Genomic DNA, 68,043 nt, shown 5'->3' with positions numbered 1-68,043 from the left:
TTGCACACGTAGGGATACAGCGAACACACTCCAAGTATTTGATTTCTTCTCCTTTCTCTTCGTCGGCTTGGTACAGCAAACAGGTGGCATTGGTCCTTCCTCCGTACAAACTATCCCTCGGGTTCAACGGGTCCATGAACTGGTAACTTTCCACGAGGCGTTTAAACTCGGGATCGGTTTTCATTCGGTGATCGTACTCGTGTTCCCACATTTCCACCACTTGGTATCCTTGCTGTTCTAACTTTAGGCGCCGCTGACAAGTGTCCTGGTACAAGTCTTCCATGGTTCGTTGTAAAAACTGATTTTTAGTGCTACGATCAGGGTAACAGACGGGACATCCGTGAAATAAGCAACCGTTAAACTCGTACACGATCTTGGGGTTTTCTAAGTCCCAGCCATCGACCGAATACGTTCCGATGGTCTTTTCGCCTCCTCCGTTGCGGGCATGCTGAATCCACTTGTCTTCCTTGTCGCACAAGTAATGTAACCAACGTAGGGCTTTGACCGAGTATTGACGTTTGACATAGTGGGTCGTTTGAGGACTGATGACAGCCACGGTGTTTTCAGGCATGAATCGTTGGCGGTACACTAAGGAACACGCTTTGGCAATGGTGCAAGCTTCTTTCAAAGGATCGACCCCTCCGTGTTCCATGAACAGTTCTCGAAATTTTCCACAGCAACGCCGTAAAATGTCCACGTCGGAACGACAATACTTTAGCATTTCTTCCTGAAAGTCGAAAGGGTCGGAGGCGTGAGTCTGGTACCAAGCGTAGAAAGCTTCTCGTTGTTCAGTACGCATGTTGTCGGGGTCGTAATCTTTAGCCTCAGGCAAATGGGGTAGAACGGCGTGTTGATTGGCTTCCGTATTGAAAAAGTGTGGAAAATACCCTTTAGCCATTTCTGTCATTCCAAACGTTTTGGGCATTCGACTCAAAGGCATGGCCAAGTAACTCATGGAATCTTTAAACTGTACTTGTCCCACTTGCATGGAAATGATTTTGGCTCCGTTCAAAGTCACTTTAGGACGCTCGGTGCCTTGTTCCGTATAGTATCTGAGAAGAAACTGTCCATCGTATCCGGAGAAATTGTGAGCCATCACCGTGGCATGACGATGACAATCTCCGTAACGTTCGATGTCCTCTTGGCTCCACGTCTTGTCGATGGGGTCTAAGACCCATCGAGCGAAATCGGCTAACGTGTTCGGTCCCCGAAAGATTTTTTCACGCCCTCCAGGAATCTTGCTGCAGTGAGGGCAATGACTGAAGATAGGTTCTTGAATGCACTTCTCGCACGCTGGATGAGCCACGCAGAAATTAGGAATGTGAATGCCGGTCTCTTGCATGCATTCGAAATCGAAAAAGATGAAATTGCCTTTTTTCTTGCGACCGTCCTCTTTCTCTGGTGGGGGTTGGTATTTTTGCACGTAGCATTGGTGTTCCAAGTCCACGATGTGGTGACAAATGTGACATTTTTTCATTCCTCGACATACGTGTGCCTTCGGATTATTGGTAAGTATGCCTTGTCCACAGGTAGGGCACAATCTCAGCAGTTGACAAGGACATTTCTGCTGTGAATCTTGCGTCTTCAAATGTTGTTGGTAACAGGTAGGGCTGACAAACGTGCGCAGACAAGTTGAACAAGGCACTGGTTCTTCGCTCAAACAGGGTGGAGAGGCCAAACATCCTGGACATTTCATTCCACAATACTTGTGTTGCTCTCGATTGTTATAACCATAATCACATTTCTCACAATAATAACCGTATCCCAGGAATGCAGTGATACTGGTAATGGTATCGAAATGGTCATCGTGATGATAAAGGTGAATGTATTTTCCGTCCTTAAAATCTTGGCCTCGAAACAACAGAGGCCCGCGCATTTCTTGAGGGTGCACTTTCAAGGTGTAGCGTGGAGCTAGGACATCTTGCAATTTTTGCATCTCAGGAATGACACAGGGTGTGTCTTTGGACAGGCCAGCTTGTTGCAACAAGAGTTCTGCTTCGTTTCGTTGTTTGGCTCGATAGGAACGTTGAATAGTGTTCCAGGTTCTTTTCCATTCTACCGTGTCGTTCTTGTTGGCATAGGTTCGTCCCACCACGATGGCACAGGGTAAACACATCTGGTCATGAGGATTGTGAATTTGGACAAGGCTACGCTTAATGCTGCGAAGCTCGTTCACCAATATCATCTTTTTGCGTCCGGTCCCTTGAGGAGGAGAGACGTGGGTCATGTCCAATGTGGCTTTTCCATCGGTGATGTCAAACTGGTCATTAGATTGTTGCACGTGTTGAATCTTGTCCATGACTTTGGAAACGGTCAATTCTGCAGGGGTGCTAAACTCGATCCAAACAGGGGATTTCAAACCGTCGTGTTGTATGGAAAGTCTCAAGCGATCGTCTTCTTTGGGTTGACATTGTCGCTTGAGTGCAGTGAGCAGAGAATCCCACACCCCAGTGATAAACAATTCTGCTTTCTCTAACGGCACTTCAGCCTTGAAATCTTTAAACTTCACCGTGTATTTGTAAGCCGTGGTTCTAAATTTTCTAGAGGAGCGCTTTTCCGTCTCTCGAATGGAATAGTATTTTTCAGGGTTGACTAAGGGTGGCGAACTTGGTTTAGAGGTTTCAAATTCTGGTTCACTCATGTCCTCTTCAAAATCACTGGCATGAATTTGTGCCAAGATTTCAGCCCTGGTACGAGGCGATAGATCACGTTTCTGCCTTTTACTTTCTTCTTCTTTCTTCTCGAATGAATAGGATCGTTTCATCTTGAGTGCAAAACGTCAAAATGACTCAAGTTTAAACACCATAGACTAATTTATAGTCATGGCAGACCAGTGTATATAAAAGGGTGTGTGTCTTGTCCTTTCACTATTCATTTCACTCTCAAGCCGAGCACAACGATGGAAGAGACTAACCAAATCGAACGTTTCGTCAGAGCTTTGCGAGGGGTCATTAGAAACTTCTCTTCAGACCAGCCGACGGACTACTCTCCTTCCTTTCGAGATAAAAGTCAAGATACTTGCTATATCTGTCAGAAGAAAGGGCATTGGTCTTCAGAGTGTCCAGACCGTCAAAAAAGAAAAAAAAACAGGGGCTAAAAAAGAAAAAAGAAAAGATACCTGTTATTATTGTAAAGAAAAAGGACATTGGTCTCCAGATTGCCCAAAAAAGAAACAAGAGGAATCAGAAGAAAAGAGGAATTCTTCAGAAGAAGAGAGAGATTCTTCAGAGGAAGAGAGGGATTCTTCTGAGGAAGAAAGAAGACAGGTGAAGAAAAAGAAACAGGAGAAGAAAAGAAGAAGGGAAGAAAGCGAGGAGGAAGAAGAAGAAGAAGAGGAAAAGAGTGCGATGGTGAAAAAATTCAAAAAACAGAGAGACTAAACAAGGAGACAGAAGAAGTCAATGAACTTTTAATTAAAGTGTTCTGTTGTGAATTGTGAATTGGATTGTAAAAAAATGGAGAAAAGAATAAATTAATGATACAAGGTAAGTGTCTTTGAGTTATGATTTTAAAATAAGAAGCTACACTCACGCACTCATACACAGACACGTACTATAAGGGTAAAATGGGTGGGTTATTTTTTTTTTTTTGAGTTATTGGCAAAATTGAAGGGTTATCTTTTTTCGAGAAATGTGGGCGGCCCTGAAAAGGGCCTTTTTATTTTGGTGCAGGGGTGAGTTTAAGCAATCAACTTTAACTGCCTTAAGCCTTTGCCACGGCCAAGGCCTACTTCTGGACTGCGTAATGTTGCTGCTGATGATGATTGGGTTGAAATCACTAAGGGTGGTACGGTAGGCTTAGTCACAGGGTTAACGTGTTTAGCTCGGGAAGGTCGTATTCTCTTCGGTCGTAATAAAGAAGTCTGATACATTTGTTTCAGACTTCTTAACTCCGCTAAAATGTCCAACAGTACCGTGACCGTTTGATTTTCACCCTCTTGTTTCTTTGCTGCTACTTCTTCTTGCTGTTGTTTTTTTCTTACCTCTTCTTCTTGCTGTTGCTGTAGGAGAAAAGCTTGTTCCGCTTCCTTTTGTCGTTGCATAAATTTCTCCAATTCCTCTTTCTGTCTCTGTCTAAAATTCTCCACTTGCGGTAATGAAGAAGGTAACGAAGGTTCCGGAACAAATTCTTGCGAGGAGAGAAAATCCACAAAATCCCAATTCACCTCTTCTGAAAGTAAGTCCGGGTTCCCTTGGACAGTCTCCCCTGTTGGTGCACCCCAATGGATCGTTTTCTGAGTTTCCGTCATGTTCAATCACTGTCGCATGGATTGACTGCACACAAGCGCTAGCGAATCTATATAGACTACGTGACGTCACAGACTGCTCTCTTCGGATTGGATGCGGGCTGACTGAATTTTGTAACGCGTGTTCGGATTGGTGAATGAACTCAATCCGTTTCAATCCTACCTCTACCTATAAATAAGCGCAGTTCACTGCATTGATTCACCTGTTCTCGTCGCTTCAAGATGTGGACCGATGTGCAATCTTCTACGCTTGTGTCTTCCATGATGTTCAGGACGGACATGCTCATGTATGTCCGATCCAAGTGGACCGTTGTCCACAGGACAAACACCAGTCTTTGGATACGTAGGATCTACGTCGAAAGACAAGGATGCCTCAAAAGAGTGCTGATTTACGGGCCAACAGTGAGACGCAGCCTAAGGACAAGAAGAAGACCAATGCGGCGCCCTTTATGTTAATGAAAACATTAACATAAACCCAAAGGCCCTTTTCAGGGCCAGCCATATTTCTCGAAAAGAGAATGACTTTTCAATTGCCTACCCCTTTTTTAAAAAAAATTTAAAAAAAAAAATAATCCCATATTCAATTCCCCTATCCCTAAACAAGCCCAAACTCTATTCCCCATGTTAAATTCCCCTTGTACGTATATTGACCCACGATTTTTCGCCATGTTAATTCCCCTTGTACGTATATTGACCTACGATTTTTCGCCATGTTAAATTTCCATTGTACGTATATGATCCCAGGGGTGTTTTTAATGCTAATTCCCATTGTACGTACGGTATCCCACGTTACTACTACCGCTGATAAAGTACTTGCAAAGACCTAGGACGGAACTTTGGCCAACCCTATCAGTTACATGACAGTCTGATGCTACCGAAGTTCCAAAGGAACTCTCTTTCATAGATTTGATAAGTAGCTTTCGAGCAATGATGGAAGTTTTCCGGTAATTCCATATTTATGAAATTTATCAACTATCCATTTAATCCAAATTCTATCAAAATTTTTATTGATATCAGGGAACGTTAAACACGTGATTTTATTCAATAAAATGAAGAACACATCTTGGGATAAAGTTCAATTAGTTGACGGGATGCGTCTAATTTTGAACATTTATATTATGCGAGGCATACATTATTCATATGTAGCAATGAAAATCTCTGAAGATGTTTTCTGATCAAGTCCGACTTCAAATGACGCCGAAAACCTAACATTGCAACTTCACTAGAAAGATCACAATAATTCGGAATTCCATGTTGCTGAACGCACTTTCTCAAGAAAAAGTTCATTTCAACCCGTTTTCCAACAATAACACAAAATTCGTAATGGTTATAGTATGTCAAGTTGAGTTATTCCACGCGTATTTAAAACTAGTCAAAAACAGGATTTGCTCCGGACATATACTTTGTAGATTGTCGAAAAGATTCCTCAACAAACCGTAACTCAAGAGCCACAATAAATACCGGTAAGTATCTAGAATGTACACCGATGTGTGCAGACATGAGTGTATGCACGGATTTGCAAATTTGAAAGAATAGGCTAGATCAACCCTCGAAACGTCCATCAGCATTAGTACAGTTAAAATTGTAAAACATTTCTGTCTCCAAATATATGTAAACGTTAGGAACTTCTTTTTATCGAAGTAGTAATGTAGCTTTTAAGTCTAACGCAAACTTTGTCCTTCAACTTATATAATTAAAAAGAAAATATACGTGTTATAAGTAGATATACGGAAATAATTTACTCCTTAAGTGGGAACATTCTGAACTGTCACTAGTGTTTTCGACTTGACTTTTAAATAGGTCCTGATATTTATTCAAGAACGTAGATATCCTCTATATACCTATCGTCAATCATCCTACGATTAGATATGTTTCAGCCTGCAAGGACAGGTGCTTGCACGTTTCTTTGTGATTATCTATAGATGTTTGTCTGCACTGTGATGTTTGTTTCATTTCCCTCTACCTCCGACCATGGGCACCTATTATCCAACAGGCCCCCTCCCCCAAATATTTTATGGCGACTCTCTACTCATGGCGCCCGTCAATCCGATATTGTGCACTTAGGGGCACTATAGGTAAAAATAAAATCGCCTGGCTTAGGGAGTGACATTTTGTCTTGCTAAATGATAAAGATTAAAAACAAGGCATTGATAAACCACTAGAATATCATAACTATAACCTCTTTGCTGGGTTACTTCACCAGTAGAGGATCACCACAAACATCGTGTGTAATGAACCCTGCATCCCCTCACTTTGATTGTAGTAGGCCTTCACGTCAGTCTATCAATATATATTGATTATGTTTTAAGTACCACCGAGATATTATTTCTTATAATAATAAATGTAAATGAACGTAAGGTGTTTTGACTTGTGTGTGTGTGTGTGTGTGTGTGTGAGAGAGAGAGAGAGAGAGAGAGGCTATCCATTAAATAATATCATGTATTTCGCCAAGTGAATGAGCGAGAATATGCGGTCCCTAATACACGTCTGAAACATGGTTTGATGATTTTTGTGCGTAGATTGCTATCCATTCGATTTGAAGATAAATTTAAAGACACCGTTTACGTATTTGTATGGAATTTTAATAGAGAAAGAGTCATACAAAACAGCATACTCTTCAATACACCATACAATGCCACAAGCTTCGTGTTTGTTACACATTTGTAATGTGAACTGAAGGAAGGTTCTAGTGGTAAGATGGTTTGTACAATTTAGCTTACTTTTGTCTCATGTTAGGTAGAATGTAAAGTGTAGTGAATGTGCGGTTCCTATGAGCAATAAAAACTGCCAGAATGTGCAGTATCCTTGAAAAGACATTAACGTTTTTATTCTTTCTGAAGTATTGAATTACCTACAAAAGGCATTAACATTTTTATTCATTCTGAAGTATTTAATTACCTACAAAAGTCATTAACATTTTTATTCATTCTGAAGTATTTAATTACCTACAAAAGGCATTAACATTTTTATTCATTCTGAAGTATTTAATTACCTACAAAAGGCATTAACATTTTTATTCATTCTGAAGTATTTAATTACCTACAAAAGTCATTAACATTTTTATTCATTCTGAAGTATTTAATTACCTACAAAAGGCATTAACATTTTTATTCATTCTGAAGTATTTAATTACCTACAAAAGGCATTAACATTTTTATTCATTCTGAAGTATTGAATTACCTACAAAAGGCATTAACATTTTTATTCATTCTGAAGTATTTAATTACCTACAAAAGGCATTAAATTACCTATAAAAGGCATAATTTCAATGAATATTGAACAATAGTATTCACTATTTCCATATTCCTACCTGGTAATGAGGAAATATACAGTCGAGAGGCTAACAGTGTTACATATAGCTTTCTACATCAACTTTTATTACAAAATACGCAAACAGTCCCTTTACAATAAAATATCTCAAAATGGATTTCATATTTCTTAGTCAATGATGGCAGGCTCCTAACACACTTAAAACTACTGAACGACAATATGCAATCATCGTTCTTTTTAGGTAACATCCCCTGCAAAACGATGTTATTTGACAAGGCATTACTATCAAATAAAACTATTTTAATCATATCAATTAAGATGAAATCAGATAGCAGGTTATATTTCAAGTTGTGTGTATTCCTATAAATGACTGAAATTAATTGTCAGCAGCCTACTTGAGAATCATTATGTATATTATAGAATTTAAACTATTATTTCATTTTTATAAGCAAAAGCAAGACTCGTATGCTGAGCATGTTATAAAAATAACAAGTTAAATAAAAATAGAATACTTAGGAGAGGTTAAATAAGCAAGACAAGTAAAATCAGCTAATGCAAACAATACTGTATTTAATTAATAAAAAGAAACGTTCATAGGCTATTTTCACTGCTCAATCCACTGCAATTTACATCAATATTTGTGACATTAACTTTCTCAATTTTAAAATATCTATACAAATATGTCATGTCATCAATTTTAGATTTAATGTCGTCAAAAATAGTATAGTTTACTAGTATGGAAACATAATGTATATGGGTGATCACCCATGATGCAGTTCATGTAGACCAGTGATCATCCATGATGCATTTCATGTGGAGTAGTGATTATCCATGATGCATTTTCATGTAGATCATCACAAAACTCATTTATAGATGGCGTGATGTGAACATATAATTGCTGTACTTTTTATGGTATAAGAAAACAAATATTTGCATATGCATCATGAAGTTTAATTGCCGAAGTAATAAACATTTATTTGGACAGTATAAAATATTATGAACTCAGAAAAGAACAAAGTCATATAAAGATAACATAATGTGGCTTCGAACCAAACATCTTGTTCTCATGCTTAATGTTCCGCAATGAACATGTTTCAAGTTGAATACAATTTCCTAACCTGGTGAATCTGTTTTTCATTTTAAGAAGAGGAGAATTATATGTATCATGTCTATTTGAACTGCTTTACTCAATCAGGAAAAAAACTATTGGGTAGGCTAGACCAACAGATCTCAATAAATCAATGTACTGAGTCGCCGCTTCAAGTATTACAACGAATGATACCACTTCTAGTGAAGACTTTCACACTATATAATGATTCTCAGATGAATACAACATTATTGCTACTGACACTGTCACTCATATTAAAAGGGAGGTAACACGTGATAAATTTGATAATCAGTCACACAATTATAATTAATTTGCAAATGCTGCATATATTAATCTCCTCATCATTTGGTTGATTCTTTGCGTTTATGGTCTGGCGACTTGAAGCGCTAAGCATATGAACGTTGATGCCGTCCATAAACTGGAAACTGGAATAAAAAACAACAAATACATTTAGTGTGATCTCCATTCAGCATAAAAATATCATAAAAAACGAACAGTTGGAAGCTAGTATCTAAGTAGCCTGAGCACTCTCGACTCTTTAACGAGTCTTTTTCAAAGGCAAATACAAAACATAGACAAAACAAAAAACAAAAAAAATTAAACAGAGAAAAGGTTATGTTTGCAAAACTTTATATGGCTGTTTCTACATTAATTAAACCTTTAACCGTATTATGTTTCAAGTAGTTTATTTCAACTTGTTGCTGATAGTGGAAAATATTTTTATTGACCTATAAATCGATGAGCCATAACGACATCTATTATTTTATGTAAATTAATCTAAGTGCAAATTATATCCCGGATATTTTATTTTTATAGTAGTCATTATAGGCTATTAAGCAAATTTAGAGAATTAATTAAAAGAACACATGTCGGCAGCAAAAGATAATTTTATTTGTTAATGGTTGTCATTTTCTAGTCTTCTTGGTTTAAACCGCTTGGTTAACATGTTCTAAGGCGGCGTATCCAGTAAGATTCCTTTTCTTTCCTGGTTTGGGAACTCCATTTCGGGTTGTGACCAATTGCAATAAGTGTTATATCACTGAAAGTAAGGACAAGGGATGAGAAATGTTCTGTGACCGGGCTTCTGTACAGCTTCTTTGTCATCCAATCAGATCTATGTGTAGCTTTTCAGTTTCTCCGACACACTGACGGGTACAGATCTTACATGTGATGAGATAAATGACATTCACTGTTAAGACTGGTTTGTTAGGATTATGTATGTTTAGTTTTTCTCTATTTACTGTGTTAGAAAATGTTCTGGTCTCTATCATATGTTCAAAGGTTTTGCACCTTTTATCGCCACAGGGGCCAGATTGACTAGGGTGGTCTTGATTAGTGATTGGTGTTAGCTTCGCACTGATTAGGATGCCCTTGAGGTTTTCTGGTCTCCGGTAGGCTACTACATGTTTGTTAGGGAGGATTAACTTTAGTGCGTCCGACGATTCCACGACAGGACCAGTGTTTCCCGATGACCTTACCTACTTTGGGGTTGTCTGGATGGTAGGTCAGGATAAATGTTATCCTATCAGCCTTTTCCTTCTTTCCATATTTCAGTATGTCATCGCGGTTTGTTTTGTTTAGCCCTTTGGGTTGCTTCTGTATTCAGGTCTTTTTCGTAGCCTTGGTAAATTAAATGTTTAGATAGCTTTTCAGACCTTTTTAGGAAAGTTTCATCGTCGGAGCAAATTCTGCGTATCCTCAGTGCCTGGCTATATGTTATGTTCCTAATGCAATGTTTTGGATGACAGTTGCTTGGGAGGATATACTGGTGATTGTCGGTTGGTTTTGAGTAGATGTCTACATGGAGTTTGTTTCTACCAGTCTGGTTGCTGTGTCCAGGAAAACGTGGTCTCAGTTGGAGACTTCTGTCGTGAATTTTAATGAAGGATGGAAGTTGTTTACCTTTGATATGAAATCATCCAGACTTTCTAGGATATAGTAGTGTTTGTCGGTTGGTTTAGAATAGATGTCTGTATGGAGTTTGTTTTCTACCAGTCTGGTTGTTGTGTCCAGGAAAACGTGGTTTGAGTTGGAGACTTCTGCCGTGAATTTTACCGAGGGATGGAATTTGTTTGCCTTTGATATGAAATCATCCAGACTTTATCTTCCATGTTGCAACTTCATTTCTATATCATCAATAAAGGGTACCCACAGGTATGGTGTAAGTTCAACCGCTGATAAAAGTTGACCCATCAATTTTCCCATTAAAATACTAGTATACGAAGGGGCCATTCTTGTACTCATTGCGGTTCCATTAACTTGGAGGTAGTTTTCTTCATTAAATTCAAAATTATTGAGTTTTAGGACAAGCTCCAGGAGTTGGACTAGGATGTGTGTGGGTGGATTGTCTACAGTAGTAGTTTCCCATGCCTCTCTTATGCCTGTATTATCCCTTCTTTGTGCGGTATTTTAGTATACAAAGATGTGACGTCTAAGGAAACAAGCAATGCATCTGGCAGTAATGGTATATATATATATATATATATATATATATATATATATATATATATATATATATATATATATATATATATAGTGACAAACACGTTCTTTCAGAGTGGTGTTTTTCACTCTCTTCGCATAGTGTATTATATAATCATACGTACAAAACTAAAAGACTTTCAAGTCAGGATGATTTCTGTATAAACAGGGCGAAAGTCGGTTAGACTATTATTCTGTGCTCCTTGCAATTTTTCGTATATCTAGTAATAGCAGATTTATTAGACTTTAGATCTACAGCATTTCTATTCATTTTAGGGCTTCCTGCCAAATTTGATCAAAATCTTTGGATCGCTTTTCTTTATAAGAACTAATTATAACCTTTTCCTTATATGTTAGTATGTACTATATTTTATTTTTTAACGGTGGTCCTGTGTTACGGAGGATGTGTCTGATTTGTACAATACTGAAATAACTTTATGCCGACATGATTTCTGAATTGTACGATTATATTGTTTATAGCTTTTGAACTCCTTGACGGGTTCCGTTAATTTTAAATCAGTTTTAATCTAAGACAATGTATTACGTGAAGAACCTGTTCACTCCATTTTCTTTGGGTAAACTTTAGAGATATAACAAATTTTATGAAGTTAAGAAACATTGTTCAGCAATATATTCGCTCAAGCGTTTGAGCTTGTAGTCTAGGTCACATTTTTACAGCTATGCATTGTTAATTCGATATTCAGACCTTTGTCTTCTTAATATGTATTTAGTCATTATTAGTAATACTACCATTGATACATTTATTGAATATGATGGAAATTTGACAAGAAGGTGATACATTCATGTATAAAGAATTAATTACATAATAATCAGTCATAACAAGCTTACTTTTGGAGGCACTGGAAGAAACTGGAGTATTTTCAATAACGACATTATTGTTAACAACTCTTAGAGTTGCCCGTACTGTATGTTTGTGTGGTACCGAGTTGCCGACGTTTCTTTTCCTCCTTCTTTTTGATGTTGGTGTTACTGTTGCTGATGTTGGCTTTATTATTAAAGCTGTTGCTGTACTTGTCTCAAGGGCTGCATGAACCGGTAATTTGGTGGTCTAAAGTTTGAAAAAGAAACGTACACACACACACACACACACAGATATATATATATATATATATATATATATATATATATATATATATATATATATATATATATATATATATATATATATATATATATATATATTGTATAGCTCTGCACCGGCGCATCTGTATCATAAATATTGTACTTGTAACTATGCTCTTTAAATTTCGGTCCAGTATACTATTTTAGTTGCTATGTACCACTATTCTTGCCTAAACATTTGAAGTGTAAAATAATTCATATAAACAAGATGTTATAATGCAGGGTAATATTAACACTGGAAGCTTGATTGAATAAAACTTTTCTATGACAACCACAAAATATATCTATATATTTCAGATTAAATTTCGCTCACTGATAACAAGGAATTATAAAACTGTCTTTAATAGAAAATCAATATGTTTAAGGTTAACGTTTTGTTGCTAAGTATTACTGAAAGAAATTCATAGGTTAATAAAGAAAGATTTACTTACGCTACTTGACAATGCAGGACAACTGCTGTCATCATTTTGACATACTGTAACAGTACATTCAACATATATAGTATCACTCTCCAGAAAATGGAATGCGTACAGATGGGCCTCAATGATGTCAGTTTCATTATCCATTGTATTTTTTGTTTGATTAGAGAAATTTGTCATAATCATGGGATCGTCAGCGACTCTGTTGAAAAGAACATTTTCAATATTATTATCACAATTATGAAACGCGTTAAATAATATTGTTTAGCATATGCTGCATGAAAGAAGAGTATGGTAACTTTCAACACGTGTAATAAATTGCAAGTGAAATATTCAATAGCTTTAGCTCTTATTTATTGCACAACATTTATGAATGACTTTAATATGCCAACATTTTTGGTGGCCTTACTGAATGTCATGTCCCCGAGTTACTTACGATTTGAAAACGTGTGGGCTTGACGATAATACAAATGAATATTGAGTGATAAATGTGACTATAAAGCAGAAACGAATTAGTACTCTATTCTAACAAAGTAGAATTGTAAATCTGCCAAGTGCCTTCTGCAAGTGAGGGGTTCAACAATACATAATGTACATAACATCTCTCTGCCTGTATTTGTCTCTTTGTCTCTTTATCCGTGTCTCTGTTAGTCTGTCTGTCTCTTCTGTCTGTTTCTCCGTCTCTCTCTCTCTCTCTCTCTCTCTCTCTCTGGATTCGTCGGTGGCAGTTGATCTTTCTTCTGTCTCTAAACAGGTGGTCGCCATATACTGATAAAACATACGCATTTATGTTTATATGTAAGTTTGACTACCGGAACAAGGTCCTTATACCTTGGTGGTTCTTGTTTGCATGTAGTCGCAAACTCAGGTATGACTGCGTTTATTCTGTTGTAGGGTTTAAGGCCATTTTTCAGCACACGATAGGCTATACATGGCGGCCAGTATTAATGGTGGAGGACTAACCCAGAAAAACCCCGGAAAGAGCCACCGACCCACGAGAAGCTACTTGCAAGCTTTCTCACATATCCGAACCCGAGAATCGAACCCACACAGGCAGAGGTGAGATGGCAGTGATCCGTAACGGTGAGCGCTTTAGACCACAAGGCCACTCGGGGTCCCCGTTTATTCTGTATCTTGTATTATCTTTGTAAATACACAGAGCACAAATAACGGTTTGAGGGGTTGTAGACGATGTTAGAAATGTGTACAGTAAAGTTAAATGTTTTCAATCTTCTGTGTCTTGTCAGATTAGAGACTGTTATACAAAATTTAAACCCCGCACAAGAACAAATTTAAATCTGAAAAATGCAGTTTCAATGTACATTGGTTACACAGTTCCTGCACTTCTTTCGGATTTATTTCCTAAATATTGATATTCAGTGATTCAATTTACCTTACCCGTTAGTAATTAGATGTTTTGCATGGCCTGTGAGATTTGGAAAACTTCTTGCAATGCAGGACTGAGTATAAATTCTGAATCCAACTGTAAGATAAAATTCAGCTTTGATAAAAAATTAAAACTTGAAAAAATTCCGGTTGTTCGCTTCCAGTTCAAAACATAATAAAATAAGTTTTAAAATCAATTGTCTTAAACCTTTTTCATCACTATGTCATTTTTGAAACATTTGTTTATTATTTAGCTTTAAAAGATCGAGAATAGAATGAGAAAGTATTAATAAAATACCTGCCAAAGATGATTTATTTGAACAGTAATTGCAGCCACTACAACGACCTACACCATCATCACAGACGATGCAAATGATACTGATACTCTCGCTGGTACTAATGTGACAGCTTTTTGCTTATACTCAGTGAACAAATACATACGCTACTTTCTATTGATTGATGAATTCATGAAATGTTAAGTTGCTACGCAATTTGTAGATTTATTTCCACAAAACCATAAAGTAAATAATCAAATTTACGTACCAAACACATATTGCAGAAACACTTGTCCCGTCATATAGAGGTAATAAGCTTTATATTCATCACCGACATTTGGAATATGTCAGACAAAATGCAATGTTTAATAAATGTTAGAAGTAACAGTAATTCTGATAACTAAAATGTAACCAATGTTTATTTTAAGTCGATTAGCGTGCACAATACACGACCTTTTGAACAGTGACGTATCGGCTACAACGACTCCTGGAAAACAGTTGAATAGTGTTGTGCCTGTTAGTAAAATAGTTTGTATGAAAATGTAATTTCCAGTCCTCCTCTTTGCCTTGGGTTTTTCAAATTGTGGTTGTAGTTTTATACAAGATATTACCTCAAACAGTAAACCAAAAAAAAGACATTATAATGTTGCTATATATTTACGTACGTGTTCCGGTTATGACCAGCAGGAGATCGGTTCCAATTAACACTGTGTCATTTACTATTTTGTGGTCTGCGGTCTGCATCGTCATATTTAATGTAAATCTAGGTTGATGATGATCCGTATCAGCTTTCATATCCCTAAAAGTACGATCAGACATACAAACCTAAATTTTCCACATTAAGAATTTGATATATAAAATAATATGTACCAGTAATACCTACAAAAATAGCTATTGTGCAACGATTTTAAAGTCTTGTAGCTCACGTATGTGAACTATTGCATTGTTTGTAATAAGGGTGGTGAAGAAGGACATTGTATCCAGCAAAGTCGACGTCCAACACCATGTACATGTATTCGTGAACCATAACTGTTATGGTCTTTACTGCTTATAATAGTTACACATATCAGTGTGTGTCTAGAAAGGTCTGGGGTATTGCAAGGGTGATCCTTGTATCCTGCAATGTAGCTCTGATAGACGGTCATTATCTTTGGCACCATGACCAAGTGCTTACCGAAATTGTTGCCAGTATGGATATAGCCAGGAGGAAGAAACATCAGGTGAAAAGAAAGCTCATCATCATCAGCTTTGTGAGATGCGGCGGAACACAAAGGCAAAAGACTAAATCGATATACATCTTAACTACAACGCTTGATTGGAAATATGCAGGCAGATGCAAAAGGACAGCTGAAGTTTCCAGGAAGCAGCTGTAACACCAACGTCAGACCTGTTATTGTGCAGTGGTTTGGAGGTACTAAACAGGCGATGCTGTTGCAACTGACTGTGAATGGAAGGAAGAATGGAGGAGACCCATGAGAGGAATTTGGCCAAGCGTTAATCACGCATCTACGAGTGCCCGCTTAATGGATAGAATGTCTGGAATCTAACAGTGAAGATAGGATGCCATGTCTTTGAAGCACAGACGTTTAGCATGCCGTGCGATTCACCGGGATTGCAGGACTTAGCCATATGAATTTAGTCATTAAGGTTGGCAAACAAGCCGCGGAAGTTTCATATGGGATTTGGTGGAAAGATGATTGGTTCCGGGTAATGTCCGTCGGACTTGTTAGAAGCTAGAAATTTTATGTTATGGATACAGAATGGCATTGTAGGGAAAGTATGTATGTATGTATGTATGTATGTATGTATGTATGTATGTATGTATGTTGTTGTTCTTGTTGTTCTAGGGTTTAACGCCATTTTTCAGCACAGGATAGACTATACATGGCGGCCCGTATAACTGGTGGAGGAAGAACCCTGGAAAACCCAGGGAAGAACCACCGACCCACGAGAAGCTACTGGCAGGCTTTCCCACGTACCCACGCTAGCCGAGCCTTGGACTCGAACTCACGCAGACAGAGGTGAGATGGCAGTGATCCGGAACGGTGAGCGCTTTAGACCACTCGGCCACTCGGGGCCCCATGTATGTATGTATGCATGCATGTATGTATGTATGTATGTATGTATGTATGTATGTATGTATGTATGTATGTATGTATGTATGTATGTATGTATGCATCTATGTATTGTAATAAATTTTGGAGTATGCGCATTTAGTTATATCACCACATTTAAAAGAATTCGTTGTGATTACTTGTATGATTATTGTAATTCGGTGTAATGGAGATATTCCTTAGCCCGAAATAATTAGCCAGTTACTAAGAACACACGTCACGAAGTGAAGTGTTAGTGAGGTTCCATGATGACATGCTTCAGTAGTAGAGAATACAGTTCAAAATCGAATGAGTGACCCTGGAATAGCATAGTCCCTATTACAATCTAGTAGTGTACATTGGTGATGTGACTGCAGTGGCAGTATTTACGGTAGGAAACCTGTAAATTACACAATGGAATCAACAAGACGTGTCTTAGCAGATACCGTTTATGTCGCCATGGTGGCAAATGCGATGCAGTTGTACTGGCGAAATGTGCTTGGAAACCGTGGATTGACTTGCCTAAGGTGGCGTAACTAAAATAGTTCCCTGTGCTGAGGGACAGTTGTATAGTTTCTACGGCGTGAACTGCTGGCGGTAAGGAAACCTAACGAAGAGAAACCATGCAGATGTGCGGTTAATATATATTTGGCAGGTTGTGAAATCTGTGGTCTTGCATTGATTAGAGTAAAATGTATGTATAGAACGGACACGTCGGGCTTTCTATTTTACGACTGAAGTTGTATGGAAGTCTTTGGAAATTTGGGGTAAACTTATGACTTATAGCGGGAATCGCGCCAGGGTATGTATGTATGTATGTATGTATGTATGTATGTATGTAACAGTGAAATATTTGACCCTGAAGGAGTGGGTATATTACGCATTTTTAACAAAGCGTGCACATAAGCACATTACATTCGTTCTCATGTATATGCTGTATGGGCCATTATCTTATTGTGTTAAAAGACGCAAACACTATGGAAATTGATCCAGTTAAGACTGTAATATGATGTAGTCTGTAGATATTAATGAAAGACAGTTTAAGTAATGTCCACATGATTAAATCAGACACATTAAATCAAGCTAAGCACATTTAAAATTATGACAATAACTTTTCCAAAGAAAGTCTTAAAATTCAGTATCTTTGAATGACATTACCTGTAAGATTAAAGACATTGCTCTTCAATTTATAAACAAATATTTCCGTTTCGTAAATGATAAATATTCGAAATGCTTTAGAACTGTGACAAATGAAGAATAGCTTATACTGAACCTAGAAATAGCAAATGAAGGGCGGTGATAAATAAGTTCCATAGTTTATTGTGCATCTCTAATGACAGTCTATTATGTTACAAATTAATGATTAATGTAGGGCGGTTGGTAAACCCATATTTAGGGCTGGAATTTTATTGCTGAGAATTAGAATGGGTTATAAGGTGATACCGTAACTTACTCTACTTTGCTCAGGTTAAATGTTTTGGTCATGGTCACACCACCAAGGTAAACATCGTTGCACTGCAATTCATATTTTGCCGTTGATTGACCACCAATGACCATATCATGTTGAGTCCAGTTCTGCCTTTCTTGCATCATTATTACGGAGATAGGTTTTGTCTGGAAGAAACATTTACCGATTTAAAAAGCATAATCATGGCATTAAACTGCTGACAAGTAACAATCCTTCAGTTATATAGAGATAACGATAGAGTAACATGGTTTCCTTACTTCTCAATACTAAATGTTATTTCTTACCAATCAGAGCTTAACAAAGAGGCCAGTCACACAAAATTTGTATGCATTTTATTAGATCCTGGATATATTTTATGGAACTATTTGTGTTTTCAAACGGTGCCTAATGTAGGACTATTTAAACTCTATAACAGTGATCTGAATCGATAGATACATATGTGACTCAGCCCAAGCCACATTCACTTGGCCCCTAAAGGTTAATTTGCAATGTGCATCTATTTCCCTGATTGTACACTTGCTTACTATGACAAATGTGAACGTTATTCTTTTAAATATATGTTCTACCGCGTAAAGTGACTATGACTTATATGTGTTGGATATAAACTACATCACTGATAGTCGTAAACAGTATAAGGCAGATGGCATGAACGACGATATTTCATACGTGGCCAATCATTATACAACTGAACACTTTAGAAGACAAAAGGATAATACAATGTTAGTGTTATAGAGCTATGAAAAAGAATTCGGCGTGGATGTATATATCTATTTGTCAAGTATCAGTTTGTCATGGTTTAAGCACAATTTGCCATTTCGGATGGCATATATGAAAATCTTTAAAAGCCCACCTAACCGCGTGAGTTTAAAATAAATCGGTTGTAATTGTTGTTCGAGTTTTTCCAATTGGAGCACCAACGACATTTCCGCCAGAATATGGAACTGCCTAATTTTGATTGCATTCTTATTCCGAACAAACAAGATTGGTGTAATTATTAAGTGGGGCGGTTATTGTTAGAAAAGCAATTTCAGTATAATTCTACGTTTTGGTCTCCATTGACGCACTACAAAAGGAACGTACCATACAAATAACTCTTGCCTGGTGCATAGCGGTCAAAATGTATAAAATACGTATCTATAACATGGCAGACGACATTGAGATAACACATATCTTAAATCACATTCTTGCACATTGAAGACAAAATATTCTGAGGGTTAGAGAGTTAATTTCCTTTAATGTTAAATATTTACTTATAAAAGAAAAACTTTGCCGAGCAGAAGTTATGAAACCAAACATATTAAAGTTCAATGTTAGTCGAGGGAAGAGGGGCATGAACTATATATATATATATATATATATATATATATATATATATATATATATATATATATATATATATATATATATATATGCACTGGATGTTTGTCGACCGCTCCGGTGGCTTAGTGGTTACAGCGTCCGCCTCGGATGCGGGAGGTCGTGGATTCGATCTCCGGCTGAGTCGTATCAAAGACTTACAAAAATGGTATTAACAGCTGCCTTGCTTGGCGCTCAGCATTAAGAGGTTAGTGTTAGGACTGGTCGGCCTGGTGTCAGGATAATGTGACTGGTGGGACATCATGCTACATGTCTGAGGCGTGATGCCCCAGTGCTAGACATCACTATAAACTGCCACACTGCAGACATCGTAGCAATATGACTGAAACTTTGTTAAAGCTACGTTAAAGATCCAAATCACACACACTCACACGCTGGATGTTTGTCCTAATAAACTGAATAAATAAGACTGACTCTCTGTATTATAAAAATAGATGATGAAACACCTTTGCCTAGTAAATGTCCGAAATGTTCTTTACATTTTAAGTTGGACAAGATCCAGATATGTAAATCAGTATCTCGAGACATTTTTGAGAGCCATTTAACATATATCTTATGTTTGCACGCAGTGAGAAAGTAAGGAGGGCATTTTTATACTATGGAGCTTACATTATAAAGCTAACCGTAGTTTTCATGAGAACATGAGCCTGAGCCAAGCGGATGATGGAAGAGAAAGACTTACGTAAAATGCAACGAAAAATTATACAAATATAGTTTTAAATATAACTCTTACAACTTCGCATCCATTTATTTCAAATTTTGCTGAGTCATTCTGAGTTGTCCTGCTGACATTGCATGCTTCACTCTTGTTATTGGCATTTGTCCCTAATGCGAATACTGATCCATAGTTCGTCGCTTTTTTCCCGGTTATGATGACTGTCGTACTTGTGCACTCTACATAAATAAATAAGAACGAGTAAACAAATCGTATTACAAGTTTCGTAACTTCAACATCATAACAATGTCCATTGGGATGTTCAGAGATTACAAGTATAAGACCGGATTACGCGTCAGGACGTTGTACCGTCTCTAGATATAGCAATATCGACATCTTCCGTCAATTATGTTCCATATTTACACGTAAGGCAGCCATTGCATTAATCAACTGAACTTGAATAACAGAACGACGTCTTTTGCATGATAAATAGTTAATTGGGACTTTCTGATTTTGAGGCTTATAGCCGTTATTGAAAATTCTTAATTAAATACTTTCATCATAAACTTTACAATATGAATATAAATATAACTAACCGTATGTTAAGCTATCATCTGCCCCAATAGGCGTCTGGAATGAAATATAAATATAATGTAATTGAGAGAGAGAGAGAGAGAGAGAGAGAGAGAGAGGGAGAGAGAGAGATGTACTTTGTGATAAAACCTGTAAAGACTGTCTGCAACGTTATAACAGCTTGAAAGGTCCTAACAAAACTGCTTACAGAAAGAGGGAATGTGTGGCGTGGCTGTGTTTCTGTATACAGTATATCAAGTAGTATCGAGGGTATCATTTCACAACTTAAAATTGCTAGACCGACTAAGCGTAATATATGTAATACAATGTCATATATTAGGATTTCAAGGTTTTATAAAATGTTACATGGCATACACATGTTCGTAAGCAGAGCCGCGTGGTGTAGGTGTTCACATAATAATTCATGTATGCTTTATAATTCAGAAGATGTGAAACATCATTTGTTTCTAGATAACAGTGCAATGTCTCCAGATTAGTGAGAATGTTGGCACATGTTCAATAGTCCCGTTTTAAAGAATAAAACGACGTATAATAATTTAAAATATAGCATTAAAAATGTCTAAAGTTCTAAATTGTAAGGTAATGTAATGATGATGCTAACTCCAAAACACTGGTCGCCTCACAGCAAGAATGTTACTTTATTAATTTTGATACTATATACGTCATGATTGTTTTATGTGAATAAAATGATTTCCTGGCAAATTTGATTTTTTCTTGTGATTAGACAGGCGTGCCTTGTAATCTTCCATTTGAATTCGTTTGGTCAAAAATGGTTTTATTTGTTTTGGAGATTTCACTGTATTATTTGTGGACCCCAAATTCAATCCAATTTAGACAAAAACCCACAAACTCAGTTAATGGGTAAATAGTAGAACTAATTTTGATTTAAAAAGTGCCAGAACGTTCATATTCACTGTTCGTAAATAGCATAAGCTATCCTTCCCAAAGTCGCTAGTGTCATATAACTGCATGTTCGCCTTCGTCTGTAAATATATTAGCTATTCTTCCTTCCTGTTATTATTATTATTATTATTATTATTGTTGTTGTTGTTGTTGTTGTTACTAACAAACACATTGCTATTAATCAATCTGAGAAATATCCCAAAATCATTGTTAGAGTTTTGTTACAAATTTATATTTAGTTATCTGTAGAATTTTAAAGAAGGATGTTCCTATAGAACAGGGGTGCACATCCTTTTTCAGCCAAGGGCCAGATTGCATTTGCTAAGACGACTCGAGGGCCGCAAACACTAATTTCTTTAATATAATTACTGTCCACGGGCCAGATTTCTGTGTTGTTTTAATTTGCCCTGAGAACCGGGCAGAACAAGTTCGCGAGCCGGATCCGGCCCACGGCATGGGGGTTGTGCACCCCTGCCATAGAACAACTTTGTGTACTTTTCAGTTGTAAACATACCTATGTGAAAACATTTCAGATACCTTTTGTGAATAACGTACTTCTCATTTATTATTTTTTGGACTTGCATGCACAATCTTTGGTAGTGTTCGTTTTTTGACCCTTGTAATCATTTCATCAACCTCGTATGTTATTATTGTAGATCATGTTCATCTGGTTCTATGTCTTTGAAGACATTGGATAGTCGTTTACATATTCATGTAAATATAATGAAATCTCCATACTCATTTCTAAAATGTAACAAGTGTCAAAATCATTAGGCCAATTGAATTGCTTTATCACTACGATTACTCAGTCAGTTTCCCATGTAATTATTTTTACTATCATGTACATGGTGAAATCACTTGACCTGTTACTGTTAGGCTATTCATTCATAACATTTTCCCATTATTTTTCACCTCACAATCTTGTAAAAGTAGTTTTCACGGTTTGCTTTATCGAATGTATTTAATAGTTTTCTTTGCATGTCTTTGTAATTGTTCTTAAAGAAATTAAGAAATTCCTGATTTTTTTTATTTTATGGAGAAGATGTTTCATTATATACAAAATGATCATGTATATCACCAATTATCTACATGTTTAAATGTTCATCATTTGATATGTCTCCAATCTGTAGGTGACGAGTAGAAAATATATATTGGGATATATCTAGTTCATGAAATCTTTTAAACGTACTCATATTTTCGTAAAGGAAACATTGTCACCTCTGATTATCGGACTGCATACATGTAAACTGCTTCTGTTTTATATAAATTTTGTATTGTCCTTAATGTTTCGCAACCAGCTTTATAATACACTATCATATAACATTCATAAACCTTCCCCTATAAATGATGTTTTTGTCCCTTCTTTCACATATCTGTGTAATATTAAATCTCTTCTGACTGAAATATATTTATCGCTCTTTTTACAGAATATGTTTTTACCTGTTTATATGGATAATGTTTTCGCCTGTTTCATAATGAAACAGTGATTCTCAGAACAGGGCAGTGTTACCATTTTTAATTAAAGTCACATTATTCTGTCTAGGACTTCTATACATGCCATATAAGAAATTATGGAATGCAACTTTACCTATGATCAGTTAATTTTCTGACATATGTAAATCTTTCTAATCTTTGAATGTAAACACAACACTTCTTAAGGGTTTTCTTTCTTAATTTGTCGAACACGAAGTTTACAATATTACACAACGCATAGCAACCTATCTGAATGCAATTTGTGCTTCTGTAAATTATTGGTTTAAATTTCATGTGGTTGTTTATTTGAGGTAAATGGTAAACCATGTGGAATGTGTTGGGTCCTTTTTATTATCTAACAAATACATACCTGCTTCGACAATATCGCGTGCTACTGCGGAATATTCCTCTCATTTGCACAGCACTGTCTAATTCGCCTCTGAACTTGTATGCCATTGGTATTTCATTTGGACTGGACACTCTCTGTCCATGTACCAGTGGCGTACAATCTGCATAGCAATAACAAGGTGTGTATCACGTTTCACAGATGCAGATGACATCCTCTTCCGTTGACAATCACGATAAATATTATAAAGAGCTTTTATATGAAGCTGCTGGTGTTTACATTTTAGAAATGGGGTATTCGCCAGGCAGTATGCTTATCAAGTTATCTACACTTTATCATAGCATCTTGTGCTCTGTTAATTTGTCTAGCATTTAGACAAAAGTCAAGTATTTTACAAAGGTATTTATGTCTGTGATGTATATTTCTCAATGTTGAAACTAATCATTAAAACGTCTTATTCTACCATAATGATCGGTTCTATTTCATTTATTCTGACATTTTTCATAAAGCATGGCTGAATAATTTGATACACGTTTACATGCATCTTCAAATTCATTTACAATTTATTTCATGCCCTTTAGTTTTACGCCACCTAATTTGCTTTTTCATTGTCTGCGTACATTATCTATTAGTACATTTAACACAGATTCCTTAGAATGAAAAAGAATTTTATTCGGTCTTCAACGTTTACGTTTATATAATATATACTCTTTTGTTCCAGATTTAATTAGGCACACCCATTGATGAATTCCTCAGAGCGGAGTATATATATATATATATATATATATATATATATATATATATATATATATATAGTTCGGTCAAGGTATTTGTTTTTAATGTCGATGTCAGATATGGCTGTAAAAGCCCTTGATACAAATGTAAGTAGTCTATTTGCTGATCCTATTAATATCAGACATTTTGGAATATACTTTAGCCAGGGTCGGGTATGTTTATTTAATTATATCAGTGATGTGTACACTTAATAATTAATAAATGATATCTGTCAATACTTCAAACAAAAGATCAACCCGTACAATTCAATGCAGCTGGCAGGTAATATTATGATACAAAATTGCCTAAGTTACTGACAAAACAAAGGTTTATTTTATGATATTATCTTTGTTTTATATTAGCTTTCGGCTTTGCACAAGTCTACAAAAGTTTCATCATTGATCTAACTTTATGATATATTTACCTTTGCTGACGTTAAACACAAAACAGCCGAGGTAACGGCAATAAAGATGATTGCTTGCATCTTCTTGAACCCTTTAACGATAAAATCAATGTCCTTCATAAGTAAAGAATAGACAGAAATAATGGAATCTCGAATGTTTATACTATTATATTTGAATATAAGAAAGGAAAAGTGAAGACACATAAGCAAGGTGACTGGTTAAAATGATTAATTATTTTTGACACATTCTAATGTTTGAAAAATTTAACAAATTAGAAGTGAACAAATAAATGAAAAATTTACATAAACATTAAGCAGTAAACTAAAAAATAAAATACTTGAAAAGGAAGCACACTGACAAAGTACGCCTTATACACCTCCATGTACTGTAAAATGGTATTTGGCACCAGAATAAATTAGTACTTGTCCCCCGTTAATTCAAGGATTATTCTTAGCAAAGACTTACATTATAAGTAAATATTTTTACCTGCATCATAGTATAAGCTTACGAGGGAAGTAATTACATCAATGTGATACTGAGAAAGCAGAAGGTTTAAAACATATATCCTTTTATAGCTAGTAGGAGGTTACAACGATGTTATTGCCATCGGGTTAATTCATCTACGTTATAATTTTGGCATGTTATTTACACTTTCTAGTTGCTACTGCGTAAAGCCAAACATCACACCAAACAATAAAGAATTACTCACCAAAACGTATCGTAATCTTCTGGAAAATTATGTCAATATTATCTCGGTCTAAACTGATAAACTGGCAGGTTGCTTTTGCGTAAGTACCGTACGATATCTTTGTCCCCTCCCACATTAACCAATGCAATGTTACCATTTGATATGAATGACAAAATCTGTTGGAGCAGGTGATTGATTGATTGATTGGGTTTACGTCGCGTCGCCCCAGAAGGGCATGTCATTACGGTTTTCTAGAACGATGCAGTTGATAACATTTACATTAATCATGGCATTAAAAGTGAAACTAGCACGATAGTGTTCTTGGAATATTTTAATCTCAGTTGGACAAGTGTCACACAAGTCGTCCTATTCTGCCTCGTGATATGTATGTATGTATGTATGTATGTATGTATGTATGTATATATATATATATATATATATATATATATATATATATATATATATATATATATATGTCTCTCTCTCTCTCTCTCTCTCTATATATATATATATATATATATATATATATATATATATATATATATGTCTATCTCTCTCTCTCTCTCTCTCTCTCTCTCTCTCTCTATATATATATATATATACAATGTCTCCTGGATGTATAGTTTAATGTGGATTTATATCAAATATTACTTGAATGAAAATATTTTAGTTTAGTTACAGTCCATAATTTGAATACTAATCCTCTACGTTCTGGATGTATTGAGAGACGGAATGTAATACGACCAGAACATTGGTAAATAAAAATGAACGGCAATGAACTAAAGAAATACATGGTTTGGGTCGACATTTTAATCTGTGTCTACAAACAAATATTCAAGACACAGGATGTTGTGATGATGATGATGATATTTATTATTATTATTATTATTATTATTATTATTAGAAAGATAAATACCCAATATCCTAGTAATAATGGGATTCGAATTTTTCAATTAAAGTTCATATTTTGACTCGACCTTTTGACAGAGAAAATTCGATATGTTGATTAATCTCTCAACATCAATGTAACCCCTGGGATTGCTTGATCATGAAAAGTATTCTACAGCTTATTCACTGAAAACCCCTTGGATGGCCTCTGTTACATTAAATGGGTTGGGTATGAGTTTATTTGGTCCGTTTCTTTCAGATTCGACAATGTATAAGTTTTCTCGAAAACTCTACCATTTGATAGCTTATAAGCTTAATGAAACACTGAATAAGGAATATATAAATAAGATGGCCCAAGTAGTTGTTTACTCCGGTATGAAGTATTCTGAACTTTGAAAGGTAATACGCAAGGAATGTCGCTGTGAGATACAAATGAGTGTCTATAGGTAAACACTGTTGCCCTTTGACGTGATTAGCGGTAGATTTTGTGCAAGCATATTTCGAAATGTGCGATAAGAAAGCTTCTCGTAAAGGACGCTCTTTTCAGAAAGCTCAATGTCATGCGATTACTTAAAATGTTGCCGTATTTCTGGTGGTATACTCTCTATCCACAAGTTTTGACCAACGAACTCTGGACTGCCCATAAGTGCAGATTCAAAAATGGTCAAAACTGGTGTCTTAATTTTTCTGCAGTAAATTATACACTGAAATTTGTGATGTTCCTATATGTAGCTGTATAAATAAACAAATAACTACAACGGTTGAGATGCAAGTTAAAGTCAAATTATATTCACAGGTACAGACGTATGAACTATAATCAGCCCAGTTAACACTAGCAATAGAACTTAAAGACAAAACAAGGTTTTAAAACGTCACGGGACGCTTTAATTGTCAACCGAAAATAATCGTGTTAATTACTCCATCTTGAAATAAGTTGTGCCAATTAAAAGTGCAAATTGTATTACACTATCAAAATTACGAAGGGTTTCAAGTGACGCAGTTTGAAGGAATGAGGCACTTATGTACGATTGTGGCATACCAATTTTTTACATATTGAAAGATTATCAGACCGTGGACGCAAATTTCAATCCTGGTCGGTTTTGGATATGAGTGGAGCACTAGTTCTTCCTCTTATTTTCATGAACAGTAAATAGAGAATATTTAAGTTTTTCATTAGAAATCAGGAAATATTTAAGGAGTGTAGTGGAAACATTATATTGTAATGCGTGACAAAGCAACGAGTGACAATACAAAATGTTTCCACTTCACTCGGAAATATTTCCTAACATCTACTACCCCCTCTACCCCCCTAACCCCCCAAACCAAATAAAACAAAATGAACCCTACCCCCAAAAAACCTTGACTGTCTTTTTGTTATACTTCCTTGGGCAAGAACATACAAGTTTGATAGACCTGTTTCTCCAATTCGTCAATGAGATTAACGGGTACGTTACTTCATTAATAAAAGAGTTCCGCAAGTTTACAATAAATTTAGAACAGCGACTTTTAGAATCTATATTACACATATAATGCTTAAAATTGTGTATTTTGTCAAACTAATAACCGTTTTCACAAGAAATGAAGAGAGTGGTAATTTTGTTAAAAATGTTTCTTTTGCGGATTGATTCTGTGAACATTGTTGGGGTGACAGTACTGTAGAAATATAGCGTTGGGATGACAGTACTGTAAAATATAGCGTTGGGGTGACAGTACTGTAGAAATATAGCAGAATGGTTTAAAAGACTTAGGAACGTAACATCTCTAAGCACGATATTTAAGGATTCTAAGCTTACTTGAAAGGAGTTTGGTTTCTAATTGTATCAAGCTCTCCAGTTAGACTTGAAATGCAAGCTCGAACTTGTTTTTGATAACATATCTGCTCCCAAAACATTTAGTTTCAGTTTGCAATCGACGTTAATCAATGCTTGATTTTTCCATCATTTTTTAAACATAACTATGATTGCGATGACATATAAATCGTTACTTAAACAATTTGATAACTATATTTAGTCAATTTATTTTTCTTAAAAATGTGAACCGATTGTCGTTGAGTGCAACTACAATACTGCAGGGGTGACAGAATAACGGATAGCAACAGCCCATGGATCAGTAACTGACAATTTCCACAATTCACGAGGAAAACAAGTTGTAAAATAGCTAATACTTAAAGCCAACTTGTGTGTTATTTGAGGTTAATTTTTAGGCATTCGTAGTGCCATCTCATTAATTACATAAATGCTTACGAGAAGACAACATCTTTAATGTAACAGAATGAAACCGGGATGGGATTGGATTTAACGAAGATACCGAAAGAAATTTAATGTAATTGAAAGATGAATGAATTTGACGCCATACCCGTGCGCGCACAGTCCAGCAATGCTTTACCAGAATGATGCTAATCGAGTGTTCCAGCTGATATAAAGAAATTATACCGTTCCCAAATGGAACTAATCAAGGCATGTAACTTTACCATATGAACGTATAAACAAATATAATTAATATATAGATATATCAGCATGGATGATCAATGTATACAACTTACAAGCAAAATGAACTACGTATGTTTCATACACAAGTAGGATGAATTGTGTTATTGATTCTCACTCGTATGGTAATTTTAAATTATTGATTTCACTCATAGTGGTATTGGTATTTCCGGTTTCACATTTCTATTTGAATGGCCAAGGTGCCACCACGTATGGTTCGTCCTCCAAGGGCTTCCTTATATCTTACAGACCTTCTGGTCCCGAAGCTTCCTTCCCTCACTTTGGGTAAGCCAACAACTTCCTCCGGACCAACGTCACCACAGACTCCAGCATCTGAGTTCCACGTAACCCCATAGTTCTTCGACTCGCCAACAAAACAGCAGCAAATATCATGAATGAATCGTATAGTACACAAGCAACAGCGAAGTACAAATACAAAAATAGACATTACGCATGCTCTTACATCTGATGATTTTGTTACACATTATATAATTTCATCATAACTGCGGTACAAGATTATTATATAAAATAGTAAAATTTGTTTGACAAGAATAATCTCATTAATTATATGAACTCGAACATAATTGTACGTTCATGCATGTAACGTACAAGTGAATTCAATTAATTTGTTCAGTTATACAAATGGCTAACTTCAAACAGACTATACTCTATTTGATATGACCGTCGGCCTTACTTTCTTAAAAATTTAGAATAGATTCTGAAACATGCAAACTATAAAACAATTATATCACAATAAACGAATAACAAGAAGCAACACAACTTTACATTTCACATACCTCTACGGCTGAAGATTGTTCACGGAAAGTGGACAGCTTCCAGACAAAACTCGTTCTAATGGGAATAGACAACGCGACTGTACAATATGAGTATCCTGATTGTAGTGAAAGTCCACAGCCAGGTAACCCGAGGGAATCAGATTTTCTAATTGCAGTCACTTTGCTCGCGCAGGATTATGTGATCCGAAGTCAATATTTTGAAATAAGAAGTGTGAAAATACCCATAGCTTCCGGCAACTCAGTTCGTTGCGGCAACGAAACCCGAGTACATTCTCATTCAGATTAAAAAAATTTAAATAGATTATTATATGTAATATATATCACATACATTAAAAGAACACGGCTTTTAAAGTGACGATATAAAGTAATTTGATACAGCAATATCATTGGTATTTAAAATTGTGATCCGACCATGACGCATTATTATGCATATATAAATATTGTCTCAACCTTTGGTCATGTTTCAGTAGTAGACTATCACTTATATATTATCAAAATCTGTTACAAATATCCACTGATTAATCATTAGCTATGTATTAAAAAAGGAAAAACTATTAATAATCTACGTCTTCTAAAATGAATAAACATGAGACACAATTCATCGAAATCCTCTGTAATCCCCTCCTCTCTGTTTCTCTCTCTCTCTCTTTCTCTCGTGCATAAGGGAGAGAGAGTACGGGGAAGTATGTGGAGTGAGAGAGAAAAAGACACCTGGGACTTCATAACGGTTAGAAGTACACATGTAGTAGGGATGAATGGGGATACTGACTCACCTAGCTCCCTTCATGATCTGGGTAAGCGACTCCTCTCCCCTCTACTACTGTGTTATGGGGGCTCTGACTCACTTTAGGTAGAAATGGCTCACTGCGTGATGAAAGAGATCTCCCCTCTACTATTGTGTTTTGGTGGTTCCCACTCACTGATATTTCACTTCATCACAGAAAAAATGAGTGATGGAAGTGTGTGACTTAAAACCCTACTGTGCTTTGGCTCACTTTTTTTAGACGTGTACTTTGCAATAGAATGTCTCTTCAGTGCTATCCGTTGAGTGTTGATCGATTGGAATTGAGCGAGGAGAGTAAACATCCAATGTTTGAATTAAGTGAGGAAGAGTCTATGGAATTGTTAACCGTGCGAAGAAGTTGATAGCGTACGCGAATAAGGATATCAGTTACGTGCCTGAGATGATCTGTTGTGAGGGGTGTGAAGAAGAGGAAAACGAGGAGTAGGTGAGGTGTAGTCATAGTCATCAACGTCCGGTGCAGCAATACAATCAGCAATATTTACATCATATATAAGTTGAAGAGTTTTTATTTTTTATTACAGGTTGAATAAGGTGACTCGTGTTCAGTTGATAGGTCCTGCAAAATTCATAAAATTTGAATATGTGCTCAAGCGCATCCTTGAGAAGATGGGTTTTCACGAGCATGCGGAGAAACGTAAGACAGTCTCTGGAAAGAACTTGATCGAGGAGTATGATAAGATTATTTCGGAGGCGCTATCGTAGTCAAGGAGGGTGTGGGAATCCACGAGTTAAATTGTTCAGGATAGCCAAACCACTTGATGAGCGATTTTTTCCCTTTTGGCAGAGATCACTTTTTTAACTCTGAAGATGTTTTGTTTTATGTTTTGTAATTCCTGCTCGTAATAATACCCTTGGATGGGTTCTCCCGAGGAATTTCTGAGTGTGCTGGAAGGGTTTTCTGAATAGTATCGACTACAAAGACTTCTTCAGTCCAGTTAGGAATATATCCTTTTTCGAAGGTAGTTTTGTTGTCTGCTAATTCTGACGTGATCATCTACTTTGAATTTGGATCTAAAATATAAAGCCTCTGCGACTTTTTGTTCTTGGTTTATTGAAGAGGCTTCCGCTGGAGTCATTCATAGGCTTCGATGCCATGTATGATCGTATTGGTCGACGACGTCTGGCAAAACATCTAAGTATCGGTTAGTATTTTCGCAGTTGATGAAGTGGATATTGACAGCGATGATCTTGATGGGCAGATCTCCTTCGAAAAATTCATTTTGTGATAAAATATTTCCTGTATTATAACACAGGAGAGATCCAACTGATTTGGCGTTATCAAATCGTACAATGTAAGTTCCCGGTAGTGTAATTCTGGTACGACACGTAGAGTAGCTGGGTTTAATTTTAAAATTAGCAGAGACGTCTCCATTAACTGTGATCAGTCTGGAGGTTTCCGTTGCGAGATCAGTAACGATGTATCCACCAGGTGAAATCGTGATCTAGTTTTGCTGAAGCTCGACCACATACGAAAATCGATTGTTGTTCACGGTAAAGTTAAAGAGGTTATTCCCGATTTCGACGGCGATTGCTGGTCTAATTCATGTGGAGGATTATACCTCACCGTGTAAGTGACCGATCGCAAATAAAACAACAGCGTAGTATCACTGACAGCCATTTGGAAAACTCTATATCAAGTCCTCGTACAAAATGCGATACTGATTCGACGTTACCAGCTTTTCATCCAGATCATTGGCGATCTCTATCATTTCGTTATCAATTTCACAACATTTCCCGCTTGTTTAAAAGTGATCAGTAATTTGAGTCATGAGACGATTTCAGCGGAAGTGCGAATGTAGCGGATGCTTCCTCCAGAACGTCTTCCAAGTTCCTCTCCATCTGTGTTATCAGAGCAATCTGTGTCTACTGTTTAAGGTTCTCTTCTCTTCGTTTTCATATCCGTTCTTCCTTCAGTTGTCTCTCCATATACTCCTTACTCATTCGTTCTATTTTTTCCGTACTAACGCTCTTGAAAAGTGCGAAATCATGTGGCCTTAGCTTGATTTTTCCACTCAATTGTTCGAAAGATTTAGGTATGAGTTCCTTCTCTTCCTTTTCTGTTAGTCTCTTAGGTGGCTCTTGCAATGCTTTCGCACGCTTTGGACCACTGCAGGATGAGCTTGTTCTTCTGAAGTTTTTTGGGGGATATGAGGACTCTCTGTCGTCGCTTGCTCTTTGATTCAGAAGACTCTAATCCTGAGAGGAATAGATGGTGAGTCAAAGATGGGGTTTCTTTTTTCTTCTTGATAAGGCTTTTTTCTGTTTTTTCCTCCTCTGCATGTGATTTATTGTAATCTATAATCTTTGTGAAGAGACTAATCATATGCGCTTTTTCAGCTTCGTCCGTTTTCATCCTAGCAGAAGTACCGTAACTTTGGGTGACGTTGGTCAGGACCTCAGGTGCCTTTTTGCGGGTGAGGCAATCAAAAGTCAAAGACTTAGTGGGTCTAATAAAGTCCTGGATTATGGGAAGATTGTCGTTCACAAATATTTCGAGCCATTGTGGATTGGGTGTTTCAGGATTATATCTAAACATAAAAATTTCCATTAGGAGACCATATGCATCATTCTCCTTTTCAGTCTCATACTGACTCATTTTTCTTTCTCTTTTAAAATCACTTTCACCTATTTTCTGTCTCTTGCTTCTGATTCTCTTCTCATCTCCGATAAATCTATAGTCATGCTTTGTTCTACCTGCTTGAATTTTCGCAGTTTGGCCTTTTTGTAGTTCAGCTTATTCCATCATCGAGGACACTTCGCTTTCAGGAGTTGCTCCTGCTAACTCCTTCAGCAATTCTCGCTGCTGTTGTTGAGTCGATTTCTGCTTATTTAATAGCTGATCTTGCTTAACATCGTACGACATTTTGGCCTCGCCGATCTTCGTCAAAAAAGTGGCTGGAACAATTATTCAGTCACATCACGGTGGAATGACTGATTGCCTACTTTGTCCTAGAGAATGCGCTGACGTAACGCGGTTCGTTGATCGATAAACGTTTTGAAAACGTCCTCACGCTGACGACAACTGGTGACTTTTTCGAACAACATGGCTATATTAATCAGGAAAGTAAAATTCGTCAAAGCCTTTTCGGTAGCGTCCTGGAATCATTTCCGCATCGCGATGAAAGGTCATAACATCATGCCTGGAGGACGACGTCGCTGAAGTATAGCAGTCTTTAAATTGTTTGACGGTGATGCCACTGCAGTAGTCTCTCGCGATCGCGTCGATGTCCCGGTTATCGAGTCCTGAAAACAGCACAAAGCATCCGGTGTTTAGGCACATCATAGTACGAGTGAGTAAGATAGAGGCTGTTGCATCTCTTTTATTGCGATAACGAAATATATCCTCAAATGTTATTCATGTGGTTGATTTTAACGTCGTCAGACAGGATGATCTTTTGCATGTCTGAATCCAGCTCTTCCACAGGCTAGATCTCGTTTGGATCTGCCATCTTGAAAACATCAGAAAAGCCAACTAGTGAAGCATGTTGTTTTTTTCCTGATGACGATTGAGCTTATAAATGATCACTCGATCCTACTTGTGTATGTTATTCAGGAGTATGTTCGTGAGGAGATTTGTTTTTCCCCGACCGGTCGGACCCAGGATCATGTATTGACAATCCGGCTTCATTAAATTATGCGGATTCTGTTTTGTTTTTTCCTTGGTGTCGAAGTTCATGATGTTCATTTTCTATATAATCCATCTTGTTGTACACATGTGTTGGTACACTGATTGGGTCGGGAAGTTCGGTAAATCGAGATGAGAAAGTCTGCCGCTCCGGAGATTCAATGCAGGGCCATCTCAACATGAGATGTCACAGTCTCACCAATCGCGAAGATGTGATTTATCCTCCTCCAGATGACAATCCTGCGCGATGATCTCATGTGAATATACCCGAGCATGCTAAATTGTCATTTGGGGGTGGAACGATTACTGAAAATATCAACATCGGTGGAATGAGTTGGTACAGTCTTCCTTCAGCGAGGACGGGGTTTTATCAACCCGTAAGAGCCTCCGATCTCGAGGGATCTCTGGCTGAAAATATGATAAAATGTGTGGATCTATCTCTGGAAATGTGCAAGTGGCTGGCACATTCTTTTTGGCTATTCAAGTCACGAGCGATCTGGTAATAATCTATCCAACGTAGAAACCACGTCTTCGAATCCACGACGTGTGTGGTTGTTCAGCGCTCTCAACACGAGAGCCACCACTGTTTATCATTTTGGAACTTCAGATCGTTCCATCTGGATCGATAAAGAGGCTAGTGGAAATTACAGTTCAAGCGGTAGAAGGATTTCGCATCAACAACTATAGTTACTAAACTTTGATAGATGTAAATTATCCTGTACAGAACGACAACGGTACAAAACCATAGGCTGTATGAACTTCCTACCACGTGGCTGATCACTGATAACACTTAAGTATCTCGTATTCCCGGATTAACTCGTTTGAAAATACTAAATTATCCACAACAGGAGGGACCCTAACAGGAGCGATCACTATGTCCGGAAACGCTATTAAAGGTCTTCCCACGACTACTCTGTCGAGCGATGATACCGCAATCGATTATGGAAAAGTGAAGAATAATGCGCTGGCACGCACGGGTGGATCCATGACGGGTGATCTCAGCATGGGCTAGAATAAAAGTTTCATACAACCTATGCCTTCCAACGATATCGACGTCGTCAACACGCGCGAAGTGAAGAAACAACTCGGGATTGGATCCACCACTGTTTGGAAATACAAGTAGCTGAAATGGCATCATCGTCTCTGCATCGTTGAAATACTCTGCGCAGCACAAAGCCTATTTCGTCTTTTCTTCACATGTGGCTTTGGCTAGTGTCGCTAATGAATGGGCTATGAGTGGAGTCACCTCTAATTTCTAGATGCATGTCCAACTTTATTTTAAAATTAGTACGGAATACATGGAGACGGCCGAAGGAGTATTTCACAATGAGGTAGACCACAGCGTTGCTGTCAACGTGAATCAGACAAGATATATGGCGTATATCATCGTGGAAAATCGAAAGGATCTGGAGGATGCTATCGTGAACTCTTTTCATCTCAACATCGTTTCAGCGTGGCTCTGGCTATCACCAATGTGGTTGGTATAGGAAACGATCTCGTGTTGCTCACGGCAGCACAATACAAAGAACTCTACGACAATGGCATGCTCAACAATGCCTATGATAAAGATCACATTTTAAAATACTGTATCTCTTTCATGCATCGAGAGGATCTTCTCAAGTTGATGTACAGATCAGTAGAATAACAAATAAATTGTTTAAATATGGTTTTTGAAATATTTTGTTGCTATGCGTCATGTCTTATATCTAAGTTCCACAGTCGATTATCCGATGTATCTCCGTTTAGATGAAAGACGGAATATTCGATGGAAATTACTCCACGACGAGCTTCAAACACAAAACGATGACGGTACATCGTGACCCTAACTCCATATGACAAACACATGAAAGATGGAGTAACCAGAAGTGCTAAACCTCACCATTTGTCTATGTTAGTGTGTACGCTACGCACCTCTCCTTCGTGCTAGCCTCATAACGACTAAACACGGGATGCACTTTCCACATGACTCTTAATCTTGGTCAGAAGCTCGTTGAACAACGCTGAATGGTTTATGAGTTTCTGGACAGTTCTCGCTTTTTCGCAGTAATATTTAATCGCCCTGATATTTCGACCACCACAGCGCTGACATACATGGAGCTGAACTCAAATACCTTCCTGACATCCCAAACAGCGTTTCATTCCTGGGCTTCTCCGCTTGAGAAGACCCTCTGCACTACCGGCATCACCTTTCGGGCATCTGCCAAGGACATTCCTAAACTGGAAGCGATCAACGAGGGACTCTCCATCAACTTGTTTGTACTCGATGACAAGAAATCGGGCGATAAGCAGTTCGTTGTCTGTCGCACACTGATCTCCACTTCAGCTTCACAATGCAGTCTCATTTTACTGTATTACTAAAGCCATTTCGCGTATATCAAAGATTTCAGCCGATTATGCTGATCAAAATACATGCAGCATAAGAATCACGTCTATTTCTGCTATCGCTGCATGGAATGCTTTCCTCAATAAAAACGACTACACGATCACGTCTCTTCAGGATACTGCGAATAACTATAACCGTACAGATGTCACGCGATGGAACACGACTGTTCGAACATTTCCACAAAAAGTACACGTAGACGTTTTATATCATTTTTAACTAAAAACCCACCTCGAAAAAGTACAAGGACCTTCTCCTGATCTAACAATTGCTTTACTCAAGTGGAACACAAGCACGTCCCATGCGCGATTGGCTATAAAACCTATTGGGAATTCGACCTGTCCCTATCGTCAATATCGCGTTGGGGATTGCATTCCCTGGTTCTTTGAGCAACTCGTCGTGAAGTGGAAACGCATCAATGCCCCCCCCCCCCCCCCGAAATAATCCAGCCAAGATGCTTCCACTCACACCACACAACTGGCGACATCACAAATCATGGCAGCGATGCCACATCAGATTACTTTCAACCTCATGATAAAAGAGTCATTTACCATTGCCATGTCACCGGTCACTGTCGAGGAGCCACTAATGAACACTGTCATCTGCGCTTCAAAGATCCAGACTTCTTTCAAGTCATCACCCATAATCTCCGAGGATACGATGGGCATTTAATGGTGGCAACGCTCAGTCATCCACGGGTTCAATCCCTTCTCGCCAGATCTCACATCAAATGCCTCCCCAAAGGTTTTGAAAAGTACAGGTCATTCTCGATTGAACCTCTCCGATTCATCGATTCGGTTCAGTTTATGTTGACATTGCTAGAAGAACACGCCAAATGCTGTCCTCAGTTTTTACTCATCTGGAAAAATAATTTGGTTACAAAACAGACTTGCTCAAACAAAAAGGAGTTTATCTCTATGAAAACATCGATGCGTGATCGAGATTCGGCGACACTTCGTTGCCACTTCAAGACGCCTTTTATTCCTATCCACATCTCTTCCACACCACAAACAATGTACTATCAGTATGCGTGTAAGATATATAAAGAGTTGGATTGCCACACTCTTTGTGATTATCACGATCTGTACCTGAAAACGGACATACTCCTACTCACAGACGTGTTCGTAAATTTTAAACGCACATGTCTAGACCATTACCAACTCGATCAATTCTTGCATTTCTCCTCACCAGGGCTCTCCTGGGATGCCCTCCTCAAACAATCCAGAGTAACCATAGAACTTTACACCGATCCAGACATCTTTATGTTCACCGAGAAGATGGCGCAATGAGGCAACTCCATCATCAGCAAAGATCATGCCGTCGCCAACCATAAATGCATGAAGCACAGCGATCCCACCCAACCCTCTGTAGCAAGATTGAAACCGAATGGATTGAATGATAACGCAACACAATATGAGGGTATGAAAGTTTATGAAACAAACATAAAATAAATAAATAAATAAATACATAAATAAACAAATAAATGTTCACTACAACACATATGCAAATTGACTCGCACACCCACTTACTACATATAATAGACTTTTTCTATACTGAACATGTTACATATACACATATGTGTAACAAGAATATGGTTATGGTACTCATATTCACAGTGAAAGAATATGATTTTCGGAATCATAGGAGACAAATGAACAGACACGGTTCAAATAACCACGTGTTACAAAGAAAATTAAATATGGCTAATTACCACGTATCCTGGTATACATTACACAACGAAATGATCCTAATCCAGGAGTTGAGAATTTATGTCATAATTCCTCGTCCTTCTTCCGAATTATACATCCCTATTCAATAATTCCCACCATGAAACACTTACACTGTCGGTTGACATAGCTTCACTGCCACACTACGGATAATAGCCTCACCATCCTGGTTCTTCTAGCCAGTCTATTCGTCTATCCATCCATACATACATACACACATCTATAAATAAATCAGGCTGATCATAATAAGGAAAAAACATAATACAGAAGATAAAAACATAAATATATTATACAAAATTATTTTATGTCAAATAAAGCCCTTAGCGATAAAATGAAAATTGAAGAAAGGCATTTAGACTATCAAAGTACTCATACAAACTGGATCTGTCCAAAGGTTAACGCTTACCCCTATGGCTGTAGTTCGAAGTAAGATTGTTGACTGTCTTTGACAAGATCCAAGCGATCACTGTGTCGCATAGAACAATAAGCCTCCTATAAATACAGGAGAAAAAGATGCATAAGGCCAGGGGTAAAGTACCCGTGCATACCGTGGTAAACGGGTATCGCTCCGCAAGCGAACTGCAACGAGGTGCATGTATTATTTTCACAGAGAACAAAACAAAAAAAAAATGAACCACCCTAGGTAACGTTGTACCCGTCTTCAAATATAATTAACCAAATTACTCTTATGGCATACGAAATTATTTTCTCGCCTTATTCCGTGACACCCTCCACCTACAACCTGTACCTCGACGTCACCGATCTCTTTGACTGGGCGATGTCACAACCGATTCCAGTAGGATATTTTCACTGGATCATCGGAGAACAGTTCCTCCAAGAAACACAAGCGGGATACCACGATGACTGGGGATATTTTGTCGAGGTCGATCTTTAGTATTCCTCCCCTCTACACGACGTTCATAACGATTATTCCTTATGTGCTGAATCCATTCTTGTCACCCACTCAATGCTCTCTCTACAATAACACCAACAAAATATTCTATTCGGACTCGGAGATGCCACGGTAAAAAAATCTGGTACCCAATCTCGCCAACAAGAATAAATATAAATTACACTATCGACTGCTGGATCAAGCTCTTCAGCACGGACTCTTTCTTGACCAAATTGACTGAGCACTCAGTTTTAGACAATCCCCTTGGATAAAACCCTACATCGACTTCAACACGACACCACGAGCCAGCGCCACCTCCACCTTCGACAAAGACTTCCTTAAGCTCATGCACAATAGAGTCTTCTGAAAAGCCATGGGAAACATTGGACATCGCAAGAAAATCAAAATCGTCGATTACGTTCGACAACGATATAAACTCGTCACCAACGACGCCTTTCTCCACATGAAAATATTCGACGAAGAACTCGTCGCCATTGAATCTAGAACAACCAGTCTGAAGCTAGACAAATCCTTCTAGGTCGGGGCTGCTGTTCTCGAACTCTACAAAGTGTTCATGCTCGAATTTCATCATGACCTCATTAAACGCACCTACGGCGACACCACCAAGCTACTCATGACCGATACCGACTTACTCGTCTATAAATTCACACCAACGACGTCTACGCAAATATCTAACAACACAAACATATCTGCGATCTCAACAATTAGTTACAACACAGTCCCTCCTCTACAACGACAATAAAAAGTGCTCGAAAAATTCAAAGATGCATCTCAGGACATACACATCGAGGAATTTATCGGACTTCGAGCTAAAATGTACTGCACCACTCTGAACGATGGGACCATCATGAAAAAAAACAAACGAGTAAAAATAACTTCACTGCCAAAATAGCTACATACCAACATTACGCACAAGCACTACACTGACACATGAATTTCTACTCCATGAAAACGTTTCGATCACAGCAGCACAAGATATCTACCATATTCATTCACAAAAAGGACTATGTCCCTTTGATGATAAACATTACTCCACAGATGGCATTCACACACTTGCCCATGGGCACAAAGACAAATGAGAATAAAATAAAATTGTGAGTCAGAACCCGCATAACACAGTAGTAGAGGGGAGATGAGTAGCTCATCCAGATCACGCAGGGAGTTTGGTGAGCCAGTACCCCCATTGTTCTCTACTACTTACACATTCCATGGAATTGTAATAGAGTTTGCAGTACCAATGATATATAGTTGCAATAGGGTGACAAAACTTGTAGGGAACATATTCGGGTTAGGAGGACGACACATACTGTAATCTATTTAATGATTTGCTTGTTTTTATTTTTGTTCTTCCTATTTTATAAAACGTATTAACAAGATTCCGAAAATAGATTATTTAATATTAAAATATCAGAATGCTTCTCTATGCCTCTCAAGTCTCTCTCTCTCTCTCTCTCTCTCTCTCTCTCTCTCTCTCTCTCTGAGTTAGTTGATAATGCAGCAGACCAATCGACAATAAAGAAACATAGGGATGGGCTATGAACAAATGTGTTCATTTCAAATCTTTCCAACCCCACAATCACACTGCCCTCTCCGTCTCCCGTCTCTCTCCTGCTGTATGGTCTGGCACGTTATGTTTTACCATAGTCTCTCACTCTCTCTCTCTCTCTCTCTGATAGAAAGGTACCAGCGAACGTCCGTGAAATAATGAGTCTGGCGGATTGTCGCCTGTTTCATGCGATGATGTATCAGGACCTATGGATGATAGCTAAATATAGTCACACATAACAAAATAAAAGGGGAGAGAGAAACTAGAGGAATAAAACAATTGTATGTAGGGTACGGTAGTAATCTTAATAGCATTATAATAACGTCTTAAATCAATTGCAATAAATTTAAATGTTTAAAATATTTCTTGCTGGTTCCTCAATTATCTTAGTTTTATATTTCTCATGCTATGCTTTCAAGGTTCAGTTATTTAAATATGCTGTGTTGGTTGTTGTTGTTGTTGTAGGGTTTAACGCCATTTTTCAGCACACGATAGGCTATACATGACGGCCAGTATTAATGGTAGAGGAAGAACCCGGAAAAACCCCGGAAAGAACCACCGAACCACGAGAAGCTACTGGCAAGCTTTCCCGCATACCCACATTAGCCGAATCCGAGACTCGAACCCATACAGATAGAGGTGAGATGGCAGTGATCCGTAACGGAGAGCGCTTTTGCTGTGTTGGTAGTGCTCTGCTTTCTTTATTCAAACCATCTCTCATGTTTGAATCATTTTTGTGTTGGATAATTATTTGATTAATATGAATGACAAAAGTTCAGAAAATAAAAGAAGCAGCTTGTCTATTTGCTATGGAGATTGCCATTACTAGCAGAAAGGTTATAATCTTCATTTTGTAGCGGATATTTTGGAAATGGTTGTGCATATTTCATTTATTCCATTCATTGCGTCAATACACAGTTTCTTGTGACGTAAAAAATATATTTGTATTTGTATAAAACTTTTCAGTTAAAGGAAACTCGGCAAGTCGCCTCTCCTTTTATTGAAAACATTTATACATCTCGTGGTATATCAATTATACAGCGTACATACTATATATATATATATATATATATATATATATATACTGAAATAATCTAGGCAACTATAAAATATCGTTTTGACACCTCAATGTAAAATAAGTTTCCTTCATCTATCTAAAGTTCGATATTTTAAAAGAGCACAGCTGTCAAACAATTGCAACTGCGCAACACATACATGGACGTAATCTTCTAAGAGATAGAAGGGTCACATCGAGTCAGGCACATTATCATCTGAGAGACAGTAGTGCCTCATCGGGTCAGGAACATGCATATACGTCTTATTAACACCCATGTGGCTGAATATGGGACATTATACATTTTGTCTGAGGAAAGTGAATTTGTTCTAGTCTAACAGACGGATAAGAGCACTTAATTAAAATTTAAAATTGGATCTAAAGTTATAGCAACTTATATGTCTTGAAATCATTTTAATTTCTTGCTTAATCTTAGCATGAACGTTGGTTATCGATTTTGAATGAACAAAGAAAGAAAAGTTCAAACTGACTTTAGAATAACGAATGTTGAGAAGGAAAACTAACGGAAATACAAAACACATGTTGAATCTTTTTATGATTATTATTATTATTATTATTGGTTTCTCAATGGTCTTAGATGGAATATACTTAATATACACTGTAATGCTAGGGTTGCAAAACTTCCAGTAGTAATAGATCTCGCCTTACTTCCTTTAGATTCTGGTTGTCTCTGTGAGTAGTGCCCTTTTCGAGCAGTAGTTTGGGTTTGAGCGATATATCCATTATCCTTAGACTGTTAATGAGATATTACTAGCAGTACGTCAGTAATCATTGGTACCTATGTTGTACAGACCGCAGCAGCTTGATAGCGGAGTATTGCATTATCGTTTCCTACTTGTGCCCTCAACGGAAGAGTATCTTGATAGCGAAATGCCGATTTTGATCGTCATATTATCATCTTTGTCAGCCAATTAAATATTCATATTATATATTCCTATTTAGTTTCTGGATGCTTTGTAGCTATTGAATGTCGACGAGGACACACAGCAACCGAATGTTTCTGGTCATGTGATGGTTCGACTCCTTTGTTTCAAAACGTTTTCTTGAACGCTGATGGCAGGCTAAACAAAATAAGTAGTTTTGAGCTTTGTATATGTACTGTCACTATAGCTAACATTAGGAACATTATGGCGAGGGTCGTTACTGAGTATGCGTTGGGTATAGAGTTTTTAGACCATGAAACAAATTCGCAAAATGGAAACATTTTGTTCTAAAGGACAGCGTATATTATCCAGTGTTCAATATGAAGCATTGGAGAAGGTATTCGAACACAAAGAAATGCACAAGCGAACAAACATCGACAAAATATTTTACAATGGAATGAGTGTAACGGTTTATTTATGCAGTTTAAAGTAAAATAGGTTTCACTTCGGTCCACATTATGATTGACAAATTCATATTACTATCAGACTGTACACTTCAGTTATGCTTACAGAGAGGGCTGTAAAACTGAGTCCTGTTCGGAAAGCTCTGTAGCATCATTCGTAAGAGAAACTCTTAGTTGAGTCTCAGGCTTAATTTACAATCTCTTTAACCACATAGACACCGCTCTGGTGGCCGCGTGGTTAAAGCGTCCGCCTCGGATTCGACAAATTCGAGATGTTGCGGGTTCGAACCCAGGCCAAGTCATACCAAAGACTTGTAATAATAAACGCGGTTGTTCAATAGTTATAACTTATACACCATAAATTAAAAAAAAAAAACTCACATGCCCCTACAGCTGAAGATGTGCAAGTCCTTAAAGTAGACCAGTCGCTGACAAGACGTTCCGTAATGTGTAGATTTAGCTTACGGTGACGCATTTATACACAGACGATGTCGCCATACATCGTCTGTGCGCTGGAAGTATTCGGTACTTCCCATCGAAAGCATGTCGCAAGTGCGGGATAGGATGAACCGAACTTACTGTTGAGAAATATTGTACAATATACATAAATCATCCTCGGGTATCGTTGTACACAAAAAACAAAACCTGAGTACATGTATTTAATAATTAAAGGGATTTATACAATTCCGTGACATACAGTAGTATGTTATAAGCGATCTCGGAACCCACAGGTACGTTTTTCTAAGAGTTCTTCTCGCTTTCTCCCATATAATATGAAATGAGCAGACATGATCTTTTTCATTATGAGTTAAGAGATCAACTCTGGAAACGAAATTGCTATGCTTAACCAAGTTATCAGATAAAGCACAGATGAATCCCTGGAAAAACGTAGGCGTGAGTTCAGCAGTGTCATTTTTACATCCTAGTGATGAAAATATCATTGTGTAATCATAACGGAATATACAAGCATAATACAAACAATGGATTTAAATGCTAAGTTAACATACTTTGCGAAGTCACATCAGGTAAAACAGGTCACCAGAAGTTTGTGATTACGATGACTTTATAGGTTGAGTCGAACTCCCTTCAGCAAAATTACTATTGTTTCTGAAAATGATTTGCATAAGGAATACGGCGACGTTATAACAAGCATTTAAGACCAGCCTGATTGTATTTCTGACGCGATAGATGGTATCTCCAATAGGTATCCTGAAGGAAAGATAGTTGCTGTCTTGCATCGAAATAATTTAAAAACTACTCACAAAAATATTGCTCGTGGTTAAAACGACAAAATAATCAAGAATGCAGTATAAAAATTGCGACAAATTATATTTGAATTAGACTCGAGAAAACCCTATTAATCATATTTAAGACTTGACTCGAGACAGTTAATGACAGCCAACAAGCACGTGTGCAATGTCAAAGTAAAATTTCCCCCAGATCTGAATAAAGTAGACGTGAGCTTTACTGGCACAACAATCAGATCGTTGAATGGAGCTTAACAATGTGTCAAGGACGCGTTCAAAATAATTTATCAGACATCAACAAACATCATTTTTACATTTATTTATAAGCGTGGATAGCCATTAAGAGGCACACGCTAGGAGAAGAACACAACAAGCTCGGTGGCAAAGGTTTTTGTACAAATTTGTCAAGACATTTAAAAAGTCTAATCTCCGTTTTATGAAAGCAGTCGGCTATACAAATCCAACGCCATACATAATCAGATAAGAGTTAAGAGAAGCACCCACGCTAGCGACATCTGCAGCACTTAATACTACCGTTATGAAAATTATACATTCTTCTTGTGACAGCCTCAAGATTTTTTAGTCGATTATCTTTCGTATTTTGCCATTTATATCATAGATTACAAGATCGTCTGGCATGATACCTTTCAAAGTTTCGTGCAAAATTATGTGCATCAAATGTTTATCTTTGCAACACCAGCTGCGGAAACTCCAATAACAAAATATCCAGCATTGATTAAGCGCTTAGCAGGAAAATTTGACTTATGACATGCCTTATATCACCGTTTCAATCGCCTCCTTTTTCATATAGGGGTTGCATTCTCCATGCCACCATTATTATATAATATTGCCTCTAATCAGACATTCAGAGCGCCAGGCAAAAAATTAAAACATAATATAACAATATATAAGGACAGCACAGGGCGAACTAATGAGCCGCTTCTATGAACGAAAACAAAAGCCATCAGTCCGACAGGTAGTGTATAATACTTATTTCTTACATAGCTGCAGAAAAATACAAAAGATTGGCGGTTGGTATCAGCTGTATTTTCAGTCGTAAACATAAATTTATTGCTCAACGGAATTGAAATTCGTCTTCTGTGCAGGGTGCTTGTTTTATTTTGTTTGCCATCTCCTCCGCGCCAAATTGTTTTTCTATCTTGTGACAGCCTCTAGATGTTCGATCCTGTTATCGGACTTATTTCCATTCAGTTTTAATGTTAATATCTTTTGGTATGATAATGAAGAATCATTCGAAATAAAATACTTTCTGGTATAGATGAGTGCTGAAAACAGCAATGATGCTGTTGCTGTTATTATTTGGATCATCGCTCTGAATCTTATGTTGCAAGATATGTTTCAGGTCTCCTTTCTCATTTGCCTCGTGTAGGTCGTAGACAGGGTATTCATGCAAACTATCATCAATAAGTACATGTATCTCTTTAATTGTAAAATCACTGCATTTTTATGTAAACTCAATATATAAGATAAATCTGTCATTATCTGCCATAATGACTTGTGTCAAGATCATTATATAACCATCAGCCCTATGTTATAAACCAGCTACTGGTTTCATAAGTACATTTTTCCAAGGATTCATCCAAGCTTATTCCGATAAAAGGGATGTGAAGTCCAAATTATTTTGCTGAGCTGAGTCAATAGCGTAACGTGCAACCCATGATGAAAGCGAAATACGTGCAGGTTTGGAACTTTCTTATCACATACTACTTATCATAACCACCATAACTACTACTACTACTAATGTAGCAACTATTACTACTATTACTACCACTAATACTGCTGCTATTACTAGTACTACTAATACAACTAATCGAATGATATTTAAATATTGTGGAAAATTGATGTTCTTGAGCGTCTTTACCCCTCCTCACCATCACACATCGTGATCGAAATCGTCGGATTATATAAGATATATTCCAGACAATGCTTACAATGACATGCACTGGAAGATTCGGGTGTATTTCCCACAAAGACCTTATTGTCGACAACTCTTAAAGTTGTTATGAGTGTATGTGTCCTTGGTACTGGGGATAGGGCATTTCTTCTTGTATGATCCTAAAAAAGAAAAAACAACCTAGGGGTCTGATGTGTCAATACAAATAAACATGGAACGACGAAATACGTAGCTCACTGGTAAGAACAGTATCATATAAAACTTTTATTAAGTCATTTGTTCCATCGATAATTCCACTATGAAAACAAATATTATAATTTCAAATAGATTCAAGATACTATTTTTACAATTAGATATTCTTGTCGTGTTTGCATACACATACTTTCCCATAATTGTTTCAAAACTAAATACATTATAGTTAACAAACACGACAGAGACATTGTTTCATCTGTGAAGGCCTAATAGCAAATGAAATGTATTGCTATAATAAGTAATTAATTTCTTTAATAAACATTTTAAAAATATTATTCATAGAAGTACACATTACATAATGCAGCATCAAGATCTGAAACTTCAAAATATATGACTATTAATATTCAGAGAACTATTTCTAAATGTACGTAAAATAATATTTGTCCTAGCATAACAAATCTGTAATTTTCCAACACGGCGTCATAATTGATAGATTGTATCTTAAAATATGACCAAGCTAAGTTTAACTGTTGACGATGAAAGAACATGACTGTCCAAGAAAACAGAAGGAGGCGATACTAATAATTTGAAAGACGTCAACTGTACAATCAAGCATACCGATCTTAGTGTATCAAATATGAAATCACTTTCACAAGCGCTTATATTTCCACCCAACCCCTTGCTTTTTATTTAATGGCGTAAACGATTTCACATAATGATACCGGTTTGATAAACTAATAAAGGACTTGTATGCTAAAGAATATAATCCTAATGCAAATCGTTCTCATCTGAGTAAGGATAGAAACTCAACATTTCGCATGTATTAGTTTGCCCATGGTTTACATCCATGCAGCCTGCAGCCTTTTTGACGATGTAGTCTTAATTTTCTAATTTATTTTTTTAGCGCGTCTGCTCTGGTTTGATTCTTTGCTCATAAACGGCGTAAGAGTGTCTTAAACGTAAACGTAAGCTATTGTTTAACGTAATAGGTCACTGCAAGGCACAATGAAGTTTATCACTGTCAAGTCACGTAAGGTAAACATTTCGTCCACATGGTTATTCCGGCCCGGTCTTAAACAGTGGCCACATGTGGATAATCTTACTAAATCTTTCAAAGATTTGCACAGATTTGTCACTTTTTTTTTTTCAGTGTAAAACCTAGTAATTGTTTTCATGTGATAACATTTATGTATATTTGATTTAATTTCTATTTGATTTAATTTAATTGTTTGTTTGTTAGTTTAAATTTTTTTATTCCATTACATGCTATTCTAATGTAATTTTATTTACTGGATTTGACATTTTCCAGAAATTCACTTTGACCTGACTGGTGTTCGTAAACACCTAATAATATAAACTTTGTATCTAATGCTGACCCAGTTCCTGACCTTGATTCAAATTCAGTAATAGTGGAAGTAAACAAATGTTTTAAAAACTTGTTTTATCCTTTCATAGAGTAAAAAAACATTGGTTTTAGTCAAGGCCATACTGGGAGTACGTGATATTAGGCGTAAAAGGTTCCTATCTTGTTCTAGAAACATGACCATGTGATCCTGATACGAAAATCTGTTTTGCATCTTAAATTAGTGCATAACTGTTTACTATAGAGAGTTTGGGCAGTCGGACTTTAAACCATCGACACTTAAAGGTGTTTCATTGTGACCAGTTTGAGTAGAATTTTTAATTTTTCTTCAAATTGTTTGGATTCGAAGAGATTATTTTCGCCTGGAAATACTTGTGCTCTAAATTAATTCTTGGACAAGTACAGTTATAGAAATTTACAGAATTCAAACACTGAAATATGATTTTCTTTGATTCAACAAAGAACTTAGACACATAAGGACGATGCTGACGACAGCACAAGTAATCGCCTTCCATTTTGGATTTCATCGGGTTTCAAACTCAGTTTCATTAGGACTCTTTATTACTAGGACTTTTAGTTTTTAATTCTTTGATTGTTCTAGGATTAATTTTGGATTTGACGTAAAACATTAAGTCCTTTTTCTCATTTTGACCTTGTTTGTTTTCTAGAAAAATAAAATATTTGTTAACTTTTACAAAGCTTGTTGTCGTCACTTTTTTCTTGTTGCTGTTTTAAGGAGCCTAAACACTTAACAAAGAAAATTGGGGACTCTTCCGGGATATATAAACTTTGGCTACAATGTTGCGGGAAACTTTGTTTTTGAAATTTTAATTCCTCTAGTTTTTTAATTTCTTTAAAAAATCGAATGTATTATTTTACATTTTTGAAATTTTTAGTGAAATCAACATTTTTTACAATGTCATTAAAAGTGGAAATCTTTCTTTCAAATCCTAACCAGAAACTATTAGACTTTTTGGAAAAAGATGAATTGATTCAACTTGCCACAAAATATGATCTTTCTGAGGCAAAAGCTTCCTTAACGAAGCAAGAAATAAAAACTAATTTGGTCCAATATTTGGTAGAGAAGAATGGTTTGGATAAAAGTGCTTAGGGTTTGATCAGTAAGTCTGTATCTGACTCTGACATAAAAGTAAAGGAATCAAAATTAAAATACAAGATGGAATTAGAGTTAAGGAAGCTGGAACTTCACAAAGATAAAGAAGAAAAACAAATGCAAATGCAACTGGAGAAAGAGAAAGAAAAAATGCTATTACAGAAAAAAAATGCAGTAGCAGTTACAGAAAGAAGATGAACAAATGTTTTTGGAGAAAGAGGAGAGAGAGAGAATCAGAAACAAATGCAGTTTCAAGAGGAGAAATTGGAAAGAGAAAGACAAAATCAGTTACAAAAAGAACAAATGCAGTTTCAGAAAGAAAAAGATGAAAAGCAAATGCAAAATGATAAGGAAGAAATAGAGAGAGAGAGACAGATTAAAATGCAAAAAGAGAAGGAAGAGAGGGAATATCAGTTTACAATAAAAGAAATGGAGCTGGCAAGTGAAAAACACATTCCCACTTTACAAATGCAAGTTTTGATGTTACAAAGAATATTAGTTTAGTTCCCCCTTGTAGAGAAAAAGAAGTAGACAAGTACTTTACTCGTTTTGAAAAAATAGCGGAAAATTTGAAATGGCCAAGGTTGCATAGGGCTCAATTATTACAATGTGTACTTACTGGTAAATCTAGTGATATTAACCATTGACTGTCACTACAGCACAGTGGTTGCTATGATCTGGTTAAGGAATGCATCTTAAAGGGTTATGAGTTAGTCCCTGAGGCATATCGGCAAAAGTTCAGAAACTATTAAAAAGAAGCTGGACAAACACATGTCGAAGAGAAAAAGAGCAGTATTTGATAGGTAATGCGTAGCCAAGACAGTTGATCAAGATTATGAAAGTCTTAAGCAACTTGTTTTACTTGAAGCGTTCAAGGACTGTGTCCATAGTGACATTAAGACTTTTCTTGATTAGAATAGGGTTGAAAAATTGGAAAATGCTGCTCGTGCCGATGACGTGTTTTCTTTAGCTCATGTAGTTCCTTTCTAGGCAAGTCTTCTTCTCAGCTGTCTTCTGGCAGAAATGTAATTCAGCCTAATACAGGCTGTTCTAAATTTCAGTCTGGTACAACTTTTAAAAATAAAGCTTCTGATAAGCTTAATCAAAGATCATTGTCTCTCCCTACGTGTACTTATCGCATGAAGAAAGGACACGTTATTTCTGATTGCTACAAATTGAAAAAAACCGTATCAGAATCAAGACAGATTATTATAAATGCTATTATTTCTAAGAGGTCAAGGTAACGGTCATATTTTAAAAGCAATGCATTTGTTGGGTCTAATAAACACCAGTCTGATTTTATTATTGAGAATTATGAACCATCTATGTCGAAGGGTTCTATATCCCTCTTGGGTGATTCGGCTAATCCCATCCCTATTAAAATCTTAAGGGACACAGGAGCTTCTCAGAGTCTTTTATTGTCAGGTGCTTTGCCCTTTTTGCGAGAAGTCGACTACTGTTGAAAGTGTTTTTATTCAGGGAGTAGAGTGCGGATTTGTTAATGTTCCTCTACATTGTGTAAATTTGTCATCAGACGTAGCCTCACGACCCGCAACAGTTGGAATAGTGTATGCTTTACCAGTACAGGGGATTCATTTATTACTAGGAAACGACCTAGCTGGAGATAAGGTTGTGGTTAATCCACCAGTAACTGACAAGCCTTGTTTGGATCAGAATGTCGATCCTTTTGAAAAAGAGTTCCCTGATTTATACCCAGCTTGTGCAGTTACTAGAGCTATGGCAACGAAAGCTATTGGAATGATGTAGATCATGAAGGTATTCCTTTAGCTGACACATGTATTGGTCAGGGGTTTGATGATGTCACTTTCACTCCATTTTTGGATCAATAAAAGGGTATTGATCAGAGGGATCCTCTTTTAACTAGTCATTCTCTTTATTCTAATCAGCGTGACAAACGATAATCACTTGTCGTCGGACAGGTAAAAGATCGTGAGATCTGTTTGTTTCAAAGGGCCATGAGTGAAACTGAAGCCACTGAAGTACCCGTCTGTTATTTGATTAAAAATGGAAATCTTATGTGAAAACGGAGACCTCCCGAGGTACCTGTTGGTGACGAGTGGTCAGTGAACTATCAAATTTTAGTTCCAAAATCTTACTGACAGGAAATACTTAGTCTGGTCCATGAAACTCCTTTAGCTGGTCATTTAGGGATTAATAAGACTTATCACAAAATCTTGGCTCACTTCTTTTGGCCAAAAATCAAAAGTGCTGTTTGTAAATACTGTAGATCTTGTCATATTTGTTAAATGGTAGGAAAACCCAATCAGAAGATACATAAGGCTCATCTGCAACCTATTTCTGCAATTGACGAACGATTTAGTAGAATTATGGTAGATTGTGTTGGTCCCTTACCTAAGACGAAGTCAGGTAACCAATACTTGTTGACCATAATGTGCGCTTCAGCAAGGTTTCCAGAGGCAATTCCTTTGAGGAATATTAAATCGAAAACAATGGTAAAAGCTTTATTACAGTTTTTTTTTGAAAACTAAATTTGGCCTTCCCAAATCCATCCAATCTGATCAAGGGTAAAATTTCATGTCTGGAATTTTTCAGCAAGTTATGTACGAATTATGCATCCACCAATTCAAATCTTCTGTCTATCATCCTGAGAGCCAAGGGGCTTTAGAAAGATTTCATCAGGCTTTGCAAATATGATTCGATCATATTGTTTAGATACGGATAAAGTTTGGGATGAACGCATTCATTTGCTTTTGTTTGCTATTAGGGAATCATTTCAAGAATCTTTAGGATTGAGTGCCTTTGAACTGGTTTTCGTATATCATTGAAGTTGTTGAAAGAGAAATTTCTTTCTAATGAATATACGGAAATTAATATTCTCGATAATGTTTCCAATTTTAAGTATAAGTTGTCAAAGGCTTTTCAGGTTGCAAAACGAATCTGTACTCTACTTAGTCAAAAATGAAATAAAGGTATGTCAAAAACTCAAAGGAAAAGAGTTTTCAGCATGGTGATAGAGTTCTAGCTCTCTTGCCCATACCACAAAATCCTCTTCAGGCCAAGTATTATGGTCCCTACACAGTTGAAAAGAAAGCAAATGATTTAAATTACATCATAAATACTCCTGGGAGGCGAAAACAAAAAGAACTTTGCCACATAAACATGTTAGAGTAGCATATTGAGAGAGATAGCCAGGTTAAACGTGCAGTTAATTTAGTTGTATCCTGTCCCACACAGTGAAGATTTAAGTGAAGGAATACTATCAGATTCTACTGTTTTTGGAGTTACAAAATCTTCGGAATTCAGATATTATGGATAATTCGGACAAGAAACTTTCACATTTGCAACAATAAGAAAGAAATGAACTTAAACAGTTATTATTTGAATATGATCACTTATTTCCAGATGTTCCTACAAAAACAAACAAAATTTTCCATGACGTTGAAATTGTAAATTCCAAACCTGGGAAATAACACCCGTGCAGGATGAACCCTCTCAAACAGGAAAACTTGGAAAAAGAAATTCAGTATTTACTGGAGAAGGATTTCATAGAGCCCAGTAAAAGTGACTGGAGTTCACCATGCATACTTGTTCGAAACCAGATAAAACATTCCGTATGTGCACTGATTATAGGAAGGTGTACAGCGTAACTAAAAGAGATTCATTCCCATTACCAAGAATCGATGACTGCATCGATAAGGTCGGAAATGCCAAGTATGTCACAAAAGTTGATCTTCTGAAAGGATTTTGGCAAATTCCACTGACGGAAAGAGCAAAGGAAATTTCGGCATTTATGACTCCAGATGGACTTTATCAATATAAAGTGATACCGTTTGGGATGAAAGGTTCGCCATGTACTTTTCAACGTCTAATGAATATAATCACCTCTGGTCTAGATAATTGTGATGTTGACATCGATGATGTTTTCATCTACAACGAGACCTGGAAAGAACATTTAGCGACAATTTTGAAATTCTTTGACAGACTCAATGATGCAAGTTTGACAATTTATCCAAAAGTGAGTTCTGCCGTGCATGGGTAACATTTCTGAGACATATCGTGGGACATGGACAAGTTAAACCTATAGATGCTAAGGTCAAGGCTATCTCTGAATTCCATGTGCCTGTTAGTAAAAAGCAACTGATGCGATTTTTAAGTATGGCTGGATACTATCGGAAATATTGTTACAATTTTTCAATAATTGCTGAACCTCTGACAAGTTTATTGAGCAAAAAGAGCACGTTTTATTTGACTGAAAAATGTCAGGACGCTTTTGATAAGTCAAAAGCCATACTTAAAAGCGCGGCAGTTCTTACAGCTCAAAATTTCAGCCAATTATTTAAACTGTCTGTCGATGCAAGTGATGTTGGGGTTGAAACAACATTGATTCAAGAAGACGAAAATAGTGTTGATCATCCAGTGTGCTATTTTTCTATGAAAGACAAGCACCAAAGAAATTATTCAGCAATCAAGTAGAAATTTTTGGCTTTGATAATGGCATCACAACATTTTGAAGTTTATATTAATTTAGCTCCTTATTCGATTATTGTGTTTAGTGATTACAGCCCCCTTACTTTCATTGGTAAGATGAAAAATAAAAATCAAAGACTACTAAGGTGGAGTTTGTTGTTACAGAAATATAATATTGATATCAGACACAAGGGAAACGATAATTTAATAGCAGATGCACTTTCCCGTGTATTGAAATATGTTATTTTATTTATAATTGGTGAATTTCATAAGAGTTATGTTTTTTTTTTATAAAAAATCTCTTGAAAAATTAATATATGGTAAAAGAAAGCTTTATTATATAAATCTTTTTTTCTTTCTGGTGGAAGTGTTATGTATATTCGAGTTAATTTATATTTGATTTAATTTGATTGTTTGTTTGTTAGTTTAATTTTTGTTTATTCCATTGCATGCTATTGTAATTTAATTTCATTTACTGGATTTGACATTTTCCAGCAACTCATTTTTCAGAAGTTCAGTTTGACCTGACTGTTTTTCGTAAACACCTAATAATATAAACTTTGTATCTAATGCTGGCCTAGATCCTGACCTTGATTCAGAATCAATAATAGTGGAAGTAAATAACTTTTTTAAAAATTCTTTCCCAGAGTAAAAATCATTGGTTTTATTGAAGGCCATACTAGGAATTCGTGATGTTAGGCATGTAAAAAGCTTCTATGTTGTTCTAGAAACATGATCATGTGACCCTCATACGGGAATCTGTTTTCCGTCTTAAATTCGTGTATAACTGTTTCCCTTAGAGAGTATGGGCAGTCGGGCTTTAAACCATTGACACTTAAAGATGTTTTGTTGTTTGAGTTGAATTCCTAATTTTTCTTCAAATTATTAGGAATGGAAGAGATTATTTTTCCCTGGAAATACTTGTGCTCAGAATTAATTCTTGGACAAGAGCATTTATCGAAATTTATAGAATTCAAACACTGGAATATAATTTTCTGTAATTCAACAAAGAAGTTTTGATACAGCAGGCCGACGCTGACCACAGCATACGTCATCAACTTCCAGTTTGGATTTCATCGGGTTTAGAACTCAGTTTCATTAGGACCATTCATTACTAGGACTTCTACTTTTTAATTCTTGGACTATTCTTGGATTATGCTTTGGATTTTATTCTTAGGACCGTAAGTTCTTTTTCTCATTTTTAATTTATTTTTCTAGGGAAATAAATTATTTGTTAAATTTTACAAAGCTGGTTGTCATTACTTGTTTCTTGTTGCTGTTTAAAAGAGCCTAAACACGTAACATAACATTAATACAACCATTAACATTAGATACCACTGCATGTGAAGAATTACAACCATGCTGTCTTAAGAAGAACGTATATTCTTTTTTTATTACTGCAACTCAAAAAATTTCGCCAGGCATTGTTGATATATTTCGAAGATAACAATTCATATAGGTATGTATGTTTCTTATAGGCCAAGAAAATTAATCATTGCAGATGGATTTTCAATTTTTTGTGCAAACCTGAAAATTTATTAATATTGAAACGGGAGGAATTTAGTTTGGGTGAAGAAACAGCTCAATGTTACGATCTGTTTGACAACGTCAATGAGAAACCGTGTTCAAGCCTCGGTCATCATTACATGTGTGTAAGAAATTCGGAAGGGATTCAAAAATAAAAATAATCAACGTATATAAATTACTTAACCGTCATAAAATACCACATATTCTATAAAAGTTGTGCGTGACCATTGCTTTTTCTGATGTTAGTTAATTGATGTAATACGATGCACATCTTTAAAACCGCATACTATAAATTCTGCTTTTCATTAGATACTCGACCCTAAAACAGATCTAAAATATTGGTTGAACGGCTCCTTTTTGCATTCCTAATGAACATGGAAATCATTAAATCTTAGATCTTTCAAGTAACGTATTTTAACATATTTGCTTCGTAAACTAGTTGAAGTCCGAGTTAGGTTTACGGCCCGTTTTCATTAAGTCAGTTTAAAATACTGAAGTAGGCCATTAATTTTCATATACATAGTCATTTTAGTGGAGACATTCGAAATTAAATAACTGATGTCTGCATATACGCATTGGTAATTAAAAAATGGATCCTTAGATTCAAATGATCCTTAGATCAAAATGCGTTCAGGCAGACAAATCGTTGAGTAGTGTTTTTGTTTACTTTTAAATCATATTTAGTTCATATTTCATTATGTTCATCATAAGAAAAACAAAATATATAATTAAACAACATAATACCTGTTTTCATTTGTTTCCTACTTCAAATTATAAATATTAAATGCATATGCACCTCAGGATAAGACAAATTACACGAAGAAAAGTAATGCCTGCTTTGTTTAACAGTTTTAACATTTTTACCTACAATTTAAAATATTTGATCAAATGATTTATTTCTTTCATGGCAAAGATGAAACGAAGTGACAATGAAGCATGTGCTTCCTTAACAACCTACATTCCTAGTCGACGAGCTTAGAAAGCTACTCTTAATGTTTGAATTACTATTATCTAAATATTACGACTATATGGTCTTAAGATAAGTAATAAAACAGAGTTAGAAGCTAAAAGCTTTTTAAAATTCAACAAATAATTTATTTTCCTAGAATACAAAGTGAAAATGTAAGAGGAACTTACGATAGTGCGAAGTAAATCCTAAATAATCCTAGAATTATCAAACCAAGTCCTTTGAATAAAGTTCTTAATAAACGTTAGTAATGTGATACATAGTTTCCAACGCTAAAGGTATTGATGTGCCGAAAATGGCGTGTAGTCTCTAATGTACTAATGTACCCATGACCTGAATTATAATGATGTGCAAACAGTCTTTTGTTGGATCATATAAATATAATCCAAGGTTACTTTGTTTGAGTTCACTAAAATGCCAATTTAACGTGTCTTTCCAATCATATTATAAGGCAATTTTTGTTTCCAGAGAAGGATAATTTGAATAATTTTAACTACATATTTTCAGCACAAATCAAACAGTGAACATAACGAATGCTTCCGCCTCAAGGTCGTATGGTACGAATGAATTATATCTAGATAAACAAGATTGTATTTAAAAAACTGAGGTCCAAAAGAAGATGGAGGAAAAAATTCATTTCCATAATACTCCAAACTATAATTAGACAAGGTCTATTATTAAAATTATAATAAAGAACATGGCTAACATAATATCCTTGACTCATGAAAAGATAATAATCATAATATATAACCTACACTCACAGACATATATAAACCACATATTTTTTGTTTGCAAAATAATAATAAAAAATCAATGATTCTGGTCAGGTGGACAAAGGCTTTAAGTTTAGACAAAGTCAGCTACAAGATGCAATTTTACATAAGCCATAGCAAATGCTGAATAAAAACTAGCAAATAATGCAACTTAAATGTATATAACACTAAACAGAGCATACCTTTATTATAGAAACAGAGGCCAAACAACTTGAATCGTCTTCTTGAGATACTGTGATGGTACATTCTACCGTTATGGCATAACTGTCTACAAAACTGAATGCATACAGACGTGCCTCGATTTTGTCTCTATGTGTAGTGGTGTTGTGTATCTGATTTGAAAAAATTGTCATGATTGATAAATTGACCACAGCGCAGTGAAAATAAGAATATAAACATTGGTTCAAATACAATATAGTCTAACATTGATCTGATTCTCTCAAGATTATTTTATAATAATAAACGTGGAATACTGGCTTAAACTGTATATTGAGACTGAATGGACCATAGTAGAGAAAAGTCATTTCTAAACTTATAAACAGCTATAAGGATGAATGTTCATTTTCCATAATATATTTTGACTAATTTATTGAAACGCCTCGTCCTTTCGACAACATTATTTTGACGCAAAGTCGCATCAATTATTATCAGAAAAATATTTAACTTGATAACAATAGAGTATGATTGTGTTAACATACACATTTACACGTGTGCCTGCATTGAATCAGATTAGATGGTTGAATTATAATGCATATACATGAGTTTTCGAATGCAATTAACTAGACCTGTAAATATCATTGCATCAATGATAATAATTAAAAATGCAATCGATATTTCAATAGAAAATGAGAACTATTATTGTTTGGAATGCCTTTGAAACTTGTACATTTCAGTCGTTCTAGGACACTCAGTGGCATTGACAGTTATGAAGATCGTGACAATGGTGAAACATTGAACGTGGAGACATTTCATTCCAAAGGCGAGAAGACATAAAACCTATTTGTTTTGTTTAATACATTTTCCTAATTTAATGTTACATGATTACAACACAAAAGACACACTCATGAGCATTCGATGCTGATGTCTTTTTTTTGAACAGTACTCAAACGACCTTTCGATGTAAATGCTGTCCATTTTGAGCCCCCCTGAGGCCAGTGGTTGTTATTACGTCATAATAACATCACAACGTCACAATGCACAGTTGACGTGTTTTCACTAAGATTAACGCAACCAATAGTTCCAGACAAATTGAAACCGACTGATTTCTTTTACATATTTATTACAAAGGTGCAGATAAATTTAAACAATTTAATGCTCATGTATTTCATAGCCACTAAGTTTATTTCTGAGAGTCTGTCACATTTCCTAGGGTTTACGTACCTTTAGGATTGACCTAGGAGTTATGAATGACAAAATAGTTCGATCTGTTCGCAGAGTCCAGGTCGATCTTAAGTTTCGTACATAACCGAGTTGTTCTGAATGACACTATCGACATACGTTCGAGGTACGACATGTATGACTTAACTGAAACTGTGAATGATCGTTAGGTCGTAGAAAAATCTGTTTGCTGCGACATTCATTAATCTTTGTGACCGAGGCATTGTCGCAATTCCCATTTTTTTACTTGGTCTCAGCAGCCTTTACACTTTTAAGAATTAGTCTGAAACCTTTGCATCTCATATATCTTTACTGTGTTTCGTTTTTCAAATGACCAATGACATAATATTGAGTGCCTGCTAATGTAATAGGCAAACGTATTTAAAAAACAATGGAGAAATGGTATTTATATATAATTACGCATCAAAACATAGCACTTTATTTCACAAAAACAAATCTGTCTAACTAGCATGAATATTGCGCTACAAATAAAACATAGTATTCAAACTTCCTATTAGTTCTTACCCGTTCAGCAGTAAAGTTTTTATTTTATTTTATGGGAGGCAGTATTTGGAAACGTTTTCGCAGAGCAAGCACGTGCATACAGTTTGTAACCCTCTGTAAAAGTAAATTAAAAAACACATCCTAATTATTGGTCTAAAGTCTTTACGATTACCGTTTGAAATAACTCAAATTCTATACCTCCTTAAAATTCAGTCGCAAAAGGACAATATTGGTAAAATTTGGCATGTCAGGTATTCTTTTTTATCTCTTCTTGTTTATTATAATTATAATTATAATTATAATTATTATTATTATCATTATTGTTTTTAAATATACCTGTTTCAGATATGACTAATAGAAATTCTGATCCGATTAAAACTGGTATATTTGCGTCTACTTTGGTTACACTTTTATGTAGAATCTCCATTGCCAAATTTAGGTAGGCTGACACTTTTCAACATTCTTTGGCTCCCTGCAAAATATAGTTATAAAATATTTGTTTCTCGCATTGAAAGTTGCGAAACAATAAGCTAGGACATTTGACTATCAGTCAATCAATTTAGCTCTAAAAAGTCAATGTTAAGTATTGAACGTAAGTCTTATTATTTAGATAAGCGTTTTGTATTACTCTCATGCAATTTTTAGCTTTCACAGCTAGTAATCCTAATGGAACCAAAGCAGTGTAACAGTTGATACTGATGTCTAGCAGACATGTGGCATCATGCCCCACCCAGTCATATTATCCTGACACCAGGCCGATCAGTCCTAACACTAACGTTTTAAAGATTAGCGTCAAGCGAGGCAGCTGCTAGTACCATTTTATATGTCTTTGGTATGACTCGACCGGGATCAAAACCCGCGACCACTAGGCCACCGGGGCGGTCTAAGTTCAAAAGTTCAAAAGAGTCTCAATCAAAAACAATATTGGAAGAATCAATTTGAAAAAATGATAAAATATATTATACAGTTATTGACTTGAGAATAAGCAAATCTGGTTGAGAATGTATACTGCAGACTACTATAGTGCAGATTAATACTTGTATCCCTTCTGAGCAAGCATTGTAATCTGGATGCATATAGGTAATTTTTAAACTATAAGTAGGGAAGGTCGGTCTTGTGGACGTGTAAGATATATAGTTTTAAGTCAGAAGTTTGTGTTTTTCCTCTTGACTGACCAGAGTATTTCTATATCAACAAGATCACACTCGTACCATCTTCTTAGTTCCATCAGGTACAATATTGGATAAGTGCCATTATTCTGAGGCAGGGCAAGTAAATCTGTTGTCCACCTTAAAGTACTGGAGAATATATTCTCTATGCTACAGGTCGAATTACATCGTGAACTCCTAACCAATGGTTTTGATTATGTTAGACAAGCAGTATTCCAACCAAACATACAAATATATCGACGGTTACTTGAGATCAAAACTTAAATGGGAGTTTAGCTCACATGTGCAATTAAAACTACTAAACGATATACAGGTTGATTTGACATAAACCACGGCTAAAGTTTTCACAATTAACCTTTATAGAAGCAATGATTCCTGCACCCTGGAGGCTGTCCGGTGCTTACAGACTCCAGAAATGAATCTGTCAGGGGCTGAGCGACTAGAGAGTGTCGATGTTTTATGGAAACAAGTGAAATCAATATTAAACTAATTCTAGTTCGTTAAATCAAAATACAGAAACAAAATGGTTATATATTCAATTTGTCTTATTTAAATAAATGATAATAAAGACTAATACAATTGACCAATGTATGCCAACAAGGAATAAAAATAAATACAAGCCTTTTCACAGTAGATTTTATTTATAATGAGCATGGATCCCAATCATGGACTGAATGAAATTTATACGAAAAATAACCATAACTGAAGAGGATGATTGGAAATATTTAATTTGCAAAAGCTCAGTCAGACTAAACGATCAAACTTTTTAAAGACCCATAAGTGTTTTGTTGAAATCAGCACTGGTCTTGTCATGCAATCATAATGCATGTCACAAGCTGTGGTCTTTTACGGACAGGGTTCTAAACGTTAAATCATGTCTGCATATTTCCCATCATGAGTTTTGTATTTGTTACTCTTCATAGGAATTCCTGGACCTGTATCAACACTTTGTAGTCGATCTGCAATTTAATGCACATGTAACTGAGGTCCCGACGGGCAGTCGTTTCGGTACTACACATATCCCTGTGGTTACAGATGCATTGCTTTAATTCTTTCTGATAAGATACTTTTGTTGGAGGGCGCAGGTGGTCGGATGAGGGTCATTGACTCACCAGTGGAAACCAGTTATTTTTGTAGTTCTTGTATTTGAAAATCTGAACTGGTTTCCACTGGTGAGTCAATGACCCTCATCCGACCACCTGCGCCGTCCAACAAAAGTATCTTTTGTTGGAGGGCGCAGGTGGTCGGATGAGGGTCATTGACTCACCAGTGGAAACCAGTTATTTTTGTAGTTCTTGTATTTGAAAATCTGAACGTAAACATTGGCCTATCACAAAATTAGGGTTGATCCATGCCAGAAGCAGCTTGCAAAAAACAAAAGAAAATAATGCAGTTACATATTGGGGCCTTCTCCAGGAAAATTAACTGAAATTGTCCCAATGTGGTTGACCCAAACACAACTTAATCAGCTTAAAGCGGTCAAACAAAGGGTCACCTCTATTATATTAAAGTTATCCAAGTCAGAGGTGATGCAAATGCAAAAGATTATGTTCATTCCTCACAACCATTCCAGCGTAATTAGCTGATGTGGCTCTCGCGATTGCAAAAGTGGTTGTTTTAGGGGGCTAACTGCATTCGGGATGACTCTGAAAAAGTAGTTATTTGAAAGGTTTTTCATTACATAAAGATGATGGAATGTTACCGTGGTGATGAAATTGCGGAATTTATCGACTGGGTGGTGAATCCAGTGGCCAGTGATACTAACATTGATACCAATTGAGCTGCACTTACGGATGAATAATTGCTTCAAAATAATGGCTTTCAAGACCATCGTAAGCACTGAAATTGAACTTTGTAAGGGTCAAATAGAAATCAACAATTGGGCCAACCCTAATGTACCAATATCAACTCGAAACCAGCTTAGAGTCAACGCATTAGCACGCTGAGAGGCTCAATGGTAGACTGCACAGCCAGGTTTAAAAATATTTAGGTCTTGTTTATACAACAAGGAGGTGGATTTTACCAACAAAACCATCCCGGTTGCAGCCCCCGTTGATTATGCTAGACTCGCATTAATTCAACCGAAAATAGAAATATATCGACTGTTACTCAACAAGGACACATTTGTCCGTGTAATAGTTTGTTTGGCAAATAAAGGCACAGTCGTTTCATATACAAACTCCTGGAGCACAATCAGTATGATTCTAAGTTAATTTGGAGTCCTGGAACGCACAATTGAATATTCTTCAAGAACATCTTTTCTGTGATAGTATGCCAGTTGTACAAGTAGAATTGACAATTGGTTATAAGTGGTTGTGCGTATTACACTTGATCAAGGCCAGCCTATAGAGCAGTTATTATTAAATTATGATAGACCAGCAGTGTTACTTTTGTGAGAAAATAACTGAAGCTGAAAACCAACTGTTAGAGAGAATCACCATGAGAACCGTGCTACTCGTGAAGCACAAGCGTACGTGTAACGTTGTAGATTCTATTCCAGCACATAAGGAATAGCAGTGGTAGCCGAAGCAAGTCCAGTTTGATTTAAGTAAGTTAAAAGCGAGTAATTGTTAGCCAACAGAGATTGATTCGAAGATTTTTTACAGCGCACAAATCATTCACGCTAGCAAATAGTATCCAGCGTGTTTGCGAAGAATATATGTTTAGAAATATAAAGGTGAGAACAATTTGACTGTATACACAAAGACAAATGAGTCCATATCGCCAATGGCAGATTTGATACGAAGTTTACGCAACTAAAGTGTGTTGTAATTGTACACCCAATAATTAATAATTGGATTTCCAAAAATACAGTTCGTACCTTTAAGTTAGCCGTTTTTGCAACGCAAAAATATTTCACGCTAGATTTCACATTATTTGTTTTGCCAAATAGGACATACACCAGAGTTGTGACGTTCGGATTAAAACTACTAATATCATGGGGTATATAAGATGTTGATCTATCAAAACTAACAAAATTTAAAGCGCCTCGATCCTAGACACTACATCCGTGGACAGCTGTACCCAGTGTGCAGCTGGCACCGCGGTCAAGGCCCTCTGCTCAATGATCCCCTAATACCCAGCTTGCGCAGAAGTTGACATTTATACTGGGGACGACGTGTATTTATACCATTTCAATAGATTTTGATTTTGAAATAAATTTAATTTATTACTTGGATTACATAATAAATGCGTGCCTAATGCAATAGCTACAGTGTCACCTCCATCCACCCAACGCGAACGTTTTCTCATGCCACGTTGCTCATTCGTGTATTTCTTTCTTTGCTTGTATCTGCATACATGATTTTGTCATTAAATAATCACCTGAAAAACGAACTGACCATGAAATCTAAAAGATTGCACCTAGAATTAGCCAAGAAACATATTGCTTGCACAACTAATCCCGCACTGAAAACAAAATTTGTTTTTGTTTTTGTTTGAAATTTAAAACTATAATACGCACTTCCTCAGTTAACAAGGTTCTCCCACTCTATCATTTGACAGTGTCTTAGAAAAGAAGATCATTTGCTTTGTTTCGGAATCCCCATTTCCTCAGTATCTTTAGAAAATATTGGGCCATCATATTAAAAACATGCAAATAACCAATTCCTATGTTCTCTAAAGTTCAGGCAGTAACAATAACAACAGAAGAAAGTGAAAAATGAATAAATGATTATTTATTGCTACTTGTAAGGTCTGAAAAGGGCATTGTGTGTCTGCTACTTATTTTATTATATACTAAAACTCGATAAAAGAGAAAAACAGGACACATAAACAAAAACAAACTCGATCGATTTTCTTTATTCTCTTAAGTTTAGGGCCATAAAAAATCAAAACAAATCATATTATCCAATGAGATATTGAAAACTAAAGGTCATTTCGGTGAAATCTCTAACACGTATTTTGAAGACCCCCGTGTCTCGCATGCTTACATGCAAGGATTGATCCCCGTACCTAAGGTGCAAGCAGTTTGGAAGAAAAAACCCAACTATACCATACCTTTACAGTGCTGCTACAATCTCTACTGTATTAGTGATGTTCATGTCACAAAATACAGTTCAGTGAAAAGGAAGAATATATAAGAATGCCGAAAACACATGACGAGGTTTCATCACAAATCACTTGAAATAAAATAAAATGTTCTGAAACGGTCGCTGGAAAAGGTAAGAAGCTAATACTGGACAATACAGCTAATGGTCAAACGCATCTTCCTATCGGAAACATATTACGAAAAATACAAAAAGAATGAAAACTCAATAACAGCCCAGGTAATGCAAGTGTTTAAGACCGATAGCATCTGTTTGCATTACCACAGTAATAGATTGACTGATCCTTGTAATAAATCCACAAAGAAAACAATATTATGAGGGCTTAAGATTTATATGAGTCGATTTATTTCACATCTGTAGAGTACATATATGTGGTCATGTCGACAAATGAGAATGCCTAAGACGGCAAATGGATAGGTGGCAGAAATATGCAACCACAGACCAGAGATGGCATAAGTGGGCATTGGTACAATTATATTCTTATTAAGATTTGATACTATATGGATATGTCGACTTATTACCGGTAGTAAGACGACCTGCTTAGATTTTTAAGTCAACATATTTGAAAGATTAGGCACTTTTATTGAAGCGGATAAGTGGTTTTCTTTCTTACCATCTTACCGTTTGTTTGAAATGAGCATATTACTACTTATATTGTTTATGAGGAAAGTAAGTATCATTTTTGTGACAATAGTGAATTAAGGTCGAACGAGTTCTGGGTATGGATTTATATTGTTTACTATTCCCCACCTCAACTCACCATTGTAGAGAAGGAATTAACATCCTAAAAGCACTTAAGTGGCAATGATCCTTTTCATTCAAATATGATCTCCAGTGGAATGTAGCATGGATAATTTGAAGCGTGTTTCTGTCATTGATTCTCTCATTTCGATTTTTGGTTATACGTTTAAAACAACTGTCATGACTGCATACTTATTCGATTAGAAACTCTTACTTGTATAAGGTAACTATCGACTAATTTCTTATATAAGTTGAGATACTTAAGCTAAGGAATCTTCTATGGCCATTTTTGCAGTGTGAGTTGTTTGCAAGGTATACAAGTTAAATTGGGGATGATGGAAACAAATGATCGCTCACAAGTGATTATCCGGTCGGAGAACTTAGCATAACATTTTCTTAATAGGGCAGTTCATCAGCTTTCCACATTTATAAAAAATGGTCGATTCTAATGCTATATCACGTTAAGTGATTTTCTCGACAGATATGCATTTTTATTTACTTATTGATTTATTTATATATTCTGTAAATGAATGATTTGACATGCGCTCTTATTTTACAGAATTTACAGTAATTTCAGAAATCTCTACTGTTACTAAAATAAAGTCGTTACAATATTCTCAAAATGAAATGATCTAGTTATGGTTTATTTCATTCAATAGTGTCACACGTACTGGATGGATATATAGCAGAAGCCATGGCACAAACGGAGCAGGGGCCCCGAGTGGCCGAGTGGTCTAAAGCGCTCTCTGTTACGGATCACTGCCATCTCACCTCTGTCTGCGTGGGTTCGAGTCTCGGATTCGGCTAATGTAGGCATGTGAGAAAGCTTGCCAGTAGCTTCTCGTGGGTTTTTGGTTCTTTCCGGGGCTTTTCCGGGTTCTTCCTCCACCATTAATACTGGCCGCCATGTACAGCCTATCGTGTGCTGAAAAAATGGCGTTAAAACCTACAACAACAACAAACGGAGCCACGAAATGAAACCTACATGCGTTGAACAACGAAGTATTCAGCTCCTATCTCGCTTTGTTGTATGTCGGTCAATGTTATTTATATCATACGTCACCAGAACATAGTTTCTACTGCATAAAGGAGGTGACTAAATTTTCAGAAAATGTTATCAACAGGAGGCCTTTCAGTCGTTATACGTGGCAATAGCCTAACTCATGTTCTGTTAGTAGGCCGTCTGTGAACTGTCTTTTTCCAAACTGATGAATAACAGGAGAAGTATCGTAAGTTTGAAAAAAAAGTCTACAACGCTCGTCCGTTTCGAAATATTAATAACAGTTACTGAACTGGGAAGTGAATTTTGTTCACATGAGATTTATATTAGGATTACTTTATATTATACTAATGATATCCGATCTAGTTAATACAGATGGAATGGTATATCATAGATCAATCAAAATAATATACATTAGCTATGTCAGATCTCTCAGAAATATGTTTTGACTAGTGATGCAAAACAAGTTCACCATGTCCCTAACGCTGTTTGGTTTCATATATTCGCCTTTGGAATTGCTTAATCACGTTATGCACACCCAAACGATTGGAAAAAATAGTCAATATTTTCTTAGTTTATAAAGACGTGCATCCCTAATATTCAGGAAGCCATTTGGACCTTAAGTTTTTCTTGACAGAGATTTAATAAGGTTCAATAAATATATCCCTTGTACAATATATTTTAAATGTCCCCATTGACTTAGTTCAATTTTTATTTTTATTTCAGGTTTGACTTTGATACAAACAAGATCTCTTTCTTATCCATGTTATTATTTTCTAAAACACCATGAGATTGAGTTTGGATTGTCTTACTTGCATATTAGAGTGTGTGATTTAGATTTTTAACGTAGCTTTAACTATGTTTCAGTTCATATCGCTACGATGGCTGCAGTGTGGCATTTTAAAGTGATGCCTATCACTGGGGCATCATCATATGGACATGTAGCATGATGTCCCATCCAGTCACATTATCCTGACACCAGGCCGACCATTCCTAACACTAACCTTTTAATGCTGAGTGTCTAGCGAGGCAGCTGTTAGTACCATTTTTAGTACTCGCGACATCCCGCATCCGAGCCGGACTCTCAAACCACGAGGCAACCGGAGCTGTCACAGAGAGAGAGAGAGAGAGAGAGAGAGAGAGAGAGAGAGAGAGAGATCGGAAGGGGTGGGGGAGAGAAGGGCTATGACTCTAACTGGAAAATGTGGCGGTGACTGTCCTTTTGGTGAATATCTTTAGCAATTTGCCAGTGTTCAGTTGCTACATTAGAATGTCTTATACATTTCTTTTTGTTTTCATTTTTCATCTTGATTTGTATGTGTAATGCGTATATACGCACGTGAGCAGGCGAACACGCAAGCTGAAATCTTGTCAGTACCGGGCAACATTGTCTCTTATATAGATATAAGAGGTTATTTTTACTTCTGTAGATTAGAGCAGGATATATATATATATATATATATATATATATATATATATATATATATATATATATATATATATATATATATATATATTTATTTATTTATTAAGTATTTAGGACACAGACCTTTGTGATAGCTTCTGACTGGTTAAGTTACAGTAATGACGTTGATGAAATAATGGTGGGATGAGGGTGGGTGGAGTATACACTGGAATAAATGCATTTGTAATAATGTGTCTCCTGTTTGATTGTTATATTCCTTCCCATGTTTCCGGGGGCCCATAATATATAAAATAAGAAACTGGTGTATATCCACTCAACGTCTTCACAATGAATATTTCAGATTTCATACCCTCGATCTGAAACAAAACTGTGCGCATGCCTTATAGCTAATATAGTCTCTCTCTCTCGCTTATAAAAAATTAAAAACGTTTTGCGATCATTGATCAATATAGGGAATAATTTTATAGAATGGTAATGAATAAATACGCACACAAAACTGACCTGGTTTCGATTCTTAATTATACACAGTAGCAACTCGTGGCTAATAGTACAATATAAAAGATATGCGTGGCTTCTCGGTATTTATTGATGGCAAAGAGATGTAACAATTGTTCCTATGTGGCAAGCAAATGAAGATTTGATGCGCCTAGTCATTATTAAACTTGAACAAAACCACAACTGTTTAAACGAAAACGAAATAAGGTCTCTGGGGTAATCAAACGTACGTAACGTAAATAGCAGCAGACTACTTGTCTGAAACATCATTTGCTTAAAATATAAGCTTCTTCCGAAATAAAAAAAAAAGGTCACTGACGCTATAAATCAAAGCGTCTAACCTGACCGAGAGTTCCTCTAATTGGATTACTTTTTTTTGGTCGAAATTTTTTTTACCCACCGGAGGTCCCGCCCCCCTGCTGCTATAAATTTATCCAAATATTTTATCAAGTCCAATACGATATCTTGTTCTAGGATAATGTAAATGTATTGTTATAAACCCGTACTGGGTTGATTGTGCTTGTGAAATTTTTTTTTCTGAATTTAGTTATATCCATGTCACCGCTACACCAAGTTTGATGAATATTTCGCAACGTATGCGTATCGACTCCATTATACATAACTAAAATATTACAGTTATCTCTGATCACTTTTGGTATTTGTGTTCATCGCCGAGTAACATAAATCACATCAGTGTTTTTATGTCTGCCACGTGAAAAAATTCTAGCAGGATTTGATTGCTTGTCCAGTATCACATCATCGTACACATCTAAATTATTAATAGATTTGTCTAAAACATCAACATTCGGCGCTTCATCAATATCGGTTATAAACTCGATAACATCGTTATCTTCGTCCAATAATCTTGCATTTTCATTAAAATCTTTAAGTACATCATAACATCTTTGATCATCAACTGATGGTGCTACTAAATACAACTTATCCCACTTTAACCATCTCATTATCAGATTAAGTAATAATTGCGTCTTACCCGATCCAGATGGACCTACTATTATCATTCTGATGGAATTCGGTAGCGCAGGATGGTGTTTAACTGGCTCTT

At 36.4% G+C, this 68,043-nt stretch overlaps 1 protein-coding gene across 3 annotated transcripts; it reads right to left on the bottom strand.

Moving 5' to 3' along the window:
- Positions 1-7,603: 7,603 nt before the first annotated feature.
- LOC149774978 (uncharacterized) lies at positions 7,604-38,457 on the bottom strand. Of its 3 annotated transcripts, XM_089944561.1 has the most exons (10): positions 25,125-25,336; positions 24,436-24,506; positions 20,518-20,551; positions 20,000-20,160; positions 17,875-18,035; positions 14,994-15,127; positions 14,066-14,150; positions 12,680-12,869; positions 11,955-12,174; positions 7,604-9,049 (listed from the first exon to the last, which is right to left on the bottom strand). In XM_089944561.1, the coding sequence occupies exons 1-10, from the start codon at positions 25,258-25,260 to the stop codon at positions 8,988-8,990; spliced, it is 1,254 nt and encodes a 417-aa protein (XP_089800687.1). In that variant the 5' UTR covers positions 25,261-25,336; the 3' UTR covers positions 7,604-8,987. The 3 variants fall into 3 exon arrangements, with proteins under 3 accessions (XP_089800687.1, XP_089800688.1, XP_089800690.1); XM_089944562.1 differs by lacking the exon at positions 11,955-12,174; XM_089944564.1 differs by lacking the exons at positions 20,000-20,160; positions 20,518-20,551; positions 24,436-24,506; positions 25,125-25,336 and adding an exon at positions 38,218-38,457.
- Positions 38,458-68,043: the final 29,586 nt, after the last annotated feature.

This window comes from Sinohyriopsis cumingii, unplaced genomic scaffold (genome assembly GCF_028554795.1).
Source record: "Sinohyriopsis cumingii isolate HCF-2022 unplaced genomic scaffold, ASM2855479v2 utg000043l, whole genome shotgun sequence".
Taxonomy (NCBI): domain Eukaryota; kingdom Metazoa; phylum Mollusca; class Bivalvia; order Unionida; family Unionidae; genus Sinohyriopsis; species Sinohyriopsis cumingii.
Note: the sequence above shows the minus strand (reverse complement) of the source record. Positions and strands in the feature narration are given on the sequence as shown.

Excerpts from the sequence above, each read along its gene's own strand:
- LOC149774978 (XM_089944561.1), bottom strand. The coding sequence starts at position 25,260 with ATGGTAACATTGCATTGGTTAATGTGGGAGGGGACAAAGATATCGTAC. Across the intron at positions 24,507-25,124 it reads GAAGATTACGATACGTTTTG|GGTTCAAGAAGATGCAAGCA; the intron begins GTGAGTAATTCT and ends TTATCGTTAAAG. Across the intron at positions 12,870-14,065 it reads AAACATCTAATTACTAACGG|AGTCGCTGACGATCCCATGA; the intron begins GTAAGGTAAATT and ends TCTTTTCAACAG.